This window comes from Manis javanica, chromosome 2, assembly GCF_040802235.1.
Source record: "Manis javanica isolate MJ-LG chromosome 2, MJ_LKY, whole genome shotgun sequence".
In the NCBI taxonomy this organism is placed as follows: domain Eukaryota; kingdom Metazoa; phylum Chordata; class Mammalia; order Pholidota; family Manidae; genus Manis; species Manis javanica.
In genome coordinates, this window is record NC_133157.1 from 125,684,078 (window position 1) to 125,756,166 (window position 72,089).

At 36.7% G+C, this 72,089-nt stretch overlaps 1 long non-coding RNA gene across 1 annotated transcript; it reads right to left on the reverse strand.

The window, feature by feature from the left end:
• Positions 1–11,747: 11,747 nt before the first annotated feature.
• LOC140845204 (uncharacterized) lies at positions 11,748–29,946 on the reverse strand. The gene is made up of 3 exons (XR_012123980.1): positions 29,817–29,946; positions 29,644–29,730; positions 11,748–11,883 (listed from the first exon to the last, which is right to left on the reverse strand). It is a non-coding gene; the product is annotated as an uncharacterized lncRNA (long non-coding RNA).
• Positions 29,947–72,089: the final 42,143 nt, after the last annotated feature.

Sequence of the window (72,089 nt, forward strand, 5' to 3'; positions counted from 1 at the left end):
CAGTGAAATCAAAGACTAACTGAACTAACTTTGCAGAAGACATGAAGGGTGGAAGCTAACTGCTGACAAAGAGCAGTCTGGGATGCAGGCACAGCTGGGCAGGCCAGACGGTGGTGGAGCCGTAAAGCTGATGAGAACACAGTGGTTATGTGTGACTTTGAGGGAGGGAAGCTGTGATCATGAACTGCCAATTCCCAGGAGGTTTTCCAATATGACCCTATTTCAACCTTATTTCCATCAACAAATAGTAGCTTTTAAGACCATGACCCACAGGCCAAGGGAAACCATCATCCCTCTCTTGCTTAAGCCATGTCAGATTTACGACTCCTTATAGCATAATGCCTGAAAAGGGTCAATTATAACTTCTTTATATCATAGACTCTTCAAGCTCCTTGGGGAGAGTGTAAGTAATATATGCATTTTCTTGCTTCTCTGTAGATTACTGTAAAACATAGCAGAGTGCTTGTAAGTGGGAGTTTCAGTACAGTAAGAAAACCTGTTATATTTTTAGTGATAAAACATCTTTCCCCTTAAAATGATTATTATCACAGCAATGAGTATCTTACTAATAATGAAGAAAAATACACAAATCAATCCTTTCTATGACTGTAACATAGATACACATGGGGAATTATATTAGCCAAGATCTTAAGAATAAGACTGTTTTATAATGTGTAGATGTCTGTTCAATATAGACAAGGTTTAAATGTTTTACCTTTTCGTGAATAAGTAATTTGACCTAAAGCTAAAATTAATTTTCCTTTAGCTTGAAAAAAATCTTAAGTTTCAAAGACTTAAATATTGTATTGAAGAATATCTCTTACAAAGAAAAATAATTAACTTAATGTAAAGCTTTATATAAAAACTGCAAAAAATCATACAGACACACACATAAAATATTGGAAAATAGTTGTTACTTTGGGCAATTAAATAAAAATGTTTCTACATTAATAAGAGTGGAAATATTTTGGAGTAGAAAGTTTCAACTTTTTATTTTTTGACTCTATAATATGCCTCCTTTAGTATAGCACATTTTAACATATATTACAGATTGAGTTAACTTCTTTAAAATATTTTAATTTAAATAATACAGTCTTAAAACTTTTTAAAAAATATTGTGTAAACAATATTTAGAAAATTTTAAATTTTCTATCAAAAGTTTGGGTTTCATTCCTTGATGCCAAGAACTCATTCTTTTATGTCTGGACCATCTCACTACATACGGAAAACCATTGTGTCAGGGTTTCCTAAACTTAGGGTGAACAGACATCCTGGTGAGTCTAGAGTGCTTCTAGAGTCCTGCTGTAACAATTAATGACTTCCCCCTTTTCAGATAGGGAAGTTGCATGAAAAATGATGTGGTCTCTCAACCTAAATGGCACTAACTTTGTGATCTTGACAAGTGTTTACAAAATAAATTAGTGACTCCTTAATCTGGGAAACAGAAAATTGCATGTTTACAATACTATTCACATGACTAGCATTACTGACTGCTACAATTTGTAAGCCACTATGCCTTGCCCAAATATATCATTAAGCTACGTATTATTATTGTCCATAATTTATAAAGGAAAGTGGAATTTGTAGAAGGTAAGTGATTGGGTCAAGATCATACAACTATCAAGGAGTAGAATGAGAATTTGGAGCCAGGTCTATCTGATACCAAAGCTCATGTTAAGTTGGTGAACACTGTAAACATCTAGTATAATACTGATACCAGCAATATTGTGAGTGAACATAGGCAGAGGAGAATGCCATGTATCTGTTTTGCTTTTCCAAAGTCACAAATCTTAGTGTGACTCTAACTGCATCAGTTTCTATTTGGAGTTTCCATTTTGCATCTTCACAGCTAAAACTTAATCTAGAAACTCCTAGGTATGCTGTTCAGCCTTCAGCAATGCCCCTCCCTTATATCTATTTCTCCTTGGTACTAATTCTAACGTCGAGGGTTTCTACAGTTTGAAAATATTCACGGTGACAAAAAACACTGCTTGACCTGATCCATCCTGTATTAGCTTTCCTGAGACATATGCACTTTATTAGCACCATTATTCAGAGAGTCTAAAGATTTCTAAAACCTGACATACCACTGAATGGACAGCCCATCCTTTAATACCCTCTCTCCACAGACTTGACAATCTTCTGGTTCTATGGCTTTCTTTTGCTATCAATCCAGCAATCATCTATCTGCTTATCATTTTTCTGTCTTTCTGGACAGTAGAGATGTTTAACTGCTCAGTACTGTGCTGATGCAATCAGGCTTCCTCAACACCTGTTTCTGCACTTGCAATTAATCCTCTATTATCAGCCATGCCATTGTGCTGTAGGACATGTGAAAAGCTGCTGCCTCCCATATTTCCCCAAGGAAAGCAAATGCAGTCTTTTCTATTCTCAGATATCCATATTTTAAGGAATATCTATTATCCATCTCAGTCTCCTCCCAGACCAGAAAAATGGGGGACTGGCAGAGTTGCCTTTGTCATCCACACTGGCTTCTAACATTCTTCTTTCCTGGCTGTTACTCTACTCCCCAGTTCTTGTCTAGAACTCAAGGACTGTATAGTTTAACTCTTCCATCTATTACTGCTAATGTAAGGTTTTGAACCAAAAAGTACAAAATCAGTCACTTTTCTTTGTTTTCTCATTCCAGGGTGCCCAGGAGGGAAGGAAAACCCTTGGATAACAAGTGAATGAAGGGACAAGTAGATGTTATGTATAGTTAATGCATCAAAAGTATCACCTTTCCCCCATAGTAGCAGAGTACTTCATATACTAAAAACAGTAAAAGAATTGGATGAAGAAGAATATTAAAGTCAAATAAGGCAGGAATGGAGAGAAGAGCAAAAATAAGAAAAACAAGAAAGGTGGTTAAGGAAAAATAGAGAATGAGGATAAAAGAAAGTACAGTTGTGGTAAGACATAGTAGAAAAGAGGGAGCAAAAACAAAGGAAAGAAAATTCAAGAAGGATAGAAAGGCACAAAAAAAGATAAACTAGAGGCTGAAGAACAGGAGAAGAGAAGGAAACTCCAATGAAGAGAAATGTGCAGAAGAGACAAAACAAAAAGAAGATAAACGGAACATTTTCAGAGGGTGAAAACATTTAATTTCCAAATTCCTAACTGACACAAACAATGTAACATGGTAGCATGAATCCATTCTCTCCATTCTTTCTGCCTCCCTTAGGATGTTTCCTGCTTCTTGGGTTCACCACCATTCATTTTAAGTGTATACAGTTGGGTAAGTTATTGTATCTTTTAACTTAAATCGCTGTCCCATAAAAGCTAACTATTTCCTCATGTCCCCACACCTTTCTTTTCTTAGCATTAATTGAGTTCTAGACACTGATCTAAAGAGTTCATGTACATTATGGGGAGAGACTGTTCTTTTTCTTACTTTAATATTGAGGAATTTGAGGCTTAGAGTGACTAAATACTATGTCTAAGATTATATAGCTAGCCAACAATGAAGTAAAAATCCAAATCAATCTAACCCCAGACTTTGTCTTCTTGATAGTTAAGCTACATTCTCTCATATTCCAAATCATTAAAAGAAACAACCCACCTGCCTACCTTTAATTTTATATATGAAACAGTAACACAGTGTTCAATTCAGTCCATGGTTTGAACAATTATTGCAGTTTCCTTTGGTTTTGATTCCCAATTCAAACTTCCCCATTTTAATGATCTTATTTACTGGTCATGGAACACAGGCTTATTAAAACATGCCATGAGCAGTAAGTCATGTTTGGGTGTAATTAAGAAATGCTACTTTATACTCCCAGAGAGAAGTCATTGTCCAAGACCCAGCACGTCTCTAGACAGGTGAGTATCCTTCACATGCTATTTGATGAGTAAAGATATCGCTACATCCTGAAGCTGAAACGGGTCTTTGATAAGTAGTTACTTCTTATGCCAGGCATAACAGCTGCTCTTTATTTATAATAAACCAAGACACTTGAGAGATTTTAGCCAACCATCTAACTTTCTTCTCAACAATGAAGAGATGAAAAATTTCCATATATCAGGATTCTGTGGAGTTTTCTCAAAGATATGTCAATGGCAGTGTTATGAAAACTTCCTCAAAAGTTCATGACCCACCTTCAATGTGATTTTTTGGTTCTTTATGTATTCCAAGATGCTACAGTTTGAATTACATGTTGTTTGCATAACCCTTTTCTTAACGTATACAATTCCTTGAGAGCTGGCAAGGCTAAACTGAGTCAGGGAGTCCTGGACTGTTTCCCAGTTTTATCTTTGTAATTTTAGGCAAGGTCCTTATGCTCTCAAAGACTGATTTATTGCATCTGTAAGTTGGGGATAATAATAGTTGCTAACCCATAGAGTTGTTATGAATATTAACTGAATTTGGCAAGTAAAGTTACTTGGTATATATAATAAACTTTAACAATAATAATAATCATTGTCCTTGTAGTCTCAACATTTGTTAGAGCATTTTTCTTGTACTCTCAATAATTACTCACTAAACGAATGACTCATATGATTTGAGAGAATGCATAATTAAAAACAAACAATGATATAAAAACAGAAATAATGTTTTCAACTTACATGAGGTTTCATCATTTTTGGAAAGCTGGTACCTCAAAATATTACCCCATAATCATTTTTAGCTTAATGATTCCTTCACTGTTTTAAAACTAAGGCAGAAAATGAATGTGTAAGATGTGGTGGCTCCAATAATTTATCAGTTCCCTGCTACCTATAGGAAACTTAGAAATTGTTCTTATTCTAATAAATTATATTCTATTATTATTTATTATTCTAATAAAGCTATAAACCAATAATCAGGGCCTTGGTTGATTTACTTTCATTTTGGTCAGAGAACTTTAAATCAAGAGCTTCTACAAAATAGCCCTGTTCTTTCCCATACCTCTTCTGACATAAATCAATACTAGCTTAAGCTTAGCTAATTCAGTGTGTCATATTCTAATAAATATATATAGTAAGTGAATTTTGAAGAAATTTATTCTGTTGAACACAACAGTAAAATTATATTGCACTGAAATACTAAAACTGAAAATCAAATGACCACAAATTAAACACAGCAAAAACTACTGTAATGTTAAAGGTACATCAAATATTTATTTCTTTGGTAAATAGCAGAAACTTGCCCAGTTAAATAAGACATCTACACTGACTTAAAACTATTCAGGTTTTCTTGACTGATTCTGACCTCTAAGTGTCTATGAAATTCCTGATTGGACGTGAACAAAGTTTAACTAAAATTCAAAGTGTCATTTTTTTTCCAGCACAGATGAATATTAGAACTATTTCCAACTGAGCTGCTTATTGCAAAATTTTGAGGCAGTTCATTTCCTCAATCTTTGTGTATTTGTCACTCCCAAACTTAGGCTCCTTATTAATCATCTCTGCACACAGTATAGTTTTAAAAAGCATACTGTGTTTTTATACCTGTTAATATGTCATCAGTATGTTACAACAGCACCTCTTTCATTGATGTGGGATGTGTACTAACTTACTTTGATGATCAAGAAAAGGAAACACAGCTTCTTCCAACATGTAACACTTGGCGTATTTGAAGCTACATTTCCACAAATTAGATTGAAAAAATTATACATTACGAATATTAATGGCTGTGTTTTTGTTGTATATTTTGATTTACTGTGATTATACAGTTTATAAAGAAGATATCTTCCATATTGTCATAATTAACGTCTCAGTAGATATTATCACAAATAGTTTGATTTTAAGTTTTTTTTTCTGTTGAAAAGATAGTGCCACACTTTCCACTCATTTTTTTTCAGTTATATTAATGGAAATACTGAGAATTTCTCCCCAATCACCCATTCCCAATTTTTTAATGCAAGGCTTATTTAGTAACAATAAAGTTCTTGGAAAACAGACTGTTCACACAGAGGCGGTACTGCCAAATATAGGCGGTAGCACTTTTCATCTTATAGATTTAATAGGAACTGTTCCATCAAGTAGAAGGAATTTCATTTATGAAAGGCTATTTGCATTGCAGGTCTCTTAACTGGGCCAATTCCTCTTCTCCACCCTCAGAAGAAAAGACATGTCCCTACAGAGGTTGGATCTTGGCTAACAAGGTCACCAAATAATGATGCTTCACTAGATTTTCTTGTAATTAAGTAATAACTTAAAGAAATGCAAAATAACCTTGTTTCCTTATATACTGATCAAGAGAGATAAATGGTTCCAGAGCTGTTAGTTTCAAGACTTTGGTGATGGGCTAATTTCTCTGAAATGTTGATATGGTTCTCTTTTAAAAATGTATAGAATGATAACCCAGCTGTGCCCTAACCATATGTTCAGATTCACACAAAAGTCAAATCAGCTTTCTTTTTCTAAATTACTTCCTCCCTTGATGTATGGACCTTATTTATAACCTCCCTTTGTGCAGCCCTAACACTATCACATAGGGCTTAGTTTCTGAAAACCATAGCAATTGCCTGAAAATTGATTTGATGTCTTTTGCCCATCCTTCCCTTCAGTCCCTGAAGACATTTTAATATGAGCCATGACATTATGATGGATGAAATCTGGCATTTTACTGTAGCAATGTTACTCCCATGTGGAAAATAACAGCTTGTTCAAAAGCTGGTCTTCCAGCCAGATTTAGGATTTACAGTAAGCCACATTTCCAATCTTCCCCCTCTTCCTTCCTTTCAAAATATCCTTTCCCAACTTCTCTATTATCAAATTCTCCAGGTATCACAGGTTGAATCTAATTGTATGTCACATAATGAAAGTTAAAAATATGTCACCAAAAGGCAGGGTTAATTGTGAACAGAAAACAATCTAGATATTTGAATAGAGAATAATTTTCCAATACAAACTCTGCTTTGCAAAAACACCAGATTTCTGATTTGTGAAACAACTGTACCCTTTAAAGATATACTGTAAGGCTGAGAAGAAACAGTCTCTCTAATATGAGTAGACCAGATTGTAAAGAAAAAATGAAGCTTATTCCTTTATAAACCGTATGTTCTTATTTGTAAATTGCAATTTAAAAAAATTTTTTATTAACTACCACAGTCAATTCTTTTAAGGCTAATATATACAATGTATTTTCAAAGTTCCTATCAAAAAGAAGAGAAAAGGTATTTAAGATCCCACTAGTGTGTACTTAGTATTACTTATATTTAAATGTGTACTCTGGGTGTTGGTATTATAAATATACTAGGTAGTAGGACATCTCTGGGGATGATTAATTGTAGTATGTTTCCACTTGTTCTGGGTGTTTTGTATAGGTCCACATTCTCTACTAAAATGCAATAGTTGGAATTAAGGAAAATATGGAATTATTTTATAATTAAAGTAACTAGTATTTATGCCTTCACCAAGAAAACTCAATACTTACTTTAAAGCCTTCACCATGCAGATGAATTTGCAGTGGATGAATTACGATGGTCAATGCGTGTTGAATACAGGAGGGCCTGACTCTGCACCAAGTGCAGTCCTGAACCCTTTACATCTGCTCCATCTTACTAGAGAATAGAAAGGTTTCAGAGTCCCCACATTCTTTCATGTTTAAAAGATAAAATGAAGCAATCATTGCCATTAAATATATACCCTGTGAATTATTTAGTCATATTCATAATTTTAACATTCATAGGAGATTTAACTAAAGGCAAAATCTACATCATGTCACTGACATTTTGTATCAGTCCAGTTTACTCTGGGTGCATTAATTTGACTTAATTTACTTTTCAGTTTCACTTTTATTTTGTTCACTTTTTGTAGCTACCTCCTTCAAATTCCTTTGACAACCTGAGAATGTCTTGCAGCTGAACGTAATATTAATTACATTTCAAAGCAAACCTTTATTCATTTGGGGACAATCTGTGAAACAGAAATCTGTGACTGAAGCTGCTGCCAAGCCAATTACTGCAAAATAACTCAAATATGTCTCGACAGATTGCATTTTTCCTATTGTTAGATTGTTTATTCTGTAGATCAAAAGACTACATTTGCTTTAATTAAAATGAACTAACTCACATAGTTAAATATATCATCCATTCCTTGGGACCATATATAGATTTTTGTATAGACAGAGTGTGCTAATGAAAATCTGTTTTTTCTTAACTGTGTAATTCTGTTTTTTTCTAGACATTTTCAGGCTTTCCTTATGTCAAGGCATTCTTTGTATGAACAAGCCAGAGAAGAAAGAACTAATCAGCACTGAAGACCAGAGTGCAAGGAAATTATTCAGTGCTCAAAGAAATTCACCCTAGGTACATATTACGTTGTATCACACATGCAGAAGAGATTGGTGAATCGCAACAGGTCTAGTGGGATAAGCTCTTGACACTCAGATGCTTACCTGAACTTTATCAGAACCATTTAGATTTATTAGTTCCACAATACAGGGCTGGGAATTTTCATTATTATTATTTTGTTTTTTTCTGAAGCTCTTGAAGGTTTTAGAAATACTCTCTCCTGTTTAGGATGTAATAACACCAGTCAACATATTGATCTGCAGAAGAATACATTTTTAAATTATAACAAATATATATAAAGCATTAAAGGACTGTCATATGTTTGTTTGTGTAGTTTTGCTGTTCAAAAGTAAGATATGGCTTCTCAGCACCAAATATCCTCTTAGCTGTTTCGTTTTCTCCTAAGACTACATATAGACTCCTTTAAATATATAAGGAGGCACATTTGAAGCCCATAAAGGGTCTGCAAAATAAAATTATTATATTTTAAAAGGCCCTTTTTGCCTTTAGGTAGCTAACAAGTGACTTTTTTTGTCTTTATAACATATAAAGGCGGTTTTTATAACATTTAAGGAGAAATATAAACAGTTCACTTTGGAAGAAGATTCTTGATAACACAAGCCCTGAGAAGTCTAAGCCTTAAACAAATGGGCCACGAGCAACAGCAAGGGGAAGATCAATGGGGATTGTATAAATAAAGAAACTGGGCAAGAAAAACAAACTCAGTAGCTTCTTCCTTCCTCCTTCCACACTTGCTGGAACCCCAGTTCATTCTCAGATTCCTTTGTTTAGAGAGAGTGGGTAACAAGGGAAGATACTCTTAAACATCCTTTGCCATGGTTCCAGCATTGTCTATCCATGCAGCCCCCAAGTTCCCTGGCTTGAGTGAATTTCAATAATCTGCACACACTGACTGTACTGTTTGTTCTTTCTCCATTGCTGTGGACTGTGACAAAGCAATTGGTCAACAGAGGGTTGGCATTCTAGTCCACTGCTCTGCCCTGGGCTTCCTCTCCCTCCTGAAACCATTATCACACTCAAGACACTTCTGTATCTACATTTGCAGAGGATGATGTGAGTCACCCACAAATAGAAATGGTTTATTCATCTTTCTCTCTCTAACTTCTCTGATACAGGGCTCTTAGCTCAGGTTGCCACATGAAAATAGCCCAGACTGGGGGACTTAAACAACAGAAATGTACTCCTCCTAGTCTGGAAGCTGGGAAAGTCCAAGATCAAGGTGTTAGCATGGTTGGATTCTGGTGTGAACACTCTTCTTAGTATCAGATGGCTGTTTTTTTGGTTTGTTCTCACATGGAAGAGAAAGCCTGCTCTGCTTTCTTCCTCTTTATATAAGGATTCTAGTCCCATCACAGAGACATCACCCTTATGTAAGCCTAATTACCTCCCAAAGGCCCCACTTTCAAATACTATCACACTGGGGGTTAGGACTTCAACATACAAACTGGGTGGGGGCACACCAGTGCTCAGTATAAAACAAGACCTAGTTTTGTTCTGCTTCCTTCTGACCCTCATGTAGAGCTGTCTCACAGAGAATTTGTATATTTTAGTTCCCCCACCAGATTTATCTGCTGGATCTGCACCCCACTCTCTCTTTCTTTCTTTGGACTTAGGGAGTTGGTGGGGGATTTGAATTCACAAGTATGCCTCTTGGATTTTTGAAATCTGTAACTCTAGTCCAACCATTTCTGATCACAGGCATCAACTGCACTCATGTTTTCAATGGCTAATGAACTATTAGTGATATTCAACAATACAGATTTCAGACCAGAACTGTCACTTGAAGGCTATCCCTTGTGCACTCCTATTTCTCCATCTTGGCATAGATTTCTCAGAGGACCAGAATTGCAGCAACATGTGTGTGTATTCATATGTACACACCCACAGACACAAACACACATGCATGTATTAATCAATATGGATATATGTTTGTATTTACATATGATTATGGGTATATATGTATATAGATGTGCATGTGCACATGCACACACACACACACACACACACACACACACATACATACACACACACTTATTTAACCCAGCACCTACATTTCAAAAGTTGAATTAACCCCACACAGATGGTCAAGAGTGCATTAAAGACAGTATGATTTTTCTTCCACTATGTTCTCATAAATACTCTTACTGATAGGGAAGATAGCATTCTTACATATGTGTTAGAGGATAGATCATATTATTAATGACATTATTGTTTATATTAAGAAAGGCAAATCCGAAACTAAACTCAAAACTCTAGTTTATATGACCAATATGTCTATTAAAAAATCTGGTTTTTGAGCTACTGGTAGGATTCATAGAATATATCAAATTTTCAGTTTTTAACTGTTATATTCACAGAATATACCAAATTTTCAGTTTTTAACTGTTAATTTTTTATATTATAAGGATTCAGTCTTCTATGAATAATCTTTTATAAGGATTGTACCAAGGACTATGTCTGCCCTAAAATAAGGATGATATTTATTTTTACCCAAATAGAAGTTGACATTTATCAAATTACTTTGAGAATCTTTCAGTACATTTCCCTTGAGCATTAATAGATTTCAGACTAATCATGACATTTTGTGCAAATTTTATCCAATGTTAATAACCATCAACACTGTGATTTCAATTCCATCATTTTAAAACTAACATGCTGTAACTCCTGAAACCAGCCAAGGCATATACTTCCAAATAGGATATTTGGGGAGGGTCTTAGATATAACATAAATTCATATGATATTTATTTTTGTATTTTAGAATTAAGTTGACTTTAAGCCTAATTTAAATATTTCTATAACTTGAGGATTTATGTAAGAATAAATTTGGTATACTTAAAATTATATTTTTATATAAATATAATGAATATATCTTCTAAATACATATCAAGCATAAATACATATGCTCTTCTTTCAAAATGTCTCATTTATCTTTTCCTCTTAAACTTATTACATGATAGTATAGTCAAATTTTCTGGATTAAAACAATGTTTATAAAATTCAATGTTGCAATGAAAGAGTACATTAAGCAGAGGAAACCTCATTTTTTGAAATCTGAATTTCTCAGGGTTTTTCCAGCACTCTTGATTCAATAGGCATGACTTGAACCTGGGAAATTCTATTAGTCTTAATTAGAAAAATGTAGCCCATGTATTGATTAGGAAATATACTACTTGAACACTATATTTTTTAAAAACAAGAAAAAAACTTATTTCCAATTATTTCACACTTTTCAAATACCAAAACATGTAGAAGGGACAGGTACTCTTTCAATGTCTGTTGAAGAATAAGTTAAGAATCTTAGTAAAGTATTTATATGAAAGTAAATCTGTTTTCTATTGGCCTCTTACTGATTTGCTATGAGAGAAAAGTACCACATTTTTTCTTCTTTCCATTGTATTTTATTGAAAATTATATTATTTCTACAATGTTAGCAAATGATAAACTATTTGAAATTAAATCGTTAAAAAAAATAAAAGGCATAATACAGAGAATAACATAATGAGAACTGTCCCTCTCCTCCCTATGACTTATCACTGATCTCCAGGATTCCAATGAGTTCTTTCCCAGCTCTGTGAGGCAGTGCTGTTCAGGCTGGTGGTTCGAGGGAATGAGGTGAGCAAGTACATGCAGATCACAAAACATCTGTAATTTTGGAGGGGAGAGAAAGAGCATATTTTAAAAGTTGATAAAAACCTAAAATTCTCTCTCTTATTCTGGACTTCAAACAGTTCTTCAGAAATCAAATTGCAAAGAATGTCTAAATGAAACATAGGGTTACCATTTCTCTTAAACTTCTAGTTTTTTAAGTCATTCATGAATAACTATGGTAGCCAATCATGGATAAATATTTGAAAGGTTTTGGGGAAAAAGATCTCACTAGTTTCCTTATACACAATTGGTGCTTATGCCTTCTGTAGCTGAAGATCAGACAAACAGGCTGTAGGCCAGATACACTCTCTGGAATACTATGGGTTGGAAGGCAACAAAGAAGCTAAAGAGTTCACACAAATGGGACAAGACGCTTCACAGGTCAGGCACAGATGCCACAGACAATTACTTCACTATAGTAAGCATCAGACTCACTCAAATATGTACAGTGATTTACAGAATTAGCTCATGATGTTCAAGAAGCCAAATCAGAAGGAGTTAAGCAAAAATGGCTATGAATCTCTGCCTCTTCTCAACACTTAAGTAAGTCTGGAATTCTCTACCAAACATTATTTAAATGCCCTTATGGACTGAATGATTGTGTCCCCCAAGATTCATATGTTGAAGTTCTAACCCCCATGTCATGATTTGGAGGTGGGGCCTCTGGGTAATTAGGTTTAGGTGAGGTCATGAGAACGGGACCTTTACTATGGGATGTCCTTCTTAGAAGACACATCAAGGAGCTTGCTCTCTCTCTTGCTCTCTGCCATATGAAAACACAGCTAGTAGGCAGATAGTTGGAAGCCAGAAATGGAGCTCTCACCAGAAACCAAATAGGTTGGCACCCTGATCTTGGATTTCTGGCCTCCAGAACTATGAGAAGTAAGTTCTTGTTTTTTAAGCCACCTCATCTACAGTATTTTGTTAGGGCAGCCAAAGCTAATGAATACAAATGCTTTTCTCCCCTTTGGTTCACCAGTGTTTTTTTTATATATATATATAGTATTTAAATTAAAGAAGAAAACCATACATACTTTCCAACTATATCAAAAATAATCCCTTTTTGCAGTGAAACTTAAAATAATAACCAACCTGATTTTAGGAACTTAATAGAACCCTGATTTATGTAAGCCTGTTTCTAAGGGAGAGGGGAATGGAGTAAAGACTGGAAAGGTAAACATGCATATTCCATGTGTTATACTCTTAATCAAAAGACTGCCATCCTCATCAGGAAGACGTACAGTTTTTAGAAGGGATCCACATGGAAAACTGGTAAAGAAAATAAAATTGCCTTGCCATCCAGTCCCACATTAATAGAGTGATGGGTAATTTGGCCACATGTCATTCACATCCAAAGGATATTTCCTGGAAGTTCTCCAGGCTCTTACAGTAAGTCCATAGCTGCTGCTTCTACCCCCAAGTCGGCTTCAATGAATGTCTCCCCTTTGTCTAATACTTAAGCACTTATGTCCACCTGAGTTCTGTCCTTGACAGATTTTTGCTATTTATAGCCCCAATTTATGTCCCCCACATATAAAAGGCTGAAAATGGTTACACAGAGAAAACACATGCTACATTAAAGTGCAATATATCACAGATTAACCTACAAAAAAGTGAATTTTATACAAGGTGGAGGGATACTTTTCCCTACAATTTTTTATCTCAAAAATTTGTATCTTTCTTGTTTATATTTCTCTTGTTATAGTCTAAGTTGTGTTCATATAAAAAAATATATAGCCAACTGATCTGAACCTATATGCATTTTTTTGTTGGAAAAAATAAATGCAGCATACAAGCCCAGAGCAAGATTGGTAGCCTAGACTGTTCTGATAGGAGTTTTATCATTAACAACTCTCTCAGAGACAAGGCCTTATTCTTTGATACTTTCCTGAGACAAATTGTGATAGGGTCCCAACATGATCAAATGTCATTCAAAAGTCTATAAACCAGTGAAAGATGGTTCCTAAGAAATCCACTATTTCTAAAATTTTTTAATTTAGATAGAGAACGGTAAATGGTACATGATGCATCCTATCCTACAGGGATGGTGTTAATTAGAAAGTCTGTTTTGAAGAATATCTACACTGTCAAACTTACTAATTTTATATGAATTAGTTAGGGAATCAGAAAGTCATGTGATAAAAGGTCTAAATTTTCATTAGTAACCTGAGCCTGAATTGGACCATTCCAATATATGAAGAAGAAAGGAAAAATGGAAGTCTACCCCTTTTTTGTGAATAAATTATTTCTTCCTGACCTTAAACTCTGTTTGTACATAATTGCTTGGGGTGACTCCTTTCACTGTTCCCTTTTTGAAAATTGTAGCTCAGCTAGATTCCAAAAATAATGGACATCCTTTCTGATGAGACTGTTTCCCTTCAAATGTAGTAATAATGAATGTATGTGTTAGCGTTTCCCTTTAAGTTAATGTACTTGCATCCTTTTTCCAAAGTCTGGAAGATGGAGAGGAAATTATATATACATATGCATACACTATTTCTCTCTCTCTGTATGTGTGTTTATATGTATATTTACACATATATGTGTATAGATATAACCTTTATGTATTGTTTTCAACAAAATTATATACAGGATTTCAGAGTTTTAGATATTATATGTAATATGAAGAGTAAATGTACATGAAACTCTTATGACCTATGATACTACATTACAGAAGACATGTCCATGCAACAGCATAAATAAGAAGCCCTCTCAGTAACAAAAACAACTTTAAAAATTAAAATTCTTACTAATATCAATGTATATAGTGCTAGGGACAGGAGCATGTTAGATAAATAGCATAAGAAAATTTCAGGCAGATATCTAAGAGCAAGAATAGTATCTAAATAGTACACTACTCTACAGGGCTAAACCCAATGCTTTGCACTGTGTAGACAGGCAAGGTACTTATGTGGTTCTTGTATGTGAGAACAGATTATTTGAGGTCAGGAAACCAATCCCAGATAACCTCAGTCTCAGGGTATGAGAGGTGGTAGAATCTTCCCCTGAAGGCACATATGATTTGAAAAAAACATTTTCAAGAACAGGTGGAAGAATCTAAAGGCAACATGCAACTAGAAACTAGATAAAACAAATGTGTTACTGTATTTCAGAGTTGGTAGGAAGTAACAGAACTCTCCAAGGGCCAAAGAGCAAACAAAACAGCAGCATGGAAAATAAACAAAATAAAAACTGAAATACAATAAGAACAAAACCCAACAATATGTAGTTTGCAAGAGAAACAACTAAAATTATAAGTAAACATAATGACTAGATGTAAAAAGACAAAAAATAGGACAATATCAACCAAAAGCAACTTATATAACTATCTATGAAACAAAATCAATTTAAATACAAAATCCATTATTAGGGACAAAGACGCATGCTAACCAAATGTTTTAAAACAGGTATCTCAAAAACTGATACAACTGTAAGAAGAAATAGACAAAACCATCATCACGAGATTTCAACATCACTGAAACATTAATAAAGTAAAGCAAACCATGTAACATCAAGGTATACTTATTTGAGCAACATAACATGATTTACCTGTAAAATATGATAAAATTTTTATCTCATGGTTTTAATTTGTACTTTCTTGATTACTAGAAAGGTTGAGCATAGGCTGTTTATTGGTTATTTCTGTTTTATTTCCTGTAAATTACCAGATCATGTCAAAATGTTTATGACTATTACCCTTTGTCATAAATTTTTATGACTTTGCATTTTACGTTTTTGTTCAGCAAAACTGCTACATATTAGCTATTACCTAACATCTCAAATTATACATAAAAGTCATTTATATTAGCTGCTCTTTTATAGAAATGTAATATATATTTTGGCAGGAATATTAATCTTCTGCCAAACACTTTCTAAGTGCCAAACACTTTCTAAAGGCTTCTATTCTAAATTTTTCTGTTTATTAGTTGGGGTTTTCTAGATACACAGTAGTATCTTTGAATAACAGATGTGCTTGTTTCTTTCAAATACTAACAAACCTATTTCTTTTTCTTGCCTTACTGCATTTACTGAGGTAGCTAGTAAACAATTGCACAGAAGCACTATTTTCTTTCATACTGTATTAAAAGGGATGACACCCTCAGTTTGCTATTAAAACTATATAGGTTTTGATGGATATATTGTGTCAGATTAAGAAATTTCCCTTCATTCCTATTTTTTATCATTATTAAGTATTGATTTTTTCTCTGTGATTGTTTTTATCTATTGAGAAAATTATGTGTTTTTCCCCTTTAAGCTGAAAATGAGGTAAGTTATATCACAAAACCATGTTCTCATCCATTACATACTGCTGCCTTGGCTGTATCTCATGTATCTTGAGTATCAAAAGAGAACACATTGAAATCCCTGTGCTTTCCAGGGAGGATGTTCAATACTTTTACAAGGGCAGAGTTTTAGCACAAGTAAATTTGCTTAGTTAACTCTTCCAGTAAAAGATGTGAGGTATAAAAAACATCCTGTTCATGGTATCAGTGAGAACAGAATATACTTGTATTTCACATGGAAATATTATGGTGCACAGACGCAGATCACAATCATTCAGAATAAGAGTGCCGAGAGAATTGTGGAGTTACAGAACTACCCACACATTGAGAGGAACACTTTAGGCATAATAAGAATCGAGGCAAAGAACTGACATGGCATAATCCAAGGGAGCAATCCTCCCCTGGCTATACAATAGTGTACACAGTGTTACATTTTAAAAACCTACTTTTAATCACTGAAAGAATATATGAATTTTTTCTCCTTTGTAATGCTACTCATTCTTCTTAGTCTTCTTTCAGAGTTACCAAGATTTTCAATTTTATGTATGTCCTTAAGAAATTTTATATATATGACAAACATATGCACATGCAAAGTGAATCCCAAAGCATGATCATTATAGTGTACCTGTGTTTTAAATTTGAAAGTATGTTTGGAGAACTCCATGAAATCTTATAGCTGTATAATAATCTAGTGTATGGGTGTTCAATAGTTTATAGTGGTATTTAGAGTACTTCCAAGTTTCCATTATTACAATGTACCATAAATTTTCATCATTATGTCCCTGGATTAACAAATAATTTGTCTGGTTTAGATAACTCAAAGTGGAATTGTTGGATTATGGAATAGAACATGTGAAATTCAATAGTACTCATGAATTTACAGTAATATATGAAAGAATCTGTTTATGTATATTCTCGAGTATGCTTGATGTCATTAAACATTTGAAGTTGTAAAATATGATAAAATTTTTATCTCATGGTTTTAATTTGTACTTTCTTGATTACTAGAAAGGTTGAGCATAGGCTGTTTATTGGTTATTTCTGTTTTATTTCCTGTAAATTACCAGATCATGTCAAAATGTTTATGACTATTACCCTTTGTCATAAATTTTTATGACTTTGCATTTTATGTTTTTGTTCAGCAAAACTGCTAACTTCATTACTTTTCCTAAGTGGTCTATTGTTTATTTTTTCATGACACAATCATATCAACTTGTAAATATGAATATTGTTATGTCATACATTCAAATCTCTAGAGCTAATTTTTCTTTCTCAACTTTATAGTGACAAGGTGGTCAATAAATGTTGAAAAGAAGTAGTAATTAGAGAATAACTTCATGAGGTTGCTTGCTTCAAATGTTTTTCTAATGTGCAATTTTATTAAAATCAAAAGCTAATGTTGAACTTAATCAAATGCTTTCTCAACAGCTAAGATGGCCACACTGTTTTTTCTCTTTAATTTGTGAATGTAGGAAATGATGTTAATTGAGTTTAGGATATTGGTTAAATTTTCATTTCTTGGATAAATCTATTCATTATATGTTATGTTCTTGATACATTCCTTGGTTTAATTTGGTAATTTTATATTTAGAATACTTAAAACAAATTCAATGTTGGGATTGGGATTGGGAAGGCTATAAATTTTCCCCAAAGCAAAGCTTTAGTTGTACTAAGGAAAACTTAATAACAAGTACATTCTTTATCATTAATTAGATACATTTTCTTAAATTTACTTTTTATTTTTTATTTTTTTGAGAGGGCATCTCTCATATGTTCTGATCAAATGGTTGTTAACAACAATAAAATTCTGTATAGGGGACTCAATGCTCAATGCACAATGAGTAATCCAACCCAAGCCTAATTCAGGTCAGTCTCCAATCTTCTGAAGCATAGCGAACAAGTTCTTACATGGTGAACAAATTCTTACATAGTGAATAAATTCTTACATGGTGAACAGTACAAGGGCATTCATCACAGAAACTTTCAGTTTTGATCACGCATTATGAACCATAAAAAATCAGGTCAAATATGAATATTCATTTGATTTTTATACTTGATTTATATGTGAATCCCACATTTCTCCATTATTATTATTATTATTATTATTATTATTATTATTATTATTATTATTTTTATTTTTAATAAAATGCTGAAGTAGTAGGTAGATGCAAGATAAAGGTAGGAAACATAGTTTAGTGCTGTAAGAGAGCAAATGTAGATGATCAGGTGTGTGCCTGTAGACTAAGTGTTAATCCAAGCTAGACAAGGGCAATAAAACATCCACAGATGCACAAGATTTCTCTCAAAACAGTGGGGGTGAGGTTCTAAGCCACACCTCTGTTGATCCCCAATTTCTCACCTGATGGCCCCCATGCGACTTTGCCTGTCTTAGGTTGTTCCTCCCTTGAGGAATCTTACCCGTCTCTGGCTAACCAGTCATCTTCCGGGGCCATACAGGGAAATGTAAAGTTGGTAAGTGAGAGAGAAGCAATATTGTTTGAAAAGGTTATCTTTTTACTTCTTTGCAGATTTATGCCCTGTGGCTTCTATGCCCAGCATTTGTCTTAAGGTATCTTTACCACTTGGAAGAATTATGATACTCAGTAAATTCGATATGAGGCACGAATTCTACCTAAGGGTTGTAATTAGGAAGGAAGAGGAAAAGCTATAGAAGTAGCAGATGGAATAAAACATGGGAAGATTGATTATTTCTTTGACATATCTTCTTGTAGAGTAACTTAAGCATGTATAGGTTTTAAACTACTAATTAAATTGCACACACACATTGACATAATAGGAATACAGTTACATAATCAAAGTAGACCTATAATTGCCAGCCATTTCCAGTGAAGCCAAGAAAACCAGTTAGGCACCCTAGGCATTTCTGAAAATTTATCTATGATATGATGGATATTGTCCAACTGAATTTGAACGGTCTGAGAGAAATGAGACAAATTAAAACAACGCATTCCTGGGAACTTTTCACATCCCATATGTTCTTTTAACAGTAGATAGTCTGTAGTTGTAAGATTTTGGAGCGCTACAACTTGCATTTCTCCTAATTCTTGGTTGAGTTCCAACAGTATAGATCCAGTCAAATTTGTTGTTTTACTGTATGCACAGGCGAGCTTAGATATCTCCTTCTTCATTCCCATGGCAAGTTCATGAACCGGTGGGATGAATGCAGCTACAACTGTAGCAGCGCATGGATCTTTGTTGAGGATTTTTGATGATCATCCTCTGGTATGACTCTTTCAGAGAGTGCTGATGTTGGAAGTTCTTCTTCATATCATATCTTAGTTCATTTTCGGGGTAGCCAAATTAGGCTTTGATCCTCTGTATAAACACAAACAGACCCTTTGCCCACACTTTGATATGCCCTTTATACCATTGTGTAGAACTCATTGGAGGTCACCACACAGGAACTGTTTTTTTTTTAAAAAAAGAAAGGAATATTATCAGAAATGTGTACCTCCATAGCTGATCATCTGACACCCTTTAAGTGATCAAAATTAAGGATATTTAAAGCATGCATTAATCGTTGATTTACAGTTAGTTTTATCCCATCAGGGAGTAATCCCCCTTCTCCTTCTTTCTTTATTTTTTTTTGTTATCTTTAATCTACACTTACATGAAGAATATTATGTTTACTAGGCTCTCCCCTATACCAGGTCCCGCCTCTAAACCCCTTTACAGTCACTGTCCATCAGCATAGCAAAGTGTTGTAGAGTCACTACTTGTCTTCTCTGTGTTGTACAGCCCTCCCCTTTCTCCCTCCACTCATGCATGCTAATCTTAATACCCCCTTTCTCTTCCCACCCCTTATCCCACCCTACCCACCAATCCTCCACAGTCCCTTTCCCTTTGGTACCCATTAGTCCATTTTTGGGTTCTGTAATTCCGCTGCTGTTTTGTTCCTTCAGTTTTTCCTTTGTTCTTATACTCCTCAGATGAGTGAAATCATTTGGTATTTCTCTTTCTCCACTTGGCTTATTTCACTGAGCATAATACCCTCCAGCTCCATCCATGTTGCTGCAAATGGTAGGATTTGCCCTCTTCTTATGGCTGAGTAGTATTCCATAGTGTATATGTACCACTTCTTCTTTATCCATTCATCTATCAATGGATATTTAGGTTGCTTCCAATTCCTGGCTATTGTAAATAGTGCTGCGATAAACACAGGGGTGCATCTGTCTTTCTCAAACTTGATTGTTGCATTCTTAGGGTAAATTCCTAGGAGTGGAATTCCTGGGTCAAATGGTAGGTCTGTTTTGAGCATTTTGATGTACCTCCATACTGCTTTCCACAATGGTTGAACTAATCTACATTCCCACCAGCAATGTAGGAGGGTTCCCCTTTCTCCACAGCCTCGCCAACATTTGTTGTTGTTTGTCTTTTGGATGGCAGCCATCCTTACTGGTGTGAGGTGATATCTCATTGTAGTTTTAATTTGCATTTATCTGATAATTAGCAATGTGGGGCATCTTTTCATGTGTCTGTTGGCCATCTGTATTTCTTTTTTGGAGAACTGTCTGTTCAGTTCCTCTGCCCATTTTTTAATTTGATTATTTGTTTTTTGTTTGTTGAGGCGTGTGAGCTCTTTATATATTTTGGACGTCAAGCCTTTATCGGATCTGTTATTTTCAAATATATTCCCCATACTGTAGGGTTCCTTTTTGTTCTATTGATGGTCCCTTTTGCTCTGCAGAAGCTTTTCAGCATAATATAGTCCCACTTGCTCATTTTTGCTGTTGTTTTCCTTGCTCGGGGAGATATGTTCAAGAAGAGGTCACTCATGTTTATGTCTAAAAGATTTTTGCCTATTTTTTTTCTAAGAGTTTTATGGTTTCATGACTTACATTCAGGTCTTTGATCCATTTTGAATTTACTTTTGTGTATGGGGTTAGACAATGCTCCAGTCTCATTCTCCTACATGTAGCTGACCAGTTTTGCCAGCACCATCTGTTGAAGAGACTGTCATTTCGCCATTGTATGTCCATGGCTCCTTTATCAAATATTAATTGACCATATATGTTTGGGTTAATGTCTAGAGTCCATAATCTCTTCCACTGGTCTGTGGCTCTGTTCTTGTGCCAGTACCAAATTGTCTTGATTACTATGGCTTTGTAGTAGAGCTTGAAGTTGGGGAGTGAGATCCCCCCTACTTTATTCTTCTTTCTCAGGACTGCTTTGGCTGTTTGGGGTCTTTGGTGTTTCCATATGAATTTTTGAATTATTTATTCCAGTTAATTGAAGAATGCTGCTGGTAATTTGATAGGGTTTGCATCAAATCTGTATATCACTTTGGGCAGGATGGCCATTTTGATGATATTAATTCTTCCTAGCCATGAGCATGGGATGAGTTTCCATTTGTTATTGTCCCCTTAATTTCTCTTAAGAGTGACTTGTAGTTTTCAGGATATAAGTCTTTCACTTCTTTGGCTAGGTTTATTCCTAGGTATTTTATTCTTTTTGATGCAATTGTGAATGGAATAGTTTTCCTGATTTCTCTTTCTATTGGATCATTGTTAGTGTATAGGAAAGCTACAGATTTCTGTGTGTTAATTTTGTATCCTGCAACTTTGCTGTACTCAGATATCACCTCTAGTAGTTTTGGAGTGTAGTCTTTAGGGTGTTTTATGTACAGTATCATATCATCTGCTAATAGTGACAGTTTAACTTCTTCTTTACCAATCTGGATTCCTTGTATTTCTTTGTTTTGTCTGATTGCCACCAGTACTATGTTGAATAACAGTGGGGAGAGTGAGCGTCCCTGTCTAGTTCCCGATCTCAGAGGATAAGCTTTCAGCTTCTCACTGTTCAGTATAATGTTGGCTGTGGGTTTATCATATATGGCCTTTATTATGTTGAGGTACTTGCCCTCTATTCCTATTTTGCTGAGAGTTTTTATCATGAATGGATGTTGAATTTTGTCAAATGCTTTTTCAGCATCTATGGAGATGATCATGTGGTTTTTGTCCTTCTTTTTGTTGATGTGGTGGATGATGTTGATGGATTTTTGAATGTTGTACCATCCTTGAATCCATAGGATGAATCCCACTTGGTCATGGTGTATGATTCTCTTGATGTATTTTTGAACTCAGTTTGCTAGTATTTTGTTGAGTATTCTTGCATGTATGTTCATCTGGGATATTGGTCTCTAATTTTCTTTTTTGCTGGGGTCTTTGCCTGGTTTTGGTATTAGGGTGATGTTGGCTTCATAGAATGAGTTTGGGAGTATTCCCTCCTCTTCTATTTTTTGGAAAACTTTAAGGAGAATGGGTATTGTGTCTTCTCTGTGCGTCTGATAAAATTCCGAGGTAAATCCGTCCAGCCCCAGGGTTTTGTTCTTGGGTAGTTTTTTTATTACAGTTTCAATTTCTTTGCTCGTAATTGGTTTGTTTAACTTTTATGTTTCTTCCTTGGTCAGTCTTGGGAGGTTGTATTTTTCTAGGAAGTTGTCCATTTCTTCGAGGTTTTCCTGCTTGTTGGCATATAGGTTTTCATAGTAATCTTTAATAATTCTTTGTATTCCTGTGGAGTCCGTTGTGATTTTTCCATTCTCCTTTCTTTTTCTGTTGATTTGTGTTGACTGTCTTTTCCTCTTAATAAGTCTTGCTAGAGGCTTATCTATTTTATTTTCTCAAAGAACCAGCTCTTGGTTTTGTTGATTTTTGCTATTGTTTTATTCTTCTCAATTTTGTTTATTCTTTCTCTGATCTTTATTATGTCCCTCCTTCTGTTGACTTTAGGCCTCATTTGTTCTTCTTTTTCCAGTTTCAATAATTGTGATGTCAGACTATTCATTTGGGATTGTTCTTCCTTCTTCAAGTGTGCCTGGATCGCTATATACTTTCCTCTTAAGACTGCTTTCGCTGCATCCCACAGAAGTTGGGGCTTTGTGTTGTTGTCATTTGTTTCTATATATTCCTTGATCTCTATTTTGATTTGTTCACTGATCCGTTGATTATTTACAAGCATATTGTTAAGCCTCCATGTGTTTGTGAGCCTTTTTGCTTTCTTTGTACAGTTTATTTCTAGTTTTATGCCTTTGTGGTCTGAAAAGTTGGTTGGTAGGATTTCAATCTTTTGGAATTTATTGAGGCTCTTTTTGTGGCCTAGTATGTGATCTATTCTGGAGAATGTTCCATGTGCACTTGAGAAGAATGTGTATCCTGTTGCTTTTGGATGTAGAGTTCTATAGATATCTATTAGTTCCATCTGTTCTAGTGTGTTGTTCATTGCCTCTGTGTCCTTACTTATTTTCTGCCCAGTGGATCTATCCTTAGGAGTGAGTGGTGTGTTGAAGTCTCCCAGAATGAATGCATTGCATTCTATTTACTCCTTTAGTTCTGTTAGTATTTGTTTCAGATATGTTGGTGCTCCTGTATTGGGTACATATATATTTATAATGGTTATATCCTCTTTTTGGACACAGCCCTTTATCATTGTGCAATGTCCTTCTTTATCTTTTGTTACTTTCTTTAATTTGAAGTCTGTTTTGTCTGATACTCGTATTGCAACACCTGCTTTTTTCTCTGCTGTTTGCATGAAATATCTCTTTCCATCCCTTGCTTTAAGTCTGTGCATGTTTTTGGGTTTGAGGTGAGTCTCTTGTAAGCAGCATATGGATGGGTCTTTCTTTTTTATCCATTCTATTACTCTGTGTCTTTTGATTTGTGCATTCAGTCCATTTACATTTAGGGTGATTATTGTAAGGTATGTACTTATTGCCATTGCAGGCTTCATTTTGTGTTTACCAAAGTTCCAGGGTTAGCTTCTTTACTATCTTACTGTCTAACTTAACTCGCTTGTTGAGCTATTATAAACACGGTCTGATGATTCTTTATTTCTCTCCCTTCTTACTCCTTCTCCTCCCTTCTTCATATGTTGGGTGTTTTGTTCTGTGCTCCTTTAAGAGTGCTCCCATCTAGAACAGTCCCCTCTAAGATGCCCTATGTAGGTGGTTTGTGGGAGGCAAATTCCCTCAACTTTTGCTTGTCTGGGAATTGTTTAATCCGTCCTTCATATTTAAATGATAATCGTGCTGGATACAGTATTCTTGTTTCTAGGCCCTTCTGTTTCATTGTTAAGTATATCATGCCATTTTTTTCTGGCCTATAGGGTTTCTGTTGAGAAGTCTGATGATAGCCTGATGGGTTTTCCTTTGTAGGTAAACCTTTTTTTTTCTCTAGCTGTCTTTAATACTTTGTCCTTGTCTTTGATCTTTGCCATTTTAATTATTATGTGTCTTGGTGTTGCCTTCCTTGGATCCCTTGTCATGGAGCTCTGTGTACCTCTGTGGTCTGAGAGGCCATTTCCTCTCCTAGTTTGGGGAAGTATTCTGCAATTATTTGTTCAAAGACACTTTCTATCCCTTTTTCTCTCTCTTCTTCTTCTGGTACCCCTGTAATGCAGATATTGTTCTGTTTTGATTGGTCACTCAGCTCTCCTGGAATTCTTTCATTCCTGGAGATCCTTTTATCTCTCTCTGCATCAGCTTCTCTGCATTCCTGTTCTCTGTTTTCTAGTCCATTAATGGTCTCTTGCATCTCGTCCATTCTGTTTCGAAGTCCTTCCAGAGATTGTTTTATTTCTTTATTCTCCTTCCTTAGTTCTTGCATATTTCTCTGCAAGTTCATCAGCGTGGTTATGACTTTTGTTTTGAATTCTTTTTCAGAAAGACTGGTTAAGTCTATCTCCCTAAGTTCCTTCTCAGGGAAGATGTAGCAGATGCCAAAGCTGTCTGGGTTTGTCTTTTCTGGATCAAATTTTTTTGCCTTTTCATGTTGATATGTGCTATTGACTGTTCACTGGGAGAGCCAAACTTTCCACTTGCTACTGGCCTTTCTTTACTGGGACAACTGCGACCCCCTAGTGGCTTGTGTTGGGCAATTGCATGTAGACTGGGTATTTGTGTCTTGCCTGGCCAGTATGGAGGAATCTCCCTTGCTGAAGGGTGGCCAGCCTTAGGCTGCTTCTCTGCTATGGCCAGGCCCCGGAGGGGTTATGGACGGGGGGTATTTGGCCTTTTACCTCCGTGAGGGGTCTCAGAGCTGTTGCCCAGGGGCTTAGTGCACCTGGGTTTTCCTGTAATTTCCAGCTGCTGGGTTGTGACCTGGGTTGTTTCCATCCAGCTGTTGCATCCCTGTCCCTTTAATACTTTCAAAAAGCACTCGCTTTTCTTTGTCACAGGGGCATCAGCTTCGCGACCCACTCAGAGGTCTTGCTGCCCTGTTTCCCTAGTTTCCAGCCCTCCATGCATGCACTGTGTCTGCGCTCTGGTGCGGATGGCTAGGGCTGGGTGTTTAGCAGTCCTGGACTCCCTCTCCCTCCCCACTCCGAGTCCTCTCCTCCCGCCGGGAGCTGGGGTGATGGGCACTCATGTCCCGCCAGGCCGGGGCTTGTATCTTACCCCTTTCACCAGGCACTGGGCTCTCACACGTGTGGATGTAGTCTGGCTGTGTTCCTGTGTCTTCTGGTCTTTCTTTTAGGATTAGTTGTATTTGTTGTATTTTCAAAAATACATGTTTTTGGGAGGAGATTCCCTCTATCCTACTCACGCCGCCATCTTGGCTCCACCTCTCATCTATTTAGATACATTTTATGATTTCTGTTTTATTTTTTCCTTAAATAATGGGTAATTTAAAAGTATAATTTTGTTTTTGAATTTTCCATGTATAGCCTTTTTAAAGTAATCTTTTGTGGTTAAATTCTAGCTTAATTATGCTATGGTGGGATGTGACTGATTTAAAATTATGAATGTTTTAAATCATTTGAAATTTATTGGGATTTACCTTATTATGAATGTTTTAAATCATTTGAAATTTATTGGGATTTACCTTATAATACAGCACATGATCAATTCATTAAAAATGCTTTATGTGTACTTGAATAGATGTGTGTTCTGTGGATGTTGGTTGTAGTGGTTCATATAATTCCAGTAGGTGTACTGTATAAAGCTTTTATATAATTACTGATTTATTTTGCCTCTATGGAGAAGAGTTATGCTAAAACACCTTACTATTATGAATTAGTCTGTTTCTCCTAGTTATAAATCTTTGTTTTATATCTTTTATGCTATACTTTTTAGGCATATAAAAAGCTAGCATTTTTATATTTTGGCAAAAAGAAACTTTCATTCTTATGAAATTTTCCTCTTTATCTTGAGTGATTTTTTTCCCTTAAATCTTTTTCATCTGGTATTAAAATAGTCATGCCAATGTCTTTGGTTAATATTTGCAAAGTATATTTTTACCTTGCTTCTTGGTTTGTGATTCTTTCTTTCGGGGTCTGGCTGTCACTCTTCCTCTATGAATACCATTGCCAGCAGTCTCAAGCCCCTCCTGTTTTCTAATAAGCTTCCCAGACAACAGAATGGTTTTCCTGCTCTACCTAGATAATTCAAGGTCTCAAGAATACTCCGATTTATTCCTGAGTCTAGCACTAGGTTTGTTTAATTCTTCACATTGTTCTAACAAGGATTTGGGTAGGGAAAGGTGTGGTGAAATGCATTCGGTGTGCTATCCTCAGTAATATTGATTTTTAGCCTGAAATATTTTTGGAAACTGCTAATTATCACCCCTTCCACTACCATTGTCTTAACCAGAACCATTATTAGCTCTATCTTGGACTGCTGAAATCATTTCTAAATTTGAGTTTCTCCTGCTTGTATCTCCTTAAAACCAATTTGTCCCCCACACTCATAAAGTTGCTTTTTAAGACACATACATGAACTTTCTTGCCACAACTTTCACTGGTATGCACTGCTTACAAGATTATCATAAGTCCTTATTCCTCAGGATGGCATAAACCCCTTTCAAACCTGGGTAGCCTATCATAAAAATGTAATCTGAAATGCTTCCATTCTATTTCTTCCTCCCAATGAATCTATTAACCACATCTTCCAGCTGATACAATTTTTCACAGCCCAAATACTATAACCTCCAAATTACTATTTTTTTCTTCAGTTACCACTTAAGATTTTACTTTTCATTTATTCTAATGTCAGGACCAGTTATGGCAATTGAACATCTTGGGTAATAATGTGTTTCTGGATCTCCCCTCTTTTTTTTTAATTGAGCTGGCTGATCTTTCATATCAAAGATCATGTCTAATCTTTATACCTAAGAAAATGGAAGTTTAGATGAATAAATTAATGAGTGACCACATTATCATGTCACACAGAAAAATTTCTAAAATTTAAAGATCTTAGTTCTGTATTTTATACTGAATTCATTCCTTCTTAAGTGAAAATTTAGGGGCATAAATACCATAAATTATAGGCTAGTCCATAAAATTGATAAAAAACTGGGGGGGGGTTCAATAAAATAATCTTTTAGATTAAAACGACTCCATACAAAGCCCATCGTCAAAAACAATCAGAAGTGGTAATCAGCTGTTTAACATGTAACCAGCACAAAGGTAAATGTGTGGCTGCCACACAATCCAGCAAGCAGACCTAGTAAAAAGCTTGACTGGGTGCTAGCCAAGAAATTCGGCACTTATTTCCATATTGCTTCTGTTGGAAAAAAGATAAACATGAGAGCTCAGCATCTGTGCCTTGGAGTTGCCAAGAACATCTACTGAGTGACCATTCTCTTGGCTTAAATAATAAAGCATATTGAAAGGGGGTGCAGAAGTAGACTAATTCCTGCAGTGCCAGCAGGAGAAGAGGTATGGACCAAGTCTCTATCATGCTGCAGTATAAAAGCCAATTAGTTGTGTAATTGCATTTTACCAATAAGAAGGCAACATGGTATTTGGAATAATTCAAATTTCATGCATCTCTACATCATATTCAAATCTAAGGGAATGGTGAAAATATCTATTTTTGTTGTTAGTTTCATTGTTAAGAAATAATTGATGACTTTGGAACACAAGAACTTAAACATGAAACTGAACAAACCACTGTAATTGGCCTTAGTACAGTGGACTGAATAAGATGGCAAAGAAGTGTCACTGATCAGTGGGATTTCAGGAAGTTAGGGAAGATCTTGTGACTTTGTGCAAGTAAAATACATTGCCTTTCTTTGTAGGGAGGTGGGAGGGCTATCTTTTATGTGGAAGAATACTCCTTGTGGAATATGTAAGAACTCAGGATGAGGTAACATACAGAACAGAGCAGTAGTTGTATTTTCCAGTGGTCTAATCTTCTTTTATCTTGTTTTACTCAGGAATCATTAAGGCAAAAGAGAAGTAAAGGGGAAAAAGGAGGAGTGAAATTATGATATTTGGGGCTCACACCAAAGAACAATCATCTAAATTTTGAGCAGATCTACACTTACCTATGTTTATAACTGAATTATTAGACTAGACATGAAATGGAATGATTTGGAGAAAATTTTGCACAGAACGTATTTAGGAAAAATTTGTGAAACCAGGCACACTGATAGAATCATAAGTTCTTTTTTCAGTTGCTGTGTGTAGTAGGATATCAACAGCTTGTTAACTGACTATTCCTTCAGGCCAGTTTCCAAACTGTGGTCCACAGAACACTAGCTTATGGAAGGTTAATATATTCCATAAATAGTCTTCTTTGCCTAAACAGGTTTTTAAATTTTTAGGACAAATTTAAATAGAATTTTTAATGCAATACTTACAGAACCTTTAATATGGCAACATTTCAAAGGAGATTGAGAAAGTAGGATTTGTCAAATTTATCTGACCAGTAATTTTCTCATTGAGCTTCTTACAGGACTTATCTTCCATGAAACAAATTTTAGGAAACATAGTACTGACATGTTTATAGGTCCACTGTGCGAACTGCTTTCAGCTATCTCATACAATTATTTTGTTTCGTGAGAAATTGTTTTTTGACTTGCAAAGCATCTAGAGAGCTGAATTTGTATCTTTAGCTGATAGAAGTTTGAGTAAATATAGATTTGTTAAACAATACTCTTTTGTTCAATTCAAGCTTTCCTTCCTGCTTGCATAAAATTTAAAAAGTAAAACAGTGCTACTTATTTTCAACATCAATTTTAAAATTAACATGAAAGGGCTCAGGAAGTCTTTTAATAAGGTTCAAAATATTTAACTTGATGACTTCTCATCAGACAATGTATAACAAAGTGCTCAAAGAAAACACCTGTCAACCAAAAAATCCTATATATACATCCATCAAAGCTATCCTTCAAAAACTGACAAAATGAAGACATTCCCAGATAAACAACCATTGAGAGAATCTGTTGCCAGCAGATATCCTTTGCAAGAAATAATAGAGGGAGTTCTTAGTCTGAAAGCAAATGACCTCGGATGGTATTCTCATCTACATGAAAAAACACAGAGCACAGATAAAGGCAATAATTTAATTATGAAATACAGTTTTAATGCATATTCTCCTCTTTTGACTTACTTAAAATCAAATGTTTAATAAAAGCATTAGGAAAGCATAGGAATTTATTTATTTATTTATTTTTTAGCATTCCTCCTTCCTATTGCACTTCGCATTTCTATTTCTGGGTCCGCTTACCTTTTCAAGTGTCTTCCATTACTGATTATCTTTTTCTCTTCTCATTTGGATAATTTCATTGAAGAGGTAAACTTAGTCAAATGTATCCTATTTAAAAAATAAAACTAAGAAATCTCTCTAGAGTCCATAATACTACTTGTTACCACTTTGGGATTTTTGTTTCTGCCACTCACGTCTGTAGTTAGTAAAGGTTCTGTGTTGTCTTGCTCTTTCTCTCTGCTCACCGATTAGCGCCCTCAGGTCGGTCTATGCTGAGGTCACCACCCGGAGCTCTTCCCCAAGCTGCTGCTATGGGCTGGGACGAGGGGCGTGCCCCAGGAGCCGATCTCGCGAGATCTACGGAGGCTGGCAAGGGTCTCAGGATGGGACCCACGAGGCTGCCCAGGTGCAGGAGGCTCTTCCTTAGGAGTTTGGCTCATGCTACCTATCACGTAATGCCCGATGCCCCTGGCCTTGTCCACCATACCCCCGGTGAGAGTCACAGAGTCACAGCGCCGCACCACGCTCCAAAGCCCCCCGCCTGGTGAACCGGCTGCGCAGCTCACAAACTGCACGCGGGAAGCACGGGCGAAACCAGAACACGGAGTAAAGTGCACACAACCGGGCTGCAAAGCTATGGTCTTATCTAAGTGGGTGGGAGCCTGGAGGGCCCAGGGCAGCCCATCTGGCTTATGATGCCAAACCCTGGTGCCCCAGCCCAGTGTCTGCCAAGGTCCGGGGTTGCAGGAACCCTTGTCACTGTTCTTTGTGAAATCGGACATTGAGACCTGTGAGAACCTGATTAGTAGCCTGCCTGGCCCTATCAGCTTTGGTCGCTTTCTGCCGCCTTTTGCAGCATCCTCCTGTGATTCTCTTCTTCTGGCAGATGTGAGTATATTGCCCTCCAAAAGACTGCTTGCCTCAATCTCCATGTCAACCACAGACCATGTTACCCTCACCTTGCCTAGGGCTTCTGACAGCTAGAGGAGCAGGGCACCGCCTGGGTGCTCGCAGACCTCAGGCCTCCAGGGGACGGCAGGGACCCCACGCCTAGAGAAAGGCTCACTGAATCTCAGTCTATTTTAAAGTCCACAGGAAACTGCATTTCACTGGCACACACCAACCTTCCAAAACAATATTGTGACCCTGTAAACTGTGGCAAAGTAACTGTTCTCACCATTAGGTCTGGACAAGAGGGCCTTCTCAGCACAAGTTGAGCTGAAGGGGAAAAAAATGGCTCTTAGTCCAGAAATTCAAGATAATACTACCAGGCACATGATCTACAGCTGGTCCTAAGGCACCTGAGCCCCCTGTCCTGGATCCTCTCCAGAAAATGGGAGATATTCCATCAGAGTGCACTTGCCACAGTATGAGAATAAAAAAAGACACACACACACACACACACACACACACACGTGCACATTCGCACGCGCACTCACGCACATCTATCTTGGGGCAAGTTGTTCACGCCCCAACCCCCTCCGAAGCTGTCAGATAAACAAAAAAACCAAAAGGCAATGTTTTTCACTCATCATTTAACTTCACTTTTCAGGGGCATTTAACAATGCTGAATACTGTTTATTCTTTAAATGGTATTTCCTATCTTTTTAAAAAATCTGACCCAATATTTTCCTGCTTTATTTTCTCTAACAGCTCTGCTCTGGCTATTCCTTTCCTTTGTCCCTGACCATTTTCCATCGTGATTCAGACATCAGTGTCCTCATGACACAGCCATGACCCTCCTTTCTCCCCAGGGCCATCATGATTTCAATTTGCTGAAGGCTCTCAGACATCAGTGTCCTCATGACACAGCCATGACCCTCCTTTCTCCCCAGGGCCATCATGATTTCAATTTGCTGAAGGCTCTCAAATATTTCTGTCTCAGGTATCAGCTGAGTTGCAGAATCATGTATCCACTCGCCTGAATGTAAAAATTATGTCAAGTACTGTGTTTTCGCCTCTCAACTCTAAACCCACTCTTCCATGCTCTCTCTGTCATGCTATGGCTGGGATTCTGGAAACCACATTTCTTCTTGGCCAATTGGACACCTCTTAGCCTCTACAAGTAGGGAGAGATGAAGGCTGGGAGAAGAGTCTCAATTCTATCTTCTTTCTGTGTGTGTAAGTTTATTTGCTTGTGATGGACTTACTTCTTGCTTGATGTTACTTTCAGTGTTCTTTCCTGTAATGGCTGAGATGATCAAAGATTAAGCTGAATCTTTAGCCTTGTTCCACCTCTATCTGGAATGTTCTCCCTGAGATCTCTCTTTTCCTATTTAGCAATCATATTTCAGAGCTCAGGTTGAGTCCTCCTTTCTCAGAGAAGCCTTGCTCCACCTCTAGTCTAGATTAGATTCTTTTGTTATATATCTCAATGAATCAGATTCCCTTCCTTCCCTCATGGCACATATGTCACATACTACATATAGTCCCTGATGCATGGATTTATATCTGTCTCATACAATAGATTGTAAGCTCCATGAAAACAGAGCCTGTTATTATTGCATTCCCCCACCTAGCACCCTGGTTTCCTAGTGATAGGTTTACATTAGATATTTGTTGAAGAATGTGTGAATTTATGAATACTTTATCTGAGATAAAGGTACAGAAGTACCTTGCAGATGGAGGTTTTTGTATTTGAAGCAAGAAAACAGATATTGAAGCTCCCTTTCATACAGCAAGTGGGCCTTGTTTATTGTTGATGCATTTTTTTGACAAGTAACTTTTCTCTGAAATTCCAATAAATAATATTTTTAATAAATACGTTATTCCATTAGTATGTTTTTAACATACATGCATTTTTACTGGTGAAATTACAATAGCTGGCAAATCCTGTAGAGATGGTATGAGGACAAATGTGGAAATAAAAAACAGGTGCTTAACTAAATCTATAGATGAACATCCTGCCTACATCTTTACATGTCCTTTACAGATGGGGAAATTGAGACCAAATGTACCATCACTTTGGAGATCCCACAGTGGTTATGAAGCTAGATATGTTTGTTTACTGAGAGAAGTATAATGCCTATTAGAAAAAGAAAGCAACAGTGTATCTGGAAGTTAATAAGGCAGATACAATTTCAGGTATAGTCCAAGTTTCTTTTTCATATTTCATGCAAATATTTGAGTATAAATTATATTTCACCATAAATTTTCTTGTTCTCACTATCCAAACAGTCATGCAGTTGATATATGCAAATTTATACATACATAATGCATGTTACCCTACTGGCCAGTATCTTGACCTTTGAGCTCAAATTTAGTGAATAATTTAATTGCTCTTATATTTTAATAATCTAAAATTTTAGAAATCTTACATTCTTTTTGTAGTAGAAAAAAGGAGCAACCATGTTTCACATGTAAAAACAGAAGCATGGGAGTGAGCCAAGATGGCGGCGTGAGTAGAGCAGTGGAAATAATCTCCCAAAACCACATATATCTATGAAAATATAACAAAGACAACTCTTCCAAAAAGAGAGACAAGAGAACACAGGACAACATCCAGACCACATCCACACCTGCGAGAACACAGCGCCTCACAAAGGGGGTAAGATACAAGCCCCAGCCCGGCGGGACCCGAGTGCCCCTACCCCCAGCTCCCAGTGGGAGGAGAGGAGACAGCAGGGAGCAGGAGGGAGCCCAGGACTGCTAAACACCCAGCCGCAGCCACCCAGACCAGAGCACAGACACAGTGCATGCGCGGGGTCCTGGATACTAGGGAAACAGGGTGGCAGGACCGGTCAGCGGGTGCCTGAGGCCGATGCCGGAGAACAAAGAAACGGGAGTGGCCATTTATTTATTTATTTATTTATTTATTTATTTATTTATTTTGGCGAGTGCATTTTAGAAGTCTTAAAGGGACAGGGACCCCAATGCTAGGGAAACAGGGCAGCAAGACCGGCAGGTGGGTGCCTGAGACCGGCGCCTGAGGACAAAGAAAATCATGCATTTTTCTTTTTTTAAAATTATTTATTTAATTTTTTTTTTTTTTTTTTGGTGCTGTTGTTGTTTTGGTTTGGAGATTGCTTTTTGGAAGTCTTAAAGGGGCAGGACAGGACACTTAGTCCAGAGGCAGGGTATCTGGGGATCTCTGGGCGCTCTAACCCCCTGGGAAGCAGGGAGCATGGAGGCCCCTACAGAGATAAATAGCCTCATGGCCGCTCCCCCTCCAACAGGTCTCCACCATTTTGGAGCAGCAGCTGGAGACAGGCAACACTCACAGCAACAGGCAAGATAAACTCCATAGCAGCCGGGCAGGAAGCTGAAACCCTGTCTGTGCACAGCTGCCCAGCACAAGCCATTAGAGGTCGCTATTCTCCCAGGAGAGGAAGGCCACAAACCAAGAAGAAGGAAAGCTCTTCCAGCAGTCGCTCGTACCAGCTCTGCAAACTACCTCTATCACCATGAAAAGGCAAAACTACAGACAGACAAAGATCACAGAGTCAACACCTGAGAAGGAGAGAGACCTAACCAGTCTTCCTGAAAAAGAATTCAAAATAAAAATCATGAACATTCTGACGGAGATGCAGAGAAAAATGCAAGAGCAATGGGATGAAGTCCAGAGGGAGATCACAGATGTCAGGAAGGAGATCACAGAAGTGAAACAAACCCTGGAAGTATTTATAACCAGAATGGATAAGATGCAAGAGGCATTGAAGGAATAGAAATCAGAGAACAGGAACGTATAGAAGCTGACATAGACAGAGATAAAAGGATCTCCAGGAACGAAACAATACTAAGAGAACTATGTGACCAATCCAAAAGGAACAATATCTGTATTATAGGGGTAACAAAAGAAGAAGAGAGAGGAAAAGGGATAGAAAGTGTCCTTAAAGAAATAATTGCTGAAAACTTCCCCAAACTGGGGAGGAAATAATCAAACAGACCACAGAAATACACAGAATCCCCAACAGAAAGGATCCAAGGAGGACAACACCAAGACACATAATAATTACAATGGCAAGGATCAAGGACAAGGAAAGAGTTTTAAAGGCAGTTAGGGAGAAAAAGGTCACCTATAAAGGAAAACTCATCAAGCTATCATCAGACTTCTTGAAAGAAACCCTACAGGCCAGAAGAGAATGGCATGATATATTTAATACAATGAAACAGAAGGGCCTTGAACCAAGGATACTGTATCCAGCATGACTATCATTTAAATATGATGGCGGGATTAAACAATTCCCAGACAAGCAAAAGCTGAGAGAATTTGCTTCCCACAAACCACCTCTACAGGGCATCTTACAGGGACTGCTCTAGATGGGAGCACTCCGAGAGAGAGCACAGAACAAAACACCCAACATATGAAGAATGGAGGAAGAGGAATAAGAACGGAGAGAAGAAAAGAATCTCCAGACAGTGTATATCACAGCTCAATAAGTGAGCTAAGTTAAGCAGTAAGATACTAAATAGGCTAACCTTGAACCATTGGTAACCACGAATTTAAAGCCCGCAATGGCAATAAGTAAATATCTCTCAGTAGTCACCCTGAATGTAAATGGACTTAATGCACCAATCAAAAGACACAGAGTAATAGAACGGATAAAAAAGCAAGACCCATCTATAAGCTGCTTACAAGAAACTCACCTCAAACCCAAAGACATGCACAGACTAAAAGTCAAGGGATGGAAAAATATATTTCAGACAAACAACAGTGAGAAGAAAGCAGGGGTTGCAGTAGTAATATCAGACAAAATAGACTTCAAAACAAAGAAAGCAACAATAGATAAAGAAGGACACTACATAATGATAAAGGGCTCAGTCCAACAAGAGGATATAACCATTCTAAATATATATGTACCCAACACACGAGCACCAGCATATGTGAAACAAATACTAAAAGAACTAAAGAGGGAAATAGACTGCAATGCATTCACTTTTGGAGACTTCATCACACCACTCACTCCAAAGGACAGATCCACCAGACAGAAAATAAGTAAGGACACAGAGGCACTGAAAAACACACTAAAACAGATGGACCTGATAGACATCTATAGAACTCTACATCCAAAAGCAATAGGATATACATTCTTCTCAAGTGCACATGGAACATTCTCCAGAATAGACCACACACTAACCCACAAAAAGAGCCTCAGTATATTCCAAAATATTGAAATTCTAACAACCAATTTTTCAGACCACAAAGGTATAAAACTAGAAATAAATTCTACAAAGAAAACAAAAAGGCTCACAAACACATGGAGGCTTAACAACATGCTTCTAAATAATCAATGAATCAACGAACAAATCAAAATAGAGATCAAGGAATATACAGAAACAAATGACAACAACAACACAAAGCCCCAACTTCTGTGGGATGCAGTGAAAGCAGTCTTAAGAGGAAAGTATATAGCGATCCAGGCACACTTGAAGAAGGAAGAACAATCCCAAATGAATAGCCTAACATCACAATTATCGAAACTGGAAAAAGAAGAACAAATGAGGCCTAAAGTCAGCAGAAGGAGGGACATAATAAAGATCAGAGAAGAAATAAACAAAATTGAGAAGAGTAAAACAATAGCAAAAATCAATGAAACCAAGAGCTGGTTTTTTGAGAAAATAAACAAAATAGATAAGCCTCTAGTCAGACTTATTAAGAGGAAAAGACAATCAACACATATCAACAGATTCAGAAATGAGAATGGAAAAATCATGACAGACTCCACAGAAATACAAAGAATTATTAAAGACTACTATGAAAACCTGTATGCCAACAAGCTGGAAAACCTCGAAGAAATGGACAACTTCCTAGAAAAACACAACCTTCCAAGACTGACCGAGAAAGAAACACAAAAGTTAAACAAACCAATTACGAGCAAAGAAATTGAAACTGTAATCAAAATACTACCCAAGAACAAAACCCCAGGGCTGGACGGATTTACCTCGGAATTTTATCAGACACACAGAGAAGACATAATACCCATTCTCCTTAAAGTTTTCCAAAAAATAGAAGATGAGGGAATACTCCCAAACTCATTCTATGAAGCCAATATCACCCTAATACCAAAACCAGGCAAAGACCTCAGCAAAAAAGAAAATTAGCGACCAATATCCTGGATGAACATAGATGCAAGAATACTCAACAAAATACTAGCAAACTGAGTTCAAAAATACATCAAGAGGATCATAAAACATGACCAAGTGGGATTCATTCCAGGGATGCATGGATGGTACAACATTCAAAAATCCATCAACATCATCCACCACATCAACAAAAAGAAGGACAAAAACCGCATGATCATCTTCATAGATGCTGAAAAAGCATTTGACAAAATTCAAAATCCATTCATGATAAAAACTCTCAGCAACATGGGAAGAGAGGGCAAGTAACTCAACATAATAAAGGCCATATATGATAAACCCGCAGCCAACTTTATACTGAACAGCGAGAAGCTGAAAGCTTTTCCTCTGAGATCGGGAACTAGACAGGGATGCCCACTCTCCCCACTGTTATTTAACATAGTACTGGAGGTCCTAGCCATGGCAATCAGACAAAACAAAGAAATACAAGGAATCCAGATTGGTAAAGAAGAAGTTAAACTGTGACTGTTTGCAGATGACATGATACTGTACATAAAAAACCCTAAAGACACCACCCCAAAAATACTAGAACTGATATTGGAATACAGCAAAGTTGCAGGATACAAAATTAACACACAGAAACCTGTACCTTTCCTATGCACTAACAATGCACCAATAGAAAGAGAAATCAGGAAAACAATTCCATTCACAATTGCATCAAAAAGAATAAAATACCTAGGAATAAACCTAATCAAGGAATTGAAAGACCTATACCCTAAAAACTACAAGTCACTCTTAAGAGAAATTAAAGGGGACAATAACAAATGGAAACTCATCCCATGTTCATGGCTAGGAAGAATTAATATCATCAAAATGGCCATCCTTCCCAAAGCAATATTCGAATTTGATGCAATCCCTATCAAATTACCAGCAACATTCTTCAATGAACTGGAACAAATAATTCAAAAATTCATATGGAAACACCAAAGACCCCCGAATAGCCAAAGCAATCCTGAGAAAGAAGAATAAAGTAGGGGGGATCTCACTCCCCAACTTCAAGCTCTACTACAAAGCCATAGTAATCAAGACAATTTGGTACTGGCACAAGAACAGAGCCACAGACCAGTGGATCAGATTAGAGACTCCAGAAATTAACCCAAACATATATGGTCAATTAATATTTGATAAAGGAGCCATGGACATACAAAGGTGAAATGACAGTCTCTTCAACAGATGGTGCGGGAAAAACTGGACAGCTACATGTAGGAGAATGAAACTGGACCATTGTCTAACCCCATACACAAAAGTAAATTCAAAATTGATCAAAGACCTGAATGGAAGTCATGAAACCATAAAACTCTTAGAAAATAATATAGGCAAAAACCTTTTAGACATAAACATGAGTGACCTCTTCTTGAACATATCTCCCCGAGCAAGGAAAACAACAGCAAAAATGAGCAAGTGGGACTATATTAAGCTGAAAAGCTTCTATACAGCAAAAGACTCCATCAATAGAACAAAAAGGAACCCTGCAGTATGGGAGAATATATTTGAAAACGACAGATCCGATAAAGGCTTGACGTCCAAAATATATAAAGAGCTCACACGCCTCAACAAACAAAAAACAAATAATCCAATTAAAAAATGGGCAGAGGAACTGAACAGACAGTTCTCCAAAAAAGAAATACAGATGGCCTACACACACATGAAAAGATGCTCCACATCACTACTTACCACATAAATGCAATTAAAACTACAATGTGGTATCACCTCACACCAGTAAGGATGGCTGTCATCCAAAAGACAAACAACAACAAATATTGGCCTGGCTGTGGAGAAAGGGGAACCCTCCTACAGTGCTGGTGGGAATGTAGATTAGTTCAACTGTTGTGGAAAGCAGTATGGAATTTCATCAAAATGCTCAAAACAGACCTACCATTTGATCCAGGAATTCCACTCCTAGGAATTTACCCTAAGAATGCAGCAATCAAGTTTGAGAAAGACAGATGCACCCCTTTGTTTATCACAGCACTATTTACAATAGCCAGGAATTGGAAGCAACCTAAATATCCATCGATAGATGAATGGATAAAGAAGAAGTGGTACATATACACAATGGAATACTACTCAGCCATAAGAAGAGGGCAAATCCTATCATTTGCAGCAACATAGATGGAGCTGGAGGGTATAATGCTCAGTGAAATAAGCCAGGTGGAGAAAGAGAAATACCAAATGATTTCACTCATCTGAGGAGTATAAGAACAAAGGAAAAACTGAAGGAACAAAACAGCAGCGGAATTACAGAACCCAAAAATGGACTAACAGGTACCAAAGGGAAAGGGACTGGGAGGATGGGTGGGTAGAGAGCGATAAGGGGGATGAGAAGAAAGGGGGTATTAAGATTAGCATGCATGAGGGGGAGGGAGAAAGGGGAGGGCTGTACAACACAGAAGAAAAGTAGTTATTCTACAACATTTTGCTATGCTGATGGGCAGTGACTGTAAAGTAGTTTATAGGGCAGACCTGGTATAGGGGAGAGCCTAGTAAACATAATATTCTTCATGTAAGTGTAGATTAAAGGTAACAAAAAAAAAAAGAAAGAAAGAGAAGGTGGATTACTCCCTGATTTGATAAAACTAACTGTAAATCAATGATTAATGCATGCTTTAAATATCCTTAATTTTGATCACTTAAAGGATGTCAGATGATCAGCTATGGAGGTACACTTTTCTGATAATATTCCTTTCTCTTGAAAAACAAAAAACAAAAAAACAGTTCCTGTGTGGTGACCTCCAATGAGTTCTACAGGATGGTATAAACGGCATATCAAAGTGTGGGCAAAGGGTCTGTTTATGTTTATACAGAGGATCAAAGCCTAATTAGGCTACCCAGAAAATGAACTAAGATACGATATGAAGAAGAACTTCCAACATCAGCACTCTCTGGAAGAGTCATACCAGAAGATGATCATCAAAAACCCTCAACAAAGATCCAGGCGATGCTGCAGGTGTAGCTGCTCCATCCCACCGGTTCCTGGACTTGTCATTGGAATGAATAAGGAGATATCTAAGCTGGCCTGTGCACACAGTAAAACAACAAATTTGACTGGATTTTTACTGTTGGAACTCAACCAAGAATTAGGAGAAGTGCAAGTTGTAGCACTCCAAAATCTTACAACTACAGACTATCTACTGTTAAAAGAACATATGGGATGTGAACAGTTCCCAGGAATGTGTTGTTTTTATTTGTCTGATTTCTCTCAGACTGTTCAAGTACAGTTGGACAATATCCATCATATCATAGACAAATTTTCACAAATGTCTAGAGTGCCTAACTGGTTTTCTTTGCTTCACTGGAGATGGCTGGTAATTATAGATCTGCTTTGGTTATGTAACTATATTCCTATTATGTTAATGTGTGTGTGCAATTTAATTAGTAGTTTAAAACCAGACATGCTTAAGTTACTCTACAGGAAGATATGTCAAAGAAATAATCAATCCTCCCATGTTTTCTTCCATCTGCTACCTCTATAGCTTTTCTTTTTCCTTCCTAATTACAGCCCTTAGATAGAATTCGTGCCTCATATCGAATTTACCGAGTATCGTAATTCCTCCAAGTAGTAAAGATACCTCAAGACAAATGCTGGGCATAGAAGCCACAGGGCATAAATCTGCAAAGAAGTAAAAAGCTAACCTTTTCACACAATATGGCTTCTCTCTCACTTACCAACTTTACATCTCCCTGTATGGCCCCAGAAGATGACTGGTTAGCCAGAGACGGGTAAGATTCCTCAAGGGAGGAACAACCTAAGACAGGCACAGTCTCAGGGGGGCCATCAGGTGAGAAATTGGGGATCAACAGTGGTGAGGCTTAGAACCTCACCCCCCCTGTTTTGAGAGAAATCTTCTGCATCCATGGATGTTTTAATGCCCTTGTCTAGCTTGGATTAACACATAGTCTACAGGCACACACCTGATCACCTACATTTGCTCTCTTACAACACTAAACTATGTTTTCTACCTTTATCTTGTATCTACCTACCACTTCAGCCTTTTATTAAACATAAAAAAATAAAAATAATAAAGGGAGAAATGTGGGATCCACATATAAATCAAGTATAAAAATCAAACGAATATTCATATTTGACCTGATTGTTTATAGTTCATAATGCATGATCAAAACTGAATGTTTCTGTGATGACTGCCCTTGTACTGTTCACCATGTAAGAACTTATTCACTATGTAAGAATTTGTTCACCATGTAAGAACTTGTTCATTATGCTTCAGAAGATTGGAGACTGTTGACAATTAAGCTTGGGGTAGATTAATGATTGTGCATTGAGCATTGAGTCCCCTATACAGAATTTTATTGTTGTTAACAACCATTTGATCAATAAATATGAGAGATGCCCTCTAAAAAAAAAGCACAGAAGCATGAAACAGTTATGTTTATTATTTTTCATGAAGAAATATCATATGCACAGAATTCACAAAAAAAATGATATTAGATCATTAGTTTTGTGGCCTCTGGGCAACTTTCAAAACATGCACCTCCCATTGTCCCCTTTCAGTCTTTAAAGGGGGAGGAGTAGAATAAAAATAGATCTTTCAGAATGGTAAGCATTAACTATTATTAAAAAATACTCAGGAAATGTCTATACCTATGGTTTAAAATTACTTGGAAATTTAAAAAATGTACTTCTAAATAATTCTAAGAATTTAAACAATGTATGGTGTTGCTTGGGGGAATTGAAGAGACACTATACAATACTTTTAGTAAGATAATTATTTTTTTAAGTTATTTTGCAATGTTATTGTTAAGTGGGGTACTTAAACCAATTTTCTGAAAGCTAAGGGAATGTATGTTTTAATAGTTTCCCCACATGCTTCATATTAAATCAGATACATGTACTATATTATTATTGTAGTAAATGTTTCATTTTTCCCCCTTTTTCCATTCGTTCCCCTGTTATGCTTATACATTATTGCAGAAGACCCCTGTATTACTGAAAGACTAACATAGTAATATGGGCCAACCAGAGTTTTGTAATTCCAGAATATAGAAATAGCCCCAACATTTTTTTTCTTAAATATTTGTACCAGATAGCACTTGGCTGTCCTAGTGAAAAAAATGACTGGTTAAAGAATCTGAGGATATAATGGAAGAAAAGGAGAAAAGTGAAGTGGGAGCATCGCAAGAGCTTTGGTTAGGTCTGAACTGGAAAATACAACTGTTTTAAATAATTTTTCAAGAAGTCTTGAATATTAGCATCAGTTTTGAAGGAAATTCCAAATGACTTGACCTCTGTAATTGAAAAACACTGTCTGTATACCTATTCTCATAACTTATACTACATTTTAATTTATAAAGTGATGGGAATAAATATTCTAATTATTTAATATTTATTGGATGTCTAGACACAATATACTAAACTCCCCTTTTCAAATCATTTCATACTATAACTTGAACAGAGTGGATATACATGAGAGAAAGAATTAACTTTCATACTGGAAAAAACTTGATAGGATGGCTTTATAATAATTTCCCAGTTACCGAGTTTCTTCTTTTTTCTGCCTAGAATGTGGCTTTGCAACTAACTACAGTTCCAACAGCCACCTTGAATTTTATGAGTTAACTTTGAATAATATGTCAGTCTCTAAGGATGGCGGGGCAGAAAATTGGAAAGTACAAGTTTCATCCACCATACCAGCCCCAAACTTCCATACCGGTTTCCAGACTGCAAGTTATGTTGGTGGTGTGCATGTGTGTGTGTGTGTGTGTTAGCTTTCTAGGCTTGCTACCACGGACTGAATGTGACTCCCCAAAATCTGTATGTTGAAACCTAACAACAATGTGATACTATAAGGAGGTGGCCTTTGGGAAGTCATTAGGTCATGAGTGTGAGTCCCTCATGATAAGATTAGTGTCCTTTTAAGAAGAGGCATCAGAAAACACTGCCTCTCTCATTCTGTCTTCCCTCTCTTCCTCTCATCCTCTCTCTCTCTCTCTGTGTGTGGGCTGTGAGGATACAAAAAAGATGTTCACCAGCAACCTAGAGGAGAGCTCTCACAGGAACCAAATTGGCACCTGCACCTTAATCTTGGACTTCCAACCTCCAAAACTGTGAGAAATAAATGTTTTTTACTTAAGCCTTCCAGTTGTGGTATTTTTGTTATAGCCATCCGGACTAAGACAGCTGCCATAACAAAATACCACAGATAGGGGGAGCGTAAACATGAGACATTTTTTCACAGTTCTGGAGGCTGGAAGTCCAAGATCAAAGTGCTGGCCGGTTTGTCTCCTGAGGTCTTTCTCCACGGCTTGCAGATGACTTCCCTCTGGCTGCTTCTTCATGGGGTCTCTCCGCTGTGTGCATGCAGTCCTGCTGTCTCTCTGTGTCCTAAACGCCTTCTTACAAGGACAGTGGTCACATAGGTTAGGGCCTGTCTTCAGAGTCTCATTTTAATTTAGTCACCTCTTTAAAGGCCCTATCTTCAAAAACAGTCATATTCTGAGGTACTAAGGCTTAGGGCTTCAAAAGATATATTTTAGGGAAGGGGATACAGTTCAATCCATAACAATGTGTGTACACACACCTAATTTGTTAAAGCTATTGTTATTTGGGAGTTTCTTAACAGTCAGGTGCAATCACTAACTGATACAAAGAGTATATGTAGACATATTAATAGATGTATGTGTAGGTTGGTAACCCCAAAAAAACTTAAAAGAGAAATAACAAAGGGCTTTTTTCTGGGAGATTAAACTGTGTTTTAAATCTTTCTATTTATTTAAAACCAATGCATATAGTATGTTGATTAAAAACCAGCAAATTAAAAATAACTATTGTTCATAATTGTCAGTAAAACTTGGGAGAACTACTATGCTGTGTTTCAAAAGTTTAATTTTAGGGAACACTAATGAGTAAACATGTTGTCAAATACTCTCATTTATCCTTTGTTATGGTTAGCATGCCTTTTTAGTACCTTGAAGAAAAAACAAAGATATGTAACTTAAATATATAATTCTAGTAGGGAGCCAATGATTAGAAAAATATCTTGAGAAGTACTAGCTCCCAAAATAAAACCAAACTGAAAAAAATAAAAATGTGAACATCACAATTTATCAGCAGTGTTAAAAAATATGTAGATTTTATTATATTGGAAAATAAGATAATTGTTTTCTATTGACTATTGATCTATGCATTATCCAGTGATCATAAGATGCTATACTATTCATAGCTCCTTTTATGTTTTAATTTTCACTATGACTGATATTTTCTCTTAGTAACAAATGAGTACATTAGTCCTTTTAATTCTGTGGTTGGTCACTTCCCTTTGTTTTCACTTGTAACCTTCATTTCTCTACCATTTTTACAGATAAGGCAACTAACTATGGTTCAAAGAGATTGAGAAATTTTAAATCACATAATTTGTAATAGAATCAAATCATTCAGAATCAGAGATGTTAGTTTCAAAACACAAGACGAACAGCACTTACCTTCAAGGAATTTGCAGTATAGTGAGGGAGATAGGAAACAGCAATGCAAAGAAGTGCTAGGAATGGACAAAGAGCAGGTGATTTGAGTTTACTTAGTAGGTGAGAGAAAGGACTAGGAATGAAAAAAATCAGGAGGGTGGGTAGCAAGGAAATAATTCAAATCAAGGACAACAGCATGAACAGAAACTCAAAGATTCATAAGTAAGTACCATTTTGGACAGAAGCAGAAAATTTTGTGCAGCAAAAGCATACTCTGGAGAGTGAAGGGAAGTAGAATCAGATAAGGTTAGCAAAATAGGCTGAAATTCTATCGTAAGTAGTAATACTGCTATGCCAAGTTAATTGAACTCTTTTCTGTAAGCAAAATAATTGTGTATGGAATTAAAAACATATAAGGATAACTTAATTAGACCTAAAAGAGTTATATTTATAGAGATAAATATGGTATTATAGTGTGTAAGATTAGTGAGGGGAGATTAATTGAATAAAGAGACCAGTTGGTAGACTCATAGTATATGATATAGAAGCTATTAAACTAGGGCACTGGCTGGGAGATACGGAGGAGATGGAAAACTTTTTAGAGATTGAATTGAGAGGCCTTCCAGTTTAATTGAGAGAGAAGAATAAAATATGATCCAAATATTTAATGGGGAGTGGGTTTTGGACATGTTGAGTTCAAAAGCCCTCATGACCTGACAGCTGCAAAGTCCAGTAGGGGGGTAAATGTTGCAGATGGCAGTTGCCCTTTAGGACTGAACATCTTATTTTAAATTGCAAACTCCTTGAAGCCCTTGGCTGTTGTTTTCTCCACTATAACACATTTTGCTTATTTTACAGCATGTTCCTTTAGACCTGCACACCTCTGATATTAAATGTGACTTATAATCTACAGAGTCTTACAATTTAATTGTACATAAAATAACTCAACAGTGGCATGTCTCGCAGTCAGTGCATCTTACATTTGATGAAACACACCGTGTGAGTTCCTTATTTAATTGTGACTCCCTTCACTAGAATGTAAGCCCCACAAGGACTGTTTTGTGGTGGTGGTTGTTTTCCTTTCCATTTTGTTCACTTCTGTACCACCTGAGCCTTGAACAATATCTGGCTTATAGTAGATGCTCAGTAAATATCTGTTGAATGAATGAATCAATGAATGAATGCATGATTCAGACTGTTTTTGCCAATTGAGACTGAGGAAGTGGCTGTCTTGTTGAAGGAGTGGTTAAATACATGCAGGAAAATGGAAAGAACTGAATGTTGATAACTTTTGACAAAGTTCAGGAATTATGAAGAATGAAAAGTTTTCCTTTGTAGTGAAGATCTCTATGGAAAGCGAGAGGAGATTCCACATTTTAGGGAAGCATCATGAAGAGGCAGGCACTTGGGTAAGGAGAGTGATGTATAACATAGCTCAACCATTTAGAATTCCTTTGAGGTAGGAGACCTAAGCAACAAGTTTAGGGGCAGTTTTTCCATTGTTTAAGAGAGATGAATAAGACAAATTTTAGTCTAGATTTCAAAGAAAGAAATTACCCTAATAATAGGTTTTTTTTGTTTTTTTTGTTTCTAATAATAGGTTTATATAAATTATAACAGGCTAGAGAGCATTTTTATATAATTCTGCTTTATAGTGAACCTAAAGGTATTCAGCACATTCAAAAGCTGCACACGTAAACCCACAGAAGTTAATGCATATGAGAAACAAACTACTCTAAAATCTCTTAAGGGAAATGCAGTTTATGCTACTGTAGAAGATAGACTTAAAACCAGCACTGGGAAAGACTTGCATGGGGAAGACTTTGACTCAAAAAAGGAAGAATATTCCACTAACTGAAGCTGATAATCATTGGCAAGATCTGACTAAAATGTGAAATGTTTAAACAGGCTGAGTAGTATCTTTAAGGTATGAGAGTCTATCAATTTCTTTGACTGTAACACATTTCTGTAATGCAGAATAGGATATAAATGGTAAATTTGCCCTTACATAGGAGGGGAATGGGATATTATAATATGGATGTTGCATTGGTTAACATGTGATGTTTCCAAAGATTTTAATGGTTTTTGCCTCTTTGTAGTGCAAAGTAAACCAAGAGAGCAAACACACAGGCCACAGGAGAATACAATGTTGTTCAAGTCCTTGTTTTCCTCTTCTCTTATCCTTGGCTACTTTTGGTTCTGTGCTCCATCTTGAAGAGCTTGCTGCACCAGTCTTTGCACATCATTCCCTTGTCTCCATAGCTTAACAGTCTCAACTTTTGTTAGGGCTTGGACAGTTTGTCTCATTTTCCCCCAACACTATTCTAATGCATGCTTTTGCAGAATATCAGGGTTTTTTGGGAATGCATCTATCACATTGTAGCATCGGATAGGAGCCTGGAGAGATGGACTGTAAAGTTCTCTCAAAATTGGAGGCTCCATGATTACAGATGTGCCTGTCTAACTGAATGACCAGTAATTTGTGAAGACCAAGGAAACTGGGATGACGGATCTCAATTGCTTTTTATTTGCTGAAATATGAAAGTTGATTTTAATACTTAAGTATAAATTAATTTTTAATTTAATAAATTTTATTATGATGTCTATTTGTAAATGAAATCTGTCAGCTTCTTTTAAAAACAAACTTTACCAGTCTGTGCCCATTTCTGTGATTTTAGGCTGTTAGATAGCTGTTAATGGTTCTAGAAATTGTCCCAAATGTATGGGTCATCCTATAAGACATTAGAAATAGTCTTTATAATTCCCAGAGAATTTTACTGAGGGAATGCTATAAGGATCATCTTTAAAGATCTCTTTAGTTGAAGGATGTCAATATTTGCTCTGCTGTCATGGCTTTTTAAGTCCTTGCAATGGTGCAGGTAGGTACAAATCCATCAGTCTGAAGGCTTTGCCTTCACCTGTAATATTCCTACTATAAGACCAAAACAAAACAAAAAAGCAAGAATAAGTGGTGCTCCCTAATTGCAAATTCTCCAAACTAGCATTCAGGTGTGACTTTACTAGTGGAATGGAACAGTTAATTTGTTCTGTTAGCCATGAGCTAAGAATTACTCCTCTGGTGATACTGTAAATGCTGACAGTAGCACTAAATGCTTTTTTATAAATTGGAAGAATTAACCTGTATTTCTTTAAGACATGCCGCTTTTCCTTAGAACAACATAGTGAGTTTCTATCTGGCTCTCCTAATATACTGATTTCCTCTAGCACTCTTTTGGGAGTATTTTCCTACTCGTGTAATCCCTGCCTGATGGGAAATAATAACAGATGAGTAGGTCCCCTTGGTCCCCTTCTGAGCTTTAGAGTCAGGGTTGGTGGGGCCTAGTCATACACATTTTTATAAAGTGTCATAATTTCTGCTGATGTGTATTGCTGGCTAAGAAACCTAATTATTTTCAAAGTACTTTTCTAGTATGATTTTATGACTATGTATTGCACATTAGCATTAGAATGATGTTAAGGTATCATGACAGTTAGTTTTAACAGATGTAATGGGGTTTTAAATTACAGTTGTGTCTCAATAACATATTATCAATATGCTAGATATCAGATTACCTACTGACTGACATGGACTGCTAAGCCAGATCTAAGATAAAGCAAGGAATTAGACTGTAGAAAGGGGAGAAAATTTATGAAGGTTTTTTTTTTTTGTTTCTTTGCTTGCTTTTTGTAAAAGAAAGCAGCCTCATAAGCAATATCCCCTTTCCTCCCATAGGGAAGGAATTAGCTGAGACCCTTAAGTGAGAGAAGGTAGTCTTTATCAAGAAGCCTGTCTCTTGCTCAGAGCCCACAGTCTGAGGTGTGAAGGCAATAAACAGCAATGGCACAACCCTTAATTCTTCATGATATTCAGGTGCAATTTTGTTTTGTTTTAAGAACAGAGGACAAAGAGTTGAATAAATGTGTACCACTGGGTCATGAGTGATATTAATCCCAAGAATTTAAGGTTATGGATCACACTTGGCCCAGCCTAAATATGAGAGTCCAAATGACAGAAGCACCCATAAATTCTTTAATAAATGTTATATTTACTTGGTATTTTTTTGTGATAAGTGAAGCATGGGATCCAGGGCAGGGGTCTCTCTTGTTTGGTTTAAAAGGTGTTACCGGGACAAGAGAGGAAGAAGTCTTAACTTTGAATTAAGATTGAAGTGTTTATTAATGCTGACTTTCCCACATGTCTGACACCAAATGCAATGGTGTATTTTTTCCCTCCTTATGTGTATAACAGGAACAATATTATACACAGTAGTAATGGTAGTATAACTCCATTTGGATTCTCAGACCCGATTCCAATGTGTGTAAATAAATATATGGGAGGGGCTCTTCCCACAAATATTTAACACTAAGCAATTCTGATGCTATCTGCCTGGAGACAGCACAAGATTCCCAGGTGAAGGGCTCTGTCCGCCACCCTCACTCCAGATGCTGGTCGCAAGCCCCAGGCAGTTACCTGTGCTTCTGACCTACTGGCTTACAGATTGGAGGTTTCCATGACCCCACCTTAGGTTCAATTTTCTAGAGTGGCTCACCAAACTCAGGAAAACACTTACATTTACCAGTTTAATAAAGGGTACCATAAAGGATACATGTTAACAGAACCAGATGAAGAGAGATATAGGGCAAGGTCCCAAATAAAGGAGCTTCTATCCTCATGGAGCTTAGGGCCTGGCTTGGTGGCACATGGAGGTGTTCTGATTGCCCAAGCACAGAAGCTCTGCAAAAGCTAAAATTTCACAGATGTGAAATCTGTAACTCAGAGTCTTAACATTCCTTCTCCCTTTGAGATATCATATACATTATTTATTTACCTGGAAATCCCTACAGTTGTCTTTCAGAATTTCATAGACTAAGGATCTCATGTTTTCCACAGCAAAAAGAAGTTTTAAGGACTTGCATCAATTTAAAATAATAGTATGTTTTGATTAACAAAACTAGAAAAAGAAGAACAAATGAGGCCCAAAGTCAGTAGAAGGAGGGACATAATAAAGATTAGAGAAGAAATAAATATAATCAAGAAGAATCAAACAATAGAAAGAATCAATGGAAGCCGGAGGTGGTTCTTTGAGAAAGTAAACAAAATAGATAAACCCCTAGCCAGACTTATCAAGAGAAAAAGAGTCTACATGCATAAACAGAATCAGAAATGAGAAAGGAAAGATCACTATGGACACCAGAGAAATACAAAGAATTATTAGAGTATGCTATGAAAAATTATATGCCAACAAACTGGATAACCTAGAAGAAATGGACAACTTTCTAGAAAATAGAGCCTTCCAAGGCTGACCCAGGGAGAGACAGAAAATCTGAACAGACCAATTACCAGCAATGAAATTGAATTGGTAATCAAAAAACTACCTAAGAACAAAACTCCTGGACCAGATGGCTTCACCACTGAATTTTATCAAACATTTAGTGAAGACCTAATATCCATCCTCCTCCAAACTTTCCAAAAAGTAGAAGAGGAGGAAATACTTCCAAACTCATTCTATGAGGCAGCATCACTCTAATACCAAAACCAGGCAAAGACATCACAAAAAAAGAAAATTACAGACCAATATCCCTGATGAACATAGATGCAAAAATCCTCAATGAAGTATTAGCAAACTGAATTCAGAAATACATCAAAAAGATCATCCATCATGATCAAGTAGGATTTACTCTAGTGATGCAAGAATGGTACAATATTTATTCTAGGGATGCAAGAATGGTTAACATGATCATCCATCATGATCAAGCAGGATTTATTCTACCGATGCAATGAATGGTACACCACATCAACAAAAAGGACAAAAACCACATGATCATCTCCTATGGAGGGCCAGATATGATGTTACTTTGGAAGTGACATCACCAGGTACAGGCACCAGGGAGTGATATTACCAGGGAGTGATATCACTGGAAGTGAGGTCACTGGAAGCAGAAGTGACAATACCAGATGTGAGATCAGCCCAGACGTGACATCATTATGAGATTCTCTATATAAGTGGTGCTCAGAAAATACACTGTATCACTTATCCGCCTTCATCAGGCAGTGAACCTCCTGATACCAGCTTTGGTTTCTGTGTCTTTCTTGTATCTTTTTCTGTTTTCCTTAAGCTCCTCATTCACTCCACTCAAGTTCAGCTGGCTTGTGGAGCTGGTCTCCACAGGTGGAGCCAGAACAGGGACCTGAGTACAGAGTGAAGAGGACCTGAGAAGACTCAGGTCTCGCATGGCCGACACTTTCACTGAGGAGCGGCTCCCGCTGGTGAATAGACGCACTTCTTAAAGGTATGGACTTGGTGAAGTCCTAGAGGTAGTATGGGAGTAGTAGCATCAGGAGTAAAACAGGATAGCAAGAGTCAAAGGACTGTAAGACCCTCAAGATTTTGTTTATATCTTTAAAGCTATAGCTATAGATCAGTCTGGATCTAAAGACTGATAGCTCTTCCTACTTATGCTTAAAGCTATGCTTCATGCCCATGGTAGTAATGTGCGCAGCTGGCAGTTAAAATCTTTTATTGCTTTTGAGCAGACTTGGCAAGAAGTGGAGCTGCAGTTTATACAGCACTTCACCCTTCATGGGGCTCGGGACTTTCCCGTGGAAACATTTGCCCTGTGGAGTTTAGTGAAAGAAGGTTTGGACTGCTCCCCCCCAGCCTCCCATTTGCCAGATAAACCTCTTGAAGAGAATGTTGTGGCTGAAAAACTTAAACAGATCGTGACTGGCTATGAGGCGCTTGTAAAGTCCACGGCCTCAGATAATGATGAATCTTTGCCTCCCGAATATGAGCAGAAACTAACCCAGAAGAAACAACAATACTTTCAGAAAGAATCTGGGTCACGGTGGGGGAGGATAATGATGACATGGATATGCCTACAGACTCTGAGTCAGTGCTAGCTGAAGTTGAAAAGCCTAAAATAATCTTATCTCCTGCTCCCTCTCTTTGCAAGTCTTCCTCATTCTCTCTAGTAATTTGCAAACTGGGCAACTGATTTAGCATGCAAGCCCAACCATAAACTACATAGTAAAAGGCAGGATGGATTCCATCTTTAACTTACTCTTTAGCAAACAGACAATAGCTCAGCCCACAATTACATCATCACTTTGCAAGTGAATATCAATAACCAGAAAATCTATCAGTTTCTGTGAATGTATTCTTTTATGTTGACTGTAGTCATTATGTCTCAATCTATGTTTGTATGTCTAAATGTGTAAATGAAAAATATTTTTCTACTCCACATAGTATTAATAAAAATTAATTTACAGACAGGCACTTGTAAAAATTGGGTATTCCAAAACTGCCAGAAATTCTAATAAAAGATATTAAGTATTAATGCTAATTTAAGTTTAACTGAAATGGACATGTCCTTATAGTTATCAACTGCCTAAGTTTACTTAAAGTCATGTAAGTTGATGTTACCTGTTAAATCTTTCAAGAAGATGCTTTAAAAAAGGCTTGACTTTGTCTAATGTTTTATAAGTGATCTGGCATGGTTGCTAAGAATGAGTAAACAAGTGTAGCAAATTAACATCTTAATAATAATAGTGTATTTAATCTATAACAATGTATATCTGCAAACAGCCTAAGAATTTTTGTGGTAACCAAAATTCTTAAAGATTTTCTAAGTTATATAGACATATTTTATGCTCAGTGAGAAACTGTGCTCTAAGGTACATTTCCAGAAATGATAAAATGTGTTCATAAATGTATCAATATGAGGAATGCTGGAGTAACAGTTTACTTACAATGGCCTATTTTTCAGTGTTCATTGAAGGTTAAAGTAATTAATGGTTTTAAGTTCTAATTAAAACTACTTAATATAGTAAAATAAACATTTCTGTATGGTAAAGAATATGTATTTGATAAGAGAAGGTATAAGAAATAGAAATGAGTTGTATTGAGAGTAAAAGAAAGTAACTTTGTTCTTAAGTACAGCTGTTTATTGAGTGCTTAAGAGAATAATATCTTAATATTAAAAGGACTGTAAACTAAGTGTTGTTAACAACTGTGTAACCTTCTGTATTTGCCTTTATACCTTTTTATTGTCAGTCTGGTTAAATAATAGGTATTATTTAATAATAACCCATAATTCTATTTAGGCAAGTGCCTTAAAAATGTTGACAACTTCCCAACACCAAGTTCAAAAAGGTGCTTTTACCTCTAGTTAACTCTGATATTTTCCAGAGGGCCCCTGGAACATGTCAGAGGAATTTTTTCTCCTCATTAGGGAAAATATTTGGCTAATTTGACTTATTTATCTAATGTATAATTACCTGGAAAGCACTATCAAAGAAATAATGCTGAACTTTATTAAAGGTTTTATATTACAGATATGTTCAAATAACTTATATCAACTGTCTTATAGTAAGTTCTCCTCAGATCTTTAGCCATTGTAAATTATAAGTTTTTTGTCATTTATAGTTTATTATGCCTAACTGATAAAGAACTAGATGTCAGCAGCAGAGCTTATCTGGGGGAGAGATTATGTCTGCTACAGGTCTTCACTGGCTCCCTGAACGGCTGGTCAAACGTCATCATACAGCAGTCAGCTCCCAAAATGAGGATGAACACCACCCCAGAAGTCTGCCTCCCTCAGCACCCAACATCACCTATGACTTTAATTAAAGAAAGAAGGGGGAGAGCTTCCAGCTATGCCCTAAGTTTTGCCCTGAGGTTTTTTCCAATCTTTTCACCTTTCTTCCTGTTTGCTGGTTCTGTGATCTTTCTCCTTCCTTCTCAAACCAAACTTTTTCTAGAACTTCACTACCTTGTTGTTTTGGAAGAAATATCTTACATTATAAAACAATGGCCTGAATTCCCTAAAATATATAACCTGAATTAGGGCCCTGCTGGCTGGCAAGAAATCCCTAAAGCAGGTACTGAGCATGAAGGCCATGGAAGCATAAACAGCCAAGGAGAGAGAAAACCGATGCTGCCTCTCTCTCACTCACATGTCTCACAATGCCCTGATTGGCCCTGGAGGATGACTGGTTAGCCAGAGACAGGTAAAATTCCTCAAGAGAGGAACAACCTAAGACAGGCACAGTTGCAAAGGGGCCATCAGGAGAGAACTTGGGGAACAACAGAGGTGAGGTACAGATCCTCACCTGTGTGACTTTGCAGAGGCCTGAGTCTTCAACCATCTCTGAGGGAGGTCTCCTCTTCATAGGCTGCCCATGCTTGGCTCAGGTTGAGAACAAGGTAAGGGCCATAATCCCACTTTTCTATTTCACTATGGGAAATTAAAGAAATCTTTCATTACAGGAAATTAAGAGAAGGGCTATATTATATGTGGTATACTTAAAGGAAGACTTTCTGTAATCTCTATTGTATATATCTATTACCTTCATTTTTAATACAGTAAAAAAGGGGGGATGTGGAGGGCCAGATGTGATGTCACCCCAGAAATGACATCACCAGATCCAGGAACCAGGAAGTGATATAGTCAGAAGTGAGATCACTGGAAGCAGAAGTGACAACACTGGATGTGAGATAAGCCTGGAAGTGACATTATGCACTTCTATATATAAGTGGAGCTCAGAAAATAAACTGCATCACTTGTCTGCCATCAGCAGGCAGTGAACATCCTGATTCCAGCTTTGGTTTCTGTGTCTTTCTTGTATCTTTTTCTGTGTTTTCCTTAAGCTCCTCATCCACTCCACTCAGGTTCAGCTGGTTTGGGGAGCTGGTCTCCACCATCTCCATAGATGCCAAAAAAGCACTGGACAAAATTCAATATCCATTCATGATAAAAACTCTCAACAAAATGGGTATAGAGGGCAAGTACCTCAACATAATATGACAAACCCACAGCTATCATCATACTTCAGAGGGAGAAGCTGAAAGCATTTCCTTTAAGATTAGGAACAATACAAGGATGCCCACTCTCCCAACCTTCATTCAACATAGTTCTGGAGGTCCTAGCCATGGCGATCAGACAACATAAAAGAAATAAAATGTATCCAGATTGGTAAAAAAAGAAGTTAAACTGTCCCTGTTTGCAGATGACATGATATTGTACATAAAAAATCCTAAAGAACCCACTACAAAACTACTAGATCTAATATCTGATTTCAGTAAAGTTGCAGGACACAAAGTTAATATACAGAAATCCGTTGTGTTCCTATACACTAATGATGAACTAGCAGAAAGAGAAATCAGGAAAAAAAATCTATTCACAATTACATGAAAAAGAACAAAATACCTACGAATAAACCTAATCAAGGAAGTGAAAGACCTATACCCTGAAAACTACAAAACACTCATGAGAGAAATTAAAGAAGAGAGCAATAAATGGACACACATTACATGCTCATGGATAGGAAGAATTAATATTGTCAATACGGCCATCCTGCCTAAAGCAATCTACAGATTCAATACAATCCCTCTCAAAATCACAGCATTCTTCAATGAACTAGAAAAAATAGTTCTAAAATTCAGATGGAACTGCAAAAGACCCTGAATACCCTAAGCAATCCTGAGAAGGAAGAATAAAGCTGGGGACATTATGCTCCCCAACTTCAAGCTCTACTACAAGCTATAGTAATTGAGACAATTTGGTACTAGCACAAGAACAGACCCATGGACTAATGGAACAGACTAGAGAGCCCAGATATAAACCCAAGTATATATGGTCAATTAAAATTTGGTAAAGGAGCCATGGACATAAAATGGGGAAATGACAGCCTCTTCAACAACTGATATTGGCAAAACTGGACAGGTACATGCAAAAGAATGAAACTGGATTATTGTCTAACCCCATACACAAAGGTAAACTCAAAATGGATGAAAGACCTGAATGTAACTCACGAAACCATAAAACTCCTAGAAGACAACATAGGCAAAAATCTCCTGAATATAAACATGAGCAACTTTTCCCTGAACGCATCTCCTTGGGCAAGGGAAACAAAGGCAAAAATGAACAAATGGAACCAGATTATGCTAAAAAGCTTCTGTACAGCAAAGGATACCATCTGTACAACAAAAAGGCATCCTACAGTATGGGAGAATATATTTGTAAACGACATATCCAACAAGGGATTAACATCCAAAATAGATAAAGAACTCACACACCTCAACACCCAAAAAGCAAAAAACCGAATTAAAAAATGGGCAGAGGATATGAAGAGACAATTCTCAAAAGAAAAATTTCAGGTGACCAACAGGCACATGAAAAGATGCTCCACATCACTGATTATCAGGGAAATGCAAATTAAAACTCCAATGAGATATTACCTCACACCAGTTAGGATGCCCAGCTTTGAAAGGACTAAGAATAACAAATGCTGGTGAGGATGCAGAGAAAGGGTCAACCACTGTGGAAAACAATATGGAGAATCCCCAAAAAGCTAAAAATAGAAATACCATTTGACCTAGTCATTCCACTCCTAGGAATTTAGCCAAACAAAACATCCCTGATTCAAAAAGGCTTATGCACCACTATGTGTATTGTAGCACTACTTACAATAGCCAAAATATGGAAGCAACCTAAGTGTCCATAAGTAGATGAATGGATAAAGAAGAGGTGGTACATATACACAATGGAATACTATTCAGCCATAAGAAAGAAACAAATCTTACCATTTGCAATAAAATGGATGGAGCTAGAGGGTATTATGCTTAGTGAAGTAAGCCAGGAAGCAAAAGACAAGTACCAAATGACTCCCCTCATTTGTGGAGTATAACAAAGAAGCAAAATTGAAGGAACAAAACCACAGCAGACTCACAAACTCCAAGAAGGGACTAGCGGTTACCAAAGAGGAGGGGTTGGGGAGGGCAGGTGGGGAGGGAGGGAGAAGGGGATTGAGGAGTATTATGATTAGTACACATGATGTGGGGGGGATCATGGGGAAGATAGTGTAGCACAGAGAAGACAAGTAGTGACTCTGTGGCATCTTGCTACACTGATGGACAGTGACTGCAATGGGATATGGGGGGGGACTCGATAATATGGGTGAATGTAGTAACCACATTGTTTTTCACGGGAAACCTTTGTAAGAGTGTATATCAATAATACCTTAATAAAAAATGGTAAATAATTGGCAGAGCCAACATGGCGTCATGAGTAGGACAGTGAAAATCTCCTCCCAAAAACATATATATTTTTGAAAATATAACAAATACAACTAATCCTAAGAGAGAGGCCAGAAGACACAGGACAAAAGCCAGACTACATCCACATGTGCGAGAGCCCAGCGCCTGATGAAAGGGGTAAGATATAAGCTCTGGCCCGGCGGGACGCGAGCACATCTCCCCCGAGCTCACGGCAGGACGGAGAGGGAGCCCAGGACTGCTAAACATCCAGCCCAGCCACCCACACCAGAGCGCAGACACAGTGCATGCATGGAGGGCTGGAAACTAGGGAAACAAGGCAGCAAGACCTCTGAGCAGGTTCCAAAACTGATGCCCCTGTGACAAAGAAAAGCGAGTGCTTTTTGAAAGTCTTAAAGGGACAGGGACATAACAGCTGGACGGAAATAACACAGGTCACAGCCCAGTGGCTGGAAATTACAGGGAAAACCGGGCAAACTAACACCCTGAGCAACAGCTCTGAGACCCCTCATGGAGGTAAACAGCCAAACAGCCCCCCAGTCCATTACCCCACCGGGGCGCTGCAAAAGCAGAGGGGCAGCCTAAGGCAGGCCCCACCCTCAGAAAGGGAGCTTCCTCCATATCGGCCAGGCAAGACACAAACACCCAGTCAACACACAATTACCCAACACAAGCGACTAGGGGTCGCAGTTGTCCCAGTAAAGAAAGGCCAGTAGCAAGTGAAAAGTTTGGCCCTCCCAGCCGACAGTCAATAGCACCTGTCAACATGAAAAGGCAAAAAAATATGATCCAGACAAGACTAACCCAGACAGCTTCAGCATCTGCTACATCTTCCCCTGAGAAGGAACCTGGAGAGATAGATTTAACCAGTCTTCCTGAAAAAGAATTAAAAACCAAAGTCATAACCATGCTGATGGACTTGCAGAGAAATATGCAAGAACTAAGGAAGGAGAATACAGAAATAAAGCTCTGGAAGGACTTCAAAACAGAATGGACAAGATGCAAGAGACCCTTAATAGGCTAGAAAACAGAGAACAGGAATGCAGAGAAGCTGATGCAGAGAGAGATAAAAGGATCTCCAGGAATGAAAGAATTCTAAGAGAGCTGAGAGACCAATTGAAATGGAATAATACCCGCATTATAGGGATACCAGAAAAAGAAGAGATAGAAAAAGGGATAGAAAATGTCTTTGAAGAAATAATTGCCAAAAACTTCCCCAAACTAGGGTAAGAAATGGTCTCTCAGACCACAGATGTACACAGAACTCCCATGACAAGGGATCCAAGGAGAGCAACACAAAGACACATAATAATTAAAATGGCAAAGATCAAAGACAAGGACAAAGTATTAAAGACAGCCAGAAAGTAAAAAAAGGTAATCTACAAAGGAAAACCCATCAGGCAATCATCAGACTTCTCAACAGAAACCCTACAGGCCAAAAGAGAATGGCATGACATACTTAATGCAATGAAACAGAAGGGCCTCGAACTAAGACTGCTTTATCCAGCATGATTATCATTTAAATATGAAGGAGGGATTAAACAATTCCCAGACAAGCAAAAGTTGAGGGAATTTGTCTCCCACAAACCACCTCTACAGGGCATCCTACAGGGACTGCTCTAGATGGGAGCACTCCTAAAAAGAGCACAGAACAAAATACCCAACATATGAAGAAGGGAGGAGGAGGAATAAGAAGGGAGAGAAATAAAGAATCATCAGACCATGTTTATAATAGCCCAACAAGCAAGTTAAGTTAGACAATAAGATAGTAAAGAAGCTAACACTGAACATTTGGTAACCACAAACTTAAAGCCTGCAATGGCAATAAGTACATACCTTTCAATAATCACCCTAAATGTAAATGGACTGAATGCAGCAATCAAGACACAGAGCAATAGAATGGACAAAAAAGCAAGACCCATTCATATGCTGCTTACAAGAGACTCACCTCAAACTCAAAAACATGCACAGACTTAAAGTCAAGGGATGTAAAAAGATACTTCATGCAAACAACAGAGAGAAAAAAGCAGGTATTGCAATTCTGGTATCAGACAAAACAGACTTCAAAATAAAGAAAGTAACAAAAGATAAAGAAGGACATTAGATAATGATAAAGGGCTCAGTCGAACAAGAGGATATAACCATTATAAATATATATGCACCCAATACAGGAGCACAAACATACCTGAAACAAATACTAACAGAATTAATGGAGGAAATAGAATGCAATGCATTCATTCTAGGACACTTCACCACACCACTCACTCCAAAGGACAGATCCACCAGACAGAAAATAAGTAAGGACACAGAGGCACTGAACAATACACTAGAACAGATGGACCTAATAGACATCTACAGAACCCTACATCCAAAAGCAACAGGATACACATTCTTCTCAAGTGCATGGAACATTCTCCAGAATAGACCACATACTAGGCCACAAAAAGAGCCTCAGTAAATTCCAAAAGATTGAAATCCTACCAACCAACTTTTCAGACCACAAAGGCATAAAACTAGAAATAAACTGTAAAAAGAAAGCAAAAAGGCTCACAAACACATGGAGGCTTAACAACACGCTCCTAAATAATCAATGGATCAATGACCAAATCAAAATGGACATCCAGCAATATAAGGAAACAAATGACAACAACAAAACAAAGCCCCAACTACTGTGGGACACAGCGAAAGCAGTCTTAAGAGGAAAGTATATAGCAATACAGGCATATTTAGAAAAGGAAGAACAATCCCAAATGAATGGTGTAATATCACAATTATCAAAATTGGAAAAAGAAGAACAAATGAGGCCTAAGGTCAGCAGAAGGAGGGACATAATAAAGATCAGAGAAGAAATAAATAAAATTGAGAAGAATAAAACAATAGCAAAAATCAATGAAATCAAGAGCTGGTTCTTCGAGAAAATAAACAAAATAGATAAGCCACTAGCCAGACTTATTAAGAGGAAAAGAGAGGTGACACAAATCAATAGTATTAGAAACGAGAAAGGAAAAATCACGACGGATCCCACAGAAATATAAATAATTATTAGAGAGTACTATGAAAAGCTATATGCTAACAAGCTGGGAAACCTAGGAAAAATGGACAACTTCCTAGAAAAATACAACCTTCCAAGACTGACCCAGAAAGAAAAAGAAAATCTAAACAGACCAATTTCCAGCAATGAATTTGAGGTGGTAATCAAAAACTGCCAAAGAACAAAACCCCCGAGCCAGAAGGATTCACCTCGGAATTTTATCAGACATACAGGGACGACATATTACCCATTCTCCTTAAAGTTTTCCAAAAAATAGAAGAGGAGGGGATATTCCCAAACTCATTCTATGAAGCTAACATCACCCTAATACCAAAACCAGGCAAAGACCCCTGATGACCATAGATGCAAGAATACTCAACAAAATATTAGCAAACTGAATTCAAAAATACATCAAGAGGATCATACACCATGACCAAGTGGGATTCAGCCCAGGGATGCAAGGATGGTACAACATTCAAAAATCCATCAACATCATCCACCACATCAACAAAAAGAAAGACGAAACGACATGATCATCTCCATGGATGCTGAAAAAGCATTTGACAAAATTCAACATCCATTCATGATAAAAACTCTCAGCAAAATAGGAATAGAGGGCAAGTACCTCAACATAATAAAGGCCATATATGATAAACCCACAGCCAACATTATACTGAACAGCGAGAAGCTGAAAGCTTTTCCTCTTAGATTGGGAACTAGACAGGGATGCCCACTCTCCCCACTGTTATTTAACATAGTACTAGAGGTCCTAGCCATGGCAATTAGACAAAACAAAGAAATACAACGAATCCAGATTGGTAAAGAAGAAGTTAAACTGTCACTCTTTGCAGATTACATGATACTGTACATAAAAAACCCTAAAGACTCCACCCCAAAACTACTAGAAAGGATATCGGAATACAGCAATGTTGCAGGATACAAAATCAACACACAGAAATCTGTGGCTTTCCTATACACTAACAATGAACTAATTGAAAGAGAAATCAGGAAAACAATTAAATTCACAATTGCATCAAAAAAAATAAAATACCTAGGAATAAACCTAACCAAAGAAGTGAAAGACCTATATGCTGAAAACTACAAGTCACTCTTAAGAGAAATTAAAGGGGACACTAAAAAATGGAAACTCATCCCATGCTCATGGCTAGGAAGAATTAATATCATCAAAATGGCCATCCTGCCCAAAGTGATATACAAATTTGATGCAATCCCACTCAAATTACCAGCAACATTCTTCAATGAACTGGAAGAAATAATTCAAAAATTCATATGGAAACACCAAAGACCCCAAACAGCCAAAGCAGTCCTGAGAAAGAAGAATAAAGTAGGGGGGATCTCACTCCCCACCTTCAAGCTCTACTATAAAGCCATAGTAATCACGACAATTTGGTACTAACACAAGAACAGAGCCACAGACCAATGGAAAAGACTAGAGAATTCAGACATTAACCCAGACATATATGGTCAATTAATATTTGATAAAGGATCCATGGACATACAATGGCGAAATGACAGTCTCTTTAACAGATATTGCTGGCAAAACTGGACAGCTACATGTAGGAGAATGAAACTGGATCATTGTCTAACCCCGTATACAAAAGTAAACTCAAAATGGATCAAAGACCTGAATGTAAGTCATGAAACTGTTAAACTATTGGAAAAAAACATAAGCAAAAACCTCTTAGACATAAACTTGAGTGACCTCTTCGTGAACATATCTCCCTGAGCAAAGAAAACAACAGCAAAAATGAACAAGTGGGACTATATTAAGCTGAAAAGCTTCTGCACAGCAAAAGACTCCATCAATAGAACAAAAAGGAACCCTACAGTATGGAAGAATATATTTGAAAATGACAGATCTGATAAAGGCTTGATATCTAGAACATATAAAGAGCCCACAAACCTCAACAAACGAAAGACAAATAACCCAATTAAAAAATGGGCAGAGGAACTGAACAGACAGTTCTCCAAAAAAGAAATACAGATGGCCAGCAGACACATGAAAAGATGCTCCACATCGCTAATTATCAGAGAAATGCAAATTAAAACTACAATGAGGTATCACCTCACACCAGTAAGGATGGCTGCCATCCAAAAGACAAACAACAACAAATGTTGGTGAGGCTGTGGAGAAAGGGGAACCCTCCTACACTGCTGGTGGGAATGTAAATTAGTTCAACCATGTGGAAAGCAGTATGGAGGTACATCAAAATGCTCCAAACAGACTTACCATTTGACCCAGGAATTCCACTCCTAGGAATTTACCCTAAGAATGCAGCAATCAAGTTTGAGAAAGACAGATGCACCCCTATGTTTATCGCAGCACTATTTACAATAGCCAAGAATTGGAAGCAACCTAAATGTCCATCAATAGATGAATGGATAAAGAATAAGTGGTACATATACACAATGGAATACTACTCAGCCATAAGAAGAGGGCAAATCCTACCATTTGCAGCAACATGGATGGAGCTGGAGGGTATTATGCTCAGTGAAATAAGCCAAGCGGAGAAAGAGAAATACCAAATAATTTCACTCATCTGAGGAGTATAAGAACAAAGGAAAAACTGAAGGAAGAAAACAGCAGTGGAATCACAGAACCCAAGAATGGACTAACAGGTACCAAAGGGAAAGGGATTGGGGAGGATGGGTGGGTAGGGAGGGATAAGGGGGGGAAGGAGAAGGGGGCTATTAAGATTAGCATGCAAGGGGGTGGGAGAAAGGGGAGGGCTGTACAACACAGAGAAGACAAGTTGTGGTTCTACAACATTTTGCTATGCTGATGGACAGTGACTGTGAAGATGTTTATAGGGGAGACCTGGTATAGGGGAGAGCCTAGTAACATAATATTCTTCATGTAAGTGTAATTTAATGATAAAAAAATGAAAGAAAGAAAAGGGGTTTACTCCCTGATAGGATAAAACTAACTGTAAATCAGTGATTAATGCATGCTTTAAATATCCTTAATTTTGACCACTTAAAAGGTGTCAGATGATCGGCTATGGAGGTACATTTTTCTGATAATATTACTTTTTCTTAAAAAAAAAAAGCAGTTCCTGTGTGGTGACCTCCAATGAGTTCTACACAATGGTATAAAGGGCATATAAAAGTGTAGGCAAAGGGTCTGTTTGCGTTTATACAGAGGATCAAAGCCTAATTTGGCTACCCAGAAAATGAACTAAGATATGATATGAAAAATACCTTCCAACATCAGCACTCTCTGGAAGACTCATACCAGAAGATGATCATCAAAAAAACCCAACAAAGATCCACGCGCTGCTACAGCTGTAGATGCACTCATCCTACTGGTTTCTGGACTTGCCATGGGAATGAAGAAGGAGATATCTAAGCTGGCCTGTGCACACAGTAAAACAACAAATCTGGCTGGATCTATAATGTTGGAATTCAACCAAGAATTAGGAGAAGTGCAAATTGTAGCACTCCAAAATCTTATGACTACAGACTATCTGCTGTTAAAAGAACATATGGGATGTGAACAGTCCCCAGGAATGGGTTGTTTTAATTTGTCTGATTTCTCTCAGACTGTTCCAGTTCAGTTGGACAATACCCACCATATCATAGATAAGTTTTCACAAATTCCTAAGGTGCCCAACTGGTTTTCTTGGTTTCACTGGAGATGGCTGGTAATTACAGGTTTGCTTTGGTTATGTAACTGTACTCCTATTATGTTACTGTGTGTGTGCAATTTAATTAGAAGTTTCAAACCTATACATGCTGAAGTTACTCTACAAGAAGATATGTCAAAGAAATAATCAATCTTCCCATATTTTCTTCCATCTGCTACTTCTATAGCTTTTCTTCTTCCTTCCTAATTACAACCCTTAAATAGAATTTGTGTCTCATATCGAATTTACTGGGTATCATAATTCTTCCAAGTGGTAAAGATACCTCAAGACAAATGCTGGGCATAGAAGCCACAGGGTATAAATATGCAAAGAAGTAAAAAGCTAACCTTTTCAAACAATAAGGCTTCTCTCTCACTTACCAACTTTACATTTCCCTGTATGGCCCCGTAAGATGACTGGTTAGCCAGAGACGGGTAAGATTCCTCAAGGGAGGAACAACCTAAGACAGGCACAGTCACAGGGGGCCCATCAGGTGAGAAATTGGGGATCAACAGAGGTGAGGCTTAGAACCTCACCCCCACCTCCAGTTTTGAGAGAAATCTTGTGCATCTGTGGATGTTTTATTGCCCTTGTCTAGCTTGGATTAACACACATAGTCTACAGGCACACACCTGATCATCTACATTTGCTCTCTTACAACACTAATCTATGTTTTCTACCTTTATCTTGCATCTACCTACCACTTCAGCATTTTATTAAAAATAATAATAATAAAGAGAGAAATGTGGTATCCACATATAAATCAAGTATAAAATCAAACGAATATTCATATTTGAACTGATTGTTTATAGTTCATAATGCATGATCAAACCGAAAGTTTCTGTGATGACTGCCCTTGTACTGTTCACCATGTAACTTATTCACTATGTAAGAATTTGTTCTCCAGGTAAGAACTTGTTTGTTATGCTTCAGAAGATTGGAGACAGATGAAAATTAGGCTTGGGATGGATTAATGATTGTGCATTGAGCATTGACTCTCCTATACAGAATTTTATTGTTGTTAACAAGCATTTGATCAATAAATATGAGAGGAAAAAAGATGCAGAGATACAGGAAGAGGATCTATAAGAAAACTCTGTTTCAATAATCAAATTAGTGGCATTAGTACTAGTATCATTGCTGTTATCTGGTGACTGTTAAGTATACAATATAGAAATAAAGCACATGAGTGATTATGTGATATCTTAATTCCATTTTACTCTTGCTTCCTTGAGAACCAAGATTCTTGGTGGAGAAAGATGGTATGGATGTATTAAAAGATGGAGAAAGTAAAAATCTTACAGCCCTGAAGAAATAATTGTAAACAATAATAATAATAGTGTGTTTATATTTCAATCCTAAAATATGTAGGGAGGACAAATATTTCCTCTATCTCTTTATGTTGTTTGTCTGGTGAATTGACGGAAGACAGATTAACAAGAGAGAAACAAATTTTAATCATATGTATATGCCTAGAGACCATTAAGAAGCCCCAAGACCAAGTTGAGTTGAGACTTACATGTCATCTTGAGCTATGGAATAGGATAGTGGCCTGAGGCTTCAATGGGGAGAAGTGTAATTCATAGGACAATAAGAAGAGCAAATGTTTGATAAGTACATGTTTGTCCTGCGATACAGATAGGTCTTGCTGATAAAAAGTTATCTCTGTTAATAGCTCTCTTTCTGCACTAGGCCCCCATCTCAGTTATTTAAGGTAGTTATGGGAGAGAGAAAATACTTTTTCTTGGCTCTTGTGGGTCTGCCTGCCTTCAGCTTAATAATCCACATGCCAAAGTGGCATATTTTGGGGTCACATATTTTCCTCACCCTCAAATCTAACCACAAACTCCTTGCCTTAACAGAAGAAAGGGAATATTGAGGAAAGTAATCATGGCAAGTCAGTCTGATGCCAGTAATAAGCTTATCCTACTGTGCAACCTGACATCCTGACAGAAATTAAATGAGAATCCTATTTTCATCTCCTTATATTAATTGTGAAAAGATGGGTCCAAATATATCCGGGAAATTGTGGGTGGTTTATCTTTTAACCCTTTCAATACTTTGGAATTAAATACTTTTAAATATTGCAACAGAGCTTAGACAGGGTTTTTCCAACACACCCTTTGCTGTTCTAGAAATGATTAAGGAGTGAGCCTGCTGAAGTGGAAAGTAGCCAGTGCATTTCTGGCCAGATCAGTGGGAAGCAGTAGCAGCTGGTGAACAGACTGCATTGAGGGGCCCAGCTGGACTCCGGGAGATACAGAAAAGATTTCTGAGGGGTGGCAGTGGCATGCTTTTCCTGGAGACCTTTAAAAATCATATGGACACCCTTCTGTCTGAGTTGGGAAGGTCCTACTGCCTGATGAACAGAAGATAGCAGGAAGGCATTAAGGGCAGTCACTGAAATTTGTTGAGAATCTGCTATTTGCCAGCTGATGAAGACACCAAATAGACAAACCAGAAATGCCTGTTTCTCTCCTGGGTCCTGAAGTGCTTACAGTTCTCTGAGGTAGATACTCAGTAATGAAGTGGTCTTTGGTAACAAGGACATCCCTCAGTCAAACACTGCTCTTCATTTCAGAGAGTTAGTGGAGTGCCAAGTATAGCATGTGGTCCTTAGTTTTCTTCTCTGAGTTTCCTAAATCTAATTTCCAAAGTAATGAAGCATGTTAACATATGAAGAACCCCTTAAGAAACCATTTTGATGTGACTTGGTTCTCAGTTAAGGGTATTGTGGGAGAAGTTTTACTCCATTAAGTTGCAAATCGTAAACTATTATGAATCTTTCTATTGAAAGAATATGCCTGGAGCTGTGCATATCTTTCTCTGGACAAAGAGAGATTTGCTACACAGTGTTAAATGAACCTCACCAGGAACCAATGGAACAGCAAATATCTTTCCGGCAGGGAGAATGTAATCTTGTAGAGGCATCCCTGCTCAATTCCCACAGCAAGTGTTTTTTGCTTTGTTATGTTTTGCTTAAAAAAACATATTTTTAAGAGCAACAGAGACTGGAGCCCAAGTGAAGAACCAGGATGTGTAATCATTAATCTTCTATTTGGGAGGATGGGTAAATTATCAGATAATCTCAAATACTTGCTTATGAGGGTTTAAGAATACCTGGATCACTGATTACGAGTTACTTTAAAAAATGTAACACATGGGAATCAATGCAGCTTTACTGTGACTCATTTCATTCTCTAAACTATACCTGAAGGTACCTAGGTTTCTTTAACTCCCAGCTACCTGAGAGAACCCAATGTATGTACTCTCTGGGGTAAGAAAAACATCATCCCAATTTTCACGTTTTTATTAAATATAGTCTTAAAATAGAATACGTGGCAATTTTGTAATATAACTGGGTACCCAAGAAGACAGATAACATGAACAAGAAAAAAAGCAAAAACAATATACAACACAAATAGATTTTTAAGAGTTCTAGATATTGAGTTATAAACTTGGACTTTAAATTATTATCCTTACAGTCTTCAAAAGGATAAAAGACATACCTTAACATTTTTTTCAGAGGAAATGTAAAAAATAAAAACAAAATTGTAACAGTGCAACTGAAAAATAGAATAATTTTTTAATTATTCTGAACTGAATAGAATAGTTTAGAAAAATTCAAAAAAGGAATAAGAAAGGTCAGAAGAAAAAGATGAAGAGACAAAAATGTAGAAAATATAATAGAACTGGAGATAAAGAAGATATAGTGAGCAATTCTAAGATTTGTATAATTTGAGTTCCAGAAAAAAGAAGAAAAAGATGGGTACAAGTAATACCAAAATAAAGATTTCCCTTCCAAACCTGGTGAAAAACACAATGTTACAAATTTAAGATGTCCTGTGATCTCCAAGAACGTTACAAAAGGGAAAGGAAGTAGGGAGAAGTTTCCAACTTAATATATCACAGTAAAATTGCCCAAAGCTAAAGACAAGGAAAATACCTTAAAAGAGGCCAGAGAAAAACAGGTTACTTTCAGATGATCAACAATTTTAGTTAATGGTTGATTTCTTAACAGGGATAATGAAAGGCCAATGAAAATAATGCAAATAACAGACAAAGTATAATTCTCAGTAATAACTCCTGAAAGAATGAAGATGAAATAGACATTTTTTAGAGAAAAATTAGGGAACTCATAACCAACATGTGCAGCAAAGGTAATACAGAAGGGGATTTTAAAGAATAGAAAATGTGGATCCACAAGGTATATCAGATAATGCATAAAGGGATAGAGAAAAACAAAAATGATGCATTTGTGCATAAATGTAAATGAATGTGACTGAAAAATATGAATTCCTTTTCATATTTAAAATACTGAACTACAAAAATATAATATCAGAAAGTAAGGAACAGCGTTGTGATAAATGGAGTTAGTGTGCTGATTTCTACATTTCTAGGGATAGAACAAATTAAATTTAGACTCTCAGATGACAAATGCATATTTTAATCTTCTGGTTAAAGTGTATAGTTTCCAAAAAAGTAGAGAGAAAAATTAGAAATTAAAATACACAATTGAAGAGAAGACCAGAACCAAGAGAAAAGTAACAGAACCAATGAGACAAATCAAGATCACATAAGAAAACAGAAATTTTATGCACAATATACCAGTAACTAAATGAAAAGTAAAGGGGATTGATGTCCCAGAAGAAAGATAAAAACCATCAGAATGAATTTTTTAAGCCAATTTTGTATATTTGCAAGTTATGTATCTAAAAGAATACATAAAGCTGAGTATCAAATATGGGAAAAGAAATACCCAAAGACAACTCTTTGAGGTCCTAATTCAATTTCCTTTGTATATATATATACCCAGCACTGATATTGCTGGTTAATATGGTAGTTATATTTGTGATTTTTGAGGACCCTCACTACTGTTTCTCTAGTGGTTGCACCAATGTGCATTCTCACCTGTAGGGAACGAAAGTTCCCTTTACTGCATATCCTCACCAGCACTTATTATCTCTGGTCTTTTTGATAATGGCCATTCAGCAGATGTGAGATGATATCTCATCGTGGTTTGATTACATTTCCCTGATGATTAGCAATGTTGAACACATTTTCACGTACCTGTTGGCCATTTGTATGTCTTCTTTGGAAACATGTCTGTTCAGATCCCCTGCCCATTTTTTAATCAGATTGCTTATTTTTCCTATTGAGTTGTATGTGTTCTTTATATGTTTTGGATATTAGCTCCTTATCAAGACATATTGTTGCACATTCCATAGGTTTCCTCCTCATTTTGTTGATTACTTTCTTTTTCTGTTAATAATCTTATAGTCCCACTTTATTTTTACTTTTGCTGCCCTTTCTTTTGCTGCCAAATCAAAAACAAATCATTGACAAAACTAAGGTCAACTTCCTTACCCCTGTGTTTTCTTTTAGGAGTTTGGAAATCTCAGGTGCTATGTTCAAGCTTTTAATTCTTTTAAGTTGATTTTTGTGAGTGGTATACAATTCCATCCTTCCACATGGGACAATCAAATTTTCCAAGCACTATTTATTGAAGATACTATCCTCAACCCATTGAGTTTCTTGGCTACATTGTCATATATTAGCTGAATGTGTATGCATGGGTTTATTTCTAGACTTTCAATTTTGTTTCCTTGGATTGTGAATTTTTAAACAGGCAAAAACTGGAGTGTTTTGGTATATAAGTTTACATGTTACAACTAAAAAGAAGATTTAAGAAACCATTAGCATGGTGGTTATTCTTAAATGGCAGGCAACATTAAGCAACTGGGAGGGAGAATAAAAGGTGCTTCTGGGATTCTACTTCTTGATGTAAATGTTGTATTCAAATGTGTTTTTTAGTGATAATTTGTTGAACTGTGTATTTACAAATAATTAGAAAAGTGATTACCTAAACATAGAAGGTAAAGTCATTATATTAATTAGATTCTTACATTTTAATTCTGATAAGTCCCATTAACACAAGCAAGACCAAAGATGTAGATTAATCAATCATCAGTATTAACTTGTAGACACATAAGGTATTAATCAAACATCAGTATTAACTTATAGGCAGAATCATCTCATCTAATTTTAAAATTACTAGTAATTTTAAAATATATTTGACCCTTTAATGATTGTTATGAAGCTCTAAAATAAATACTATAAAGAACATTAATGCAGAATGACATTCTCAGTTTTTTTAGTATACAACCAATAATTCTGAGCCATTAAATGAAGAAAAGGTCACCGTCTGTTTTACTCTGTTGACTAGGAGAAGTTGATAATGTGATATTTTTTTCTTTGCTACAACCAGTTGTTTCTCAGCAAAACTCTCAGAATATTTTTTATATCTCATTGCCATTTATATCCATTAGTTAATGAAAAACGTTGTCTTATAGGATTGTGACTGTCAGTAGGTTTCTGTTAAATTAACCATGAAGAAATATTTCTAAGGGCATTAGAACTAAATGAGCAAACTCTGACAACACCTTGATCAGGCCTTGCTATACAATGAAAGTCAACTTCATAACTGATCCCCTTGTTCAGAAATAGGTCCTGTCACTTGGCCTTATATTTAAAACTACCCAACTTCTGAACACAATATGTATTTCTATTTTTAACTCCTGGCAGTAATTTGAGCATACTCTGTTTATTCAAAGACTCATTTTATTATTGACTCATGTCTCATCTCTACATATTCACCCTATGTATTACTACTACTCTGTCTTTGTCTATGTGCATCATATAAAAGTGGATATAAAACATCCATTATGTTCTAGTTAAAGACATAACGTGTTTTCCTCATTAATATTAAAAGTTAATATTAAAATTTTTTTAAATTTATATCTCAGTGAAAATTAAATGATTCTTGTCTCTAATAGTGTTCATAAAAAAACAAAGACGAGCAGCTGATTAAAGTTAAGGTGCTGAGCAGTAGGTTGGATCCTAAATATAACTGAATATAGCTTACTAAGCAATGGAAACAAGTATAACATTTAAGAGAGCATTTGGTTTGTTTGTTTTTTAGTAATCCAAGTGAGAGAAAAGGCCCTGGACCAGGATGGCATTAAGTCACCTTGGCAGAGGCCATGGCCATGGTGCCATCTGGAGACACAGATGAAGTGAGGATATCTTTTGAAGATCTGGCCTACAGGTCTGCTTGATGTCTTTGAATGTGAATATTAAGGGAAAGTATGACTCCAGGGTGTTTTAGCTCAGCAGCTGAGTATGATTTAATAAGATGTGAATAACTGAGGAGGACCAAGATTGGGGTGGGCATGGAGGAATCAAGAGATCCATTTAGGATTCCAGTGGGAAAACCAAGCAGATAATTGCATGTCAATTTCAGGGGAGTGTTTTTGCTGAAGGTAAACATTTTTGGCATAGCATTTCAGATCAATTCTGTATTTGTTTGCTAGGGCAGTCATAGCTGAGAACTGCAAACTGAGCTTAAACAGGTATATGTTGTCCCAGTTCAGGAGATCAGAAGTCTGAAGTCAAGGTTTCATCAGCAGTGTTGGTTCCTTCTAAGGGTTATGAGAAAGAATCTTGTCATGCCTCTTCCTTCACTTCTACTGGTTTGTTGGCCGTCTTGGGAATTCCTTGACTTTAAGAACCATCACTCAGATCTCTGCTTTCATCTTCACATGGTTTTCTGTGTGTTCCGTCTGCATCTAAGCTCCTTTGTTTAAGGATACCAGTCATTTTATGAGTGAGTCAGCCTCCTCCAGTATGATCTCATTGTAACTTCATCGAAGTGACCCTACAAAAATTAACCAAGCAACCTAAAAACAATATGTGTCTTCATAAAATTAGTAACTCATTTGTGGAGATCCATAAAATTACTTCTAAATAAAGTCACTTTGTGGCCTCCAGAACTATGAGGCAATGTATTTCTTTTGTTTAAACTATCCATAGTGTGATACTTTGTTATGGCTGCCCTAACAAACAATATAGATTTGATCTGAAATAATACACTGCAAAATAAGGATTTGGGTCATGGGGGGGGGTAAAATCAACCCATAAAAATATGCAATATTACTGTAGGTTACATTTGAGGCAGTGGCACTCAATTGATTATCTGGGTAATGCTATAAAATACAGCAGAGACAGGTTTGAAGATGAAGCCCTTGAGTACACTTAAATGTGTAGATCAGAGATGTAGAGCTCTGAAATAGATGTACAGACTGCCACAAAGTTCACATAAAAGAAATGACCACAATATTAGAAGAAAAACAAGAGAGAGTGTTGGTTCAGAAACCAAACGAATAATGTTTTTCAGGTACAAGGGAGTGATCGATTGTGAGAAATGCAATAACAGTAAGATGGGGATAGAGAATTGCCTATCGGATTTACCAGGAGAGGGGACTTTGGTGAGCTGGATAAAAGCATTTTGAGATGAAAGTCTGATTGAAAAGAGTTTAAGGGAGAAAATGAGATGAGATCTTGAAAAAAGTAAATAAAAACTCTTTGGAGGAGTTACAGGAATCAGTAGATTATCAATTTTTCTTTAATAATATCTCTGTGAATATACTAATTATGTTCTAAAATCAGAAGATTGTGTAGTTATGTTTTATCTCAGGTCATTCAATATTTTATATTCCCATTTATTCACACAAACCTCTGTTTTGCATGAAAGACGAGCATTAAGTTTAGTAATGTATTATCTATTGTGATAATTTAATGTAATAAATTATATATGAAGAATAATAACATTGTGTAACTTTAAGAAACAGCTTCAAATTATAGGTGTGACATTTATTATGTCTCTCACAGTTTCTCATTTGTTCAGATAACACATATTAAGAACCTTGTAAGAGCCAGCCAGGTTAAAATGTTAAGTTTTCTTTCTATACGTAAAATTTTAAAAGTACATGAAAACACTTATATTTATAAATAATGACCTAACCATATCATATTGTCAAATATTTAAAAATGATATTCTGGGACTCATATTTATATTTTAATTTGGGGATATGTGAGAGCCCCTAAAATTAACAGCTTTTGGGAGATTGCAGAAAATTAGTTTCAATGCCCTACACTCATAAGTACACACAAAAACTAGCTTCTGTCTGCTAATTCCTAACATCTTGTGTTTTAGATTATTTCTAAAATAATTAGAATTAGAACAAGAGTTCATTTTGCTTCTCTAGCTCACACCTGTTGATTCAACATTAAAACAACTGAAAAAGTTATGCTCCAATTCATTCTTCTTTAATTGAAAAAAGATACACTTGGAGCATGTTGATGCCAAGTTAATAAATCCTGAGGAAAGGATTTAAT